This window comes from Clarias gariepinus, chromosome 14 (assembly GCF_024256425.1).
Source record: "Clarias gariepinus isolate MV-2021 ecotype Netherlands chromosome 14, CGAR_prim_01v2, whole genome shotgun sequence".
In the NCBI taxonomy this organism is placed as follows: Eukaryota; Metazoa; Chordata; class Actinopteri; order Siluriformes; family Clariidae; genus Clarias; species Clarias gariepinus.
In genome coordinates, this window is record NC_071113.1 from 26,626,715 (window position 1) to 26,698,803 (window position 72,089).

General features: G+C 39.1%; 1 protein-coding gene across 1 annotated transcript; it reads left to right on the plus strand.

Annotated features, from left to right (window-relative positions):
• The first annotated feature begins 7,472 nt into the window (after nt 1-7,472).
• On the plus strand, nt 7,473-46,371 carry si:ch211-216b21.2 (heparan sulfate glucosamine 3-O-sulfotransferase 3A1). The gene is made up of 2 exons (XM_053512321.1): nt 7,473-8,362; nt 45,414-46,371. The coding sequence occupies exons 1-2, from the start codon at nt 7,893-7,895 to the stop codon at nt 46,033-46,035; spliced, it is 1,092 nt and encodes a 363-aa protein (XP_053368296.1). The 5' UTR covers nt 7,473-7,892; the 3' UTR covers nt 46,036-46,371.
• The last annotated feature ends 25,718 nt before the right edge of the window (nt 46,372-72,089 follow it).

Below are 72,089 nucleotides of genomic sequence, written 5' to 3' on the forward strand. Positions count from 1 at the left end.
TCTCATCCACTATGCAGCAATTCCCCAGTCTGCATTATTCCTCGGCAGGATTCACTAAACCGACCGTGTCCTTTTGTAAAGCCTAAATGACGTGTAAATATTTCTGGCGCAGTTCCGCACAATTAATCTCCATCCAAACATTTAAGCAGAAGCTCAGGTCCCCCGTCCTAATTTGATTAAGAGTAAGATTTATTTGCATTCACGAAGCCGCAAAAAAACAACAACGAAAAACCTTTCCTCTTCAGAACCGGATGAGACCACTAAAAACAAATCTCCAGCGTCATCACTCGCTCCAGCTGTGTGTATATGGCTACAGTAAATATACCAGCACTCAAAAGAGAATGGACTGTTTGGGCGTCTGAGAGTCATCTGCTCCTCTGCTGATAACACCGCTACATTCAAGCTTGGTGTATTTACAAGGTACCTTAGAGCATGTAGTGAATCACGGGGTAATAAAAACCAAACTATTATACAGCGGTTTAAATAAATTCCACTGACAGTCATCATTTTGACTTTTTATTTAGACTTTGTACTGCGGATTAATCCATGTCCGCAAGAGATACACTGCCCTCATTATAAAGCAATCATGGACTTAAAAGATTTACTGGGACCTTGAAAACATCATTTAACTGATTTAAAAAGAAAACAGTGTTTACTCAAAATTTTAGGGATTTCTGGGAATTTGTCCTAAACAGCTTCCAAAGTGGAAGCAAAAATGTAAAAAAAAAAAAAAAAAAAGCATGTAGCCTTTAAAGCTTATAGCATTTTAGCCATTTTTTTCTTTTTCTTTTTTAAAAACATATATAGAGCTCATGACTGTGCAGTATAGAGTGACACTCGTACTTTTTCAGAACAACCTAGGAAGTATGAGGAACTTAATTTCATTTTAAGCAGCTACACAAAACTATAACTCAGAAATTTTTTAAAAATTTGTCACACATCCAAATAAATAGCACGAATACACATGATCACGTGTTTCTTTGGTTGTTTTCGGTTGTTTCTATGACCAAAAAAGTTCAAAAACTTCATTCCCATATTCCGTTAGTGTTTAAATTTACCCTTTATAAAGGTAATGATATCTTTTGTTCCACCTGACATATGCGAAAACTTAAAACTTGAAGTCTGAAGCCTCCCCGTTAACACTCCATAACAAGGCTTCCATATAAGCATTTTTTTTTTTTAAATCAGCATTGACCTACGCTATGCTGCAGGCACGTGTGCCACTTGGGTTTTAAGGGTTAAATAATATCAAATTAGATGACAGCTTGTTTCATCCAGGAACATTCTTTTCTCTACAGTAATGTCTTTATCATGGTGAAGGTCTTGGCCGATCCAGAATCTATCCAGAGACCACTGGGTATAAGGCTGGACTATACCATCACAGTGAACCACACATACACACACATACTCACCTGTATAAGCCATTAATTGTCACCAATCTACTTATGGATATGGTTTCGGGAGGTAACATTAGTATACGCTTGATCTGGTACCCGGGATACCAACTGCTCCACCATACCACCACTTTCAGACATACACAACTGTGCGAAAGTGCTGAGCCACCCCTACTTCCTTCATATTGTGCCTCCCAAAAAAAGCCATACTGTGACCTATAAATCATTCAAGCATAAAAAGCATCTAACTTAAATCATGAATAATTGAGAAACAGCTGCAGATGATGACAGATGATCAGGGCAGTGATTAGTATACCGGTGATGCTGAATGCTGAGTGGTTGGAACAGACGAGAAGGGGAATGAGGTCGCTGCTGAGGTTATTACATAATCAACCTATTTTTAAATTGTATCTTTAGGCACTTTGCAAAACTGTAAAAATCTTCTCATTTCTTTAGTTTAATCTACATCATTAAGTTGTTTTCATAAGGAAATGAGGGGTGGCTCAAAACTATTGCATGGTACTGTATACTAGCAAATAAAGAGTTTTAAAATGATAAGGTGCGCCCTAATTAGTTTATCTAGGTGCCGTTTCTATCTTTTATCCCTAAAATAAAACCCTTTAATGTTTTCTACACTCCAGCTAATAGCATGAAATCCTGAGTCGAAGTGTGTACAGTAAGTGTGTTTAAAATGTAGACACTGCAGTGTAATTTCCACTAACGTGAGCTCACAGTAAGAAAATATCTCTTGTCCTTTTTCCACTTTCTTACCACACCACTTCTAAGCATGTATTCTAATTAAACATTTCCTATTGCACTCTTTTCCCGAGTACTGACCACACCTCTGTTTGCCAGATGCCGAAACTCGGACTCAATTGCCCCTTGGCTTCATTTCCTGTCCTGGGATTCAGTGAATGTTCTGGCCCTGAGCGTATTTGGCCGGCACTAGCAGTAAAGATGTCTCCTCCATGCTAAGCTGTCCCTGAGCCACGCATAAACCTGTCTACAGACAGCACACAGGGCCATGGCAACTACCCGAGCCGTTCGAAGTTTACATCCTGACTGTTTCGCTCGTCCTTGTGGGAATATTTACGGACAAAAAAGCTCTGTGATTCAGTCATCAAAAATGCAGACGAGCGTTCAGGAAAAACTTTGTTCTCTAGGGTGATGTAGAAATAACCTGATAGATGGGATTAAATCAGGAGGAAAATAAAGCCTTGAAATAGACCTTCAACCAAAATGTTGTGCTTCAGCTGCGACTATTGTTGACTAACCCGTATCACGTAATCAACATCTCATTTTCACATCAAATTGAGGATGAAATTACTCACCACCGCTTGCTTGTCATTCTTTCACCAGGAACAAGCCACAGTATCCTCAATCACCATGCCTGATTTACTGTAAATAAAATTAATTATTATTTTTTTTCAAAACATTTTTAACACAGAATTAAATAAAAAAACAAAAACGATAATGGTAAAACGTAAATGTACAATACTTTTTACGGTTTATTACCTTACAGGCTACATTGCACTCTTGATATTATTATTGGTATTAATAATAATAATAATAATAATAATAATAATAATAAAATTATTTTTTTTCCACTTAGGAAAAGTTAGGAAGCTGGGGTCAGATCACAAGGTCAGCCATGATACAATTTATCCTGGAGCAGATAGAAGCCAAAGTTTCCAACAGTAGCAGCTTGATGGGGCTTGAACCCCCGACCTTCCAAGCAGTAACTCAGAGCATTAAACGTTTAACCCACCACTGCCATCTTGAGTGACAGCAAAGACAATTTTAGAATTAAATAAGCAAACACACAGGATGTAGCTGTCCAATATTCATGCTAATAACATCAGAGCATAAATCACATTAAAATATTTAGTTTTTATAACATTATTATTATAAGTAGTAGTAGTAGTTGTAGTAGTGGGTAGTATTTATTTATTTATTTATTTATTTATTTATTTACAGTTTTGGTAAAAGTTCTGAAGCCATCAAAAACTCTATCACTATCTTATTAAAAAAGAATAAATAAAAATATATATAAAATATATAAAACTCAGATGAGAACTTTTATTACAACTTTTGTGTATATATATATACAGGAGTGAATGTGTTCAGGTAACAGGGTTGTGTGGTAAAAAAAAACATTTTAAGGCTTTGACATATTAAATAAGAGCCCAGACCCATTTCTCCTTTAAGGGACATTATGGGTGTTGGACCAAACAGACCACATGGAACAGATTTTGAAACACGTCACATGGCATTTCCCCAGGCAATTGTAGGGTTAAAAGCCCTATGTGACATGTCACAGCCATATTTTCGTAATTTGTTTGATATCAATTTGTTCAAGAAAGGCAGTCAGGACAGACAGGTTAAATATAAATCAGAGATGTTATTAAATCATTATAATTATTATATCTGATGAAACATAATATCGTTAAGAACAAAACAAGATTTTTAATATTGGCTAGTTAAGTCACATGTGCTACCCAGAAACACAAAAAAATTCACAGATTGTCAAATGACTCCACCAGGATGTTCATTAGATGTTACTTAAGGACTTTATTAGTTAATGTTAAGGATAAAACTGAATAAGGAGCTCTCCAGAACATTTAAAGGATTTACGACACCTGGGTCACCATGGGCCCTTATGGGCTGTTGAACCAATAATATCTGATTGTATTTCAAGGTAAAGTTCAGTTATAGTGGACAGGAGAGAGCGGAAAATGCTGTTACGTAACGTGTGGAGTTGCTTGGAGGAGAAAGCGTCAATAAACGACGACTGAGGCTTCCTTCAGTTAGAACATTTAACTGCTTGAACCATGCTGTGCAGCATCACAGCATGGTACTGCAGTGTATTACAATAAAATCACAGTCTCTCTTGCGTCATATTGTCGCTAGGCAACAACAAAATTCAAGCTCGCGAGACACAGAAATTCAAAATAATTATTAAAAAACCTGTTAATACTTAATAAAAGTTACTTAAATAAATTCCTCCTAAAATTACAATTTCCCTTTGTACTAATCTACTTATTGTTTATTTATACCACTGTACTGTATAATACTATTTATTCACTGATTGATATAGCAAGCTGCTGCAGGTTTTAGAAGGATTGTAGTGGAAGCACTGGGGTGTCAGGTGTTACCGTATTTTAGTAGTAAACAGCTCGTGGAACTGGTAGGAGTGCCTCTTAGCAGAATTTTGCTTAGAGCCCCAGAAAGGTCCGGTCCAGCTCTGACTATGTAAGTCAGTTCATGAGTGGCTGTAAAAACCAAAAAAACATGTGATTCATTCACATTATTCCAGAACGATGGACGCGTCAGGGTAAGAAGGGAAGTGCATGAATCAACAAGCGGTACAAGCCTTTGGGGGCAGTGCTATGATCTGGGGTTGCTTCAGTTGGTCAGGCCTAGGCTCAGTAACGTTATGTGGCAATAAAATCATCATAAAATAAAAAAACATCAGCTGACGACCTGAATGTACTGAATGACCACAGTATCACATTCATGGAGTTTTTTTTCTTGATGGAACACCCATATTTCAGGACTCAAAGTGTGAAATTAGTTCTTAGAACATAAGAAATAATTTTTGGCCAGGCAAGGCTATTTAGTTATATATATAACACCATTGTAACACAAATGTCACTCCAGTCAGAGAATCACCCGCATTCCTCCATAACAAGGCCAGTGATACCAATTTAAGCTGGTTTGACCTCGGGGGACGGGTGGCCATGCCTCCGTTTTGTTAAACGTGAGCCAGCCCCTACTTTGTGTGGCAACACGGCGACATCTGGCATAAAGCGCGCCATGATTGAGCTTTCCATTGCCATTCTGAAGCGGCGGGCTGTGCTGCATTGAAACAGCGCGCCGTCTTTCTCATGCTAATGGCACGAACTGCAGGAGCAGATGTGAAACATTTGGTTCCGTTCTTGTTCACTTGTAAAGAAGTAATGTGGTTCTTTTACTTTTATTTCTCTCTCCAAGGTATTGAAAAAGAAAAGAATGGAGCAAACGAGTGTGATCGTCTTAGGTGGCCTCTGAGAGATGAAGCGATCCAGGGACATGGAGGAACATCCGGGAGATTAAAGAGGGAAAAAAAGACAAGAAAGTGTTGTAAGATGAACACATGCACACTTCCTTTCTCTTTCAAACACACAGGCGCAGAATTTATTAAGACTGAGGAGATTATGGTGATGATGATGATGATGATGATTATTTCCCTGCTGGATGCGGAAATAATTCGGTCTTTCGTCATGCTGTAATGCAGGTCGGTATTAATCTCATCAGACCCATATCTCAACACGGAAAATCACAAATGCACAATCTGCGCGTCTGAGCAACATCAATTTCATGGTCCCGCTTGGTTTAAGGTTAGCTATTTAAACGCTACATAAAAATGATACACACTCGCACTTAAAGTAGTGTGAAGTAAAAAAAAAGTGGATTCTGTAGTTGCATAAAAAGTGAACCCATGGCGAGTTTCACAGAATTCAACTTCTGTTGATGATGTTCATATATACATATTCTGTACATTGTATTAAAAAAAGGGTGACTTATTTAGAATTAGAAGAATTAGAAGACAACATTTCAGGTATCAGATCCTGTCATACAGGAAGAAGCTTGAAACTGAATTTGAAAGAGAAATTACTTTTGTAACTGAAAATATATGTCCCAAAAAACAACATTTTGGTTGTATTTATACTATTTTATACTAATGTATAGTACTTATACTTTACAAGATGGTATTTACAATCCCAGTGAGGTTTCGTGAAATTGTAACCGTAAAGAAAAAATGTTCAGTAGTCTTTAAGAGAAAAAAATAGCAAATGGAATTTTTTCTTTTGCAGTTTCAGCATCAGAAAAGAAAAAGTGTCACCATGCCATCTTTTATTTTATTTAGTTGTTTAATTGATGTATTTTTTAATTCTTGATTCTGATTGGTCAAAAACTGATTTTTGGTAGACTATAACAAACAGGAAAAAAGTCCTTGCTGCAAATAAAAAATAAAACATATGTTCTAGCACTCATTCTAATACATTACATTCACCAAATAGATTTTTTATTATTTTATTTTTTTTTATTTGCCTGCTTACATGGTAAACGTTCTGCAAGGATATGTTTATTTGTTTTGGAAGGAGTCTCCAATGTCAGCACTTTTAAAACAGTCAGAGTTAAAGCTGAAACTTTAGGACAGAAGGACAGAGTTAATGATTTCTGGTTTCTTGATAACATGACAAACTTGACTTCAAAATAGAATAAAGACAGGCTGGTAAGAAAACAAGTGTTGGCGTTTAGCTGCTATAACACTATAAACAGGAACTAACTAGTTTCAAATCATCAAATAGTAATTATATAGATTTAAAAAGACATTTTTAAACATGATTGAAAAACAAAACGGCCACAGAATGCTGTGATGTATGAGGAATAAAACACTTTGGATTAAAATATTTATAACGCCACAATATCACTGATTCTTTTTTTCACATACTGTAACAGGACATCCTGAAGTTTTTAACTACTTGCATATTACAGTTTATAATATTGTACAGGAAAATTAAAATAAATTTAAAATGTTGAATATTGCAGTACAATATAACTGGCTATACACTATAAAAAAATAAAAGTACTAAACTGTACTTGTCCATTTGGAGGTATCTTCTAGTGTGCATAATTTGCCTGGACTGATGCATCCAGTAAAATTTAGGTTTTAATGTAAATGTACCATCATTTACAAAAGTAAAATGTTTTATGAAACTTTCAATCAATTTTAGTTTTTTACTTATTCATATTTATTCTGCGTTATTCCTTGCTTGTAAGCTCTGTCGGTAGAATATTAACCACTAATAAGTTTATTAAATGATGCGGATGAACTCGGTGACGTCTTCTTTATTTATTTACATATCACCACAGCACGCGCTCACAGCGACATTTGCTTTGCCTGAGCGCGTGACAGCTCTTCCCCCGACTCAGACCCCGCCCACTCCGCACGTTCATTGGCTTTTTCATTCTGCTATGCAAAGAAGACAGGATCTCTGTCCTCTGATTGGACAGCGGCGATGTCGGTCATGTCCAAGGTCGCCGCGCTGCAGAGGCACAGGAAGCGCACAGGCAGTGCAGCTGGAAGTTTAATGCCAAGTTGACAGGTCGTGTTGTCTGTACGACATGTAAACTTTAATGATTAGTTATTGTTTTTTTGGGGTATGTGTGTGTTTCATTTTATATGCCAATGATCATTGATTGGCATCATTATGTGGGATTTGGAGCAGAGTCAAACAGGCTGTTAGACACAGGTGGATCAGGGTTAGTTATTGGTTATAAAAGTTGATCAGATAAATAAACACAACTGTATAAAAGCGAAGAGTTATTAGCTGTTTAATCAGACTTCATCACTTTGGAGATTACTTTTTTGATGCATTTTTTGGACCTCCATCTCCGACAATGTGCGTCTAGCATGGCCACGGCGCGGACTAACGCGACGCGTGGCGTGATATGGCGTGTACGTTACCGGGGAACGCCACCGTGTCCGTCAGGAGCGTCCTGAGGACGTGTGCGGTCATGCTGGTGTCCCTGCTCGCCTCCTTCTACCTGCTCCAGAGCCTGACGCAGCTCGGCGGCTCCGCGCTGCGCGCACAGGACGCGTCGGAATCCGCGTCGCAGTCCGCGTCGGCGCTCGTCGAGGCGTCGGAGGCGCCGCTGCGCAGGAAGCGCGTGCTCCACAGATGGGCCGCCGTCGACCCGGTCGCCAGGCAGCGCAGCGACGGACGGCAGGCGCTCGGCGGGAGGCTCCGGGCGCTCGGCGACGGGGAGAAGCGGCTGCCGCACGCGATCATCGTCGGCGTGAAGAAAGGCGGCACGCGCGCGCTGCTCGAGTTCCTCCGCGTGCACCCGGACGTCAGGGCGGCGGGAGCCGAGCCGCACTTTTTCGACCGTTTCTATGACAACGGATTGGAGTGGTACAGGTACTCAGCTGTACAATGGTATTACTGTCATATAGTTATTATTATTATTATTATTATTATTATTATTATTATTATTATAGTTAATAGCTGACGTTTTCAAAACTTTCCATCCGTTAAATAATATTCAGAAAGAATAAGCTACAGAACATATATATAAAAAATTCTAAAAAGGAAACACAACATATAAATGTATCTTTTATTTCACCCCAACAACTTACAATATGAGCATTCTTACAACAAAGTAAATGTAAATACTGTGCACACAGGTTTTTGTTTGCGAAAAGTCATCATCATCATCATCATCATCTTCATCATTACAGCATGACAAGTAATAGCCGGCATATTCATAACTTTCCGTCTATTAATTAATATACAAAATGAATTATATATATATAAGCCTTAAAAGGGGGAGACACAACATGTAATTTTATTCTGCCCCTTACACCAAAGTTAAAGTTAATAAACTTTATACACAAAAAAAAATTTGTGTTCGAGAAAAGTTTTCCGAAACTCAGTGATGTGGAGTACAGCGAGTCTCCACTGCCTCACACTGGCAAGATCTCTCTCTCTCTCTCTCTCTTTCTTTGTGCCCCAACACAGAAAGTTATCATAAACACTATCTTTCTGAATAAAAAAAAATCTCTTTTCTTATTATAAACATTATTATTCAGATTAGCATCATGACTGTAGCGTCATTAATCTTCTGCATAAAACAAGGGTTGAGATTAATATCTACAAGTGTCACCTAAATATTTACTTAATTAATGGTTACAGTTATTTAATCAAAATTCTCTAATGTTTTAATATGTTTACACATGAAATATTGGAATAATGAAAGAAATCTATCCAAATTAATAAACAGTATGAACTACTAAGGAATGTTTAATAACTTGAACAATCTGTTCTGAGGAAATCAGTTACAACAGAGTTTCACACTTTCACACAGCTCAATTCATATGAACATGGGGGAAAGTTAAAGTTAGGATTAAAGTTACCTTGTTTTATATTATTATTATTTTTATTTTATACTAGTGATATATAAGTTAACTAAATGAAAGCAAATGAAAAGATAAATTTTTAAGAATATTTGTTTGAAAATTCAAACATCAAAGTGACAGCAGAGAGGTGTAACCTTTTATTACCAAAAGTTGTGTTGTGTTAACTGCTTTTTAATAATATATATATATTTTTAGCTGAGCTTAATTTATTTGATTTGTGTATTTGGTAAAACAAGACACTGACTAGTGAAAAAACTTTCACATTTTCTCTGGTGTGTAATCCTGACCTGCATGTTTATCAGATTAGTTTGGAAGTGTATTTTATGATGCATTTATGATTCGTGATTCATTACTCTAAAGCTTCAAAGGTCACAAACACATACATTCTATTACAGTACACACTACACTGTGTGTGTGTGTGTGTGTGTGTGTGTGTGTGCATATGTGTAGATGAGTCGTTGTGTTCCACGATCTTCAACTCTTATTAAATGCAATTCAACTTGTTATTAAACATTACCTTCTACGCCACTCAGGTAGAATTCACCTTTATATCAAATTTTAAAGAAAAAAAAAACTTTCCACTAAACGCACTCCCTTCATGTCCCTTTATCCCTAATCCATCCTTCTTTCTCCCTCTGAATGTTCACTCTCTCTTTTCCCCATCACTCTCTCAGACCCTTCTGTTTACCTATTCATCCATTGTGTATCCGCACAGAGAGTCCCATCAATCCTGAGTTGTTGCCAAGTTTCAGAGGAATGTGGTGCAAGCTTCTGAGGGCCAGTTAAACTTAATGGTTTCCCCCCCTACCATTTTAAGAGAAGAGGGGGAGCCTTGATTAAAAAAAAAAAAAAAAAAAAAAAAAACGAGATGGGTGAAATAAATAAGCACTCGACAGCATGGCCCTGTGTGGTTAATAATGTTACGAGGGAATAAGTATTTCCCTTAAATCTCATAGGATTGATCATTATGACAGAGAAGATCTCCGACTCCAGTGTGTGCGAGTTTCAGCTGTTAAAAAAAACAAAAAAAAACGGTGCTGCTAGCTCTTCATAAAAGCACCATGGAGCAGCTCTATGCCAGCCTCGACCATTTGATGGATACGTGCAAATGGCTCTAAAATAAAGAAAACAAACTCAGGAATAGTTTTGCTCCATAAATTCTGTTCCCCCGCCTTTCGATCCCTCTTAAAATAATAGTCTCCCTCTTTCTCCCCAGAGCTAACATTATGAATGCAGCCTCTTTTTTTTTTTTTCAGCCCTAATCGCTGTGTCCAATTTGCCGGAATTATGGGACTCTTTTCAGGCCGAGCTGTGAATGCTTGAGCACTGAGACACCCATCTGCATGGATGATGGCTCTTTGTCTGAAGGAATCACACACCAGACCATGTGTGTGTGTGCTGTGTGGGAATCCAGGGACGTGAGGGTACACCACTGGCAGGATGTTTTAGATGCAAGAAAGAGATCTAAATTCCAACAGATTAGACCAATGGCTTAAAACTGATTAGGAGGAAACTTAATTATTGGGACGATAACGATGATAGTGTAGTATGACTGGTTTGCAAATATTGTCAATCATCTGGTTGAGAAAAAAGCACAACTGACCCTCATGATAGTTGATAGTGCGGTGCAAGCCAAGTTACTGTTACCACCCGCAAAGTGTTTTATTCTGTTTTTAGTCTGCTTGCTAACTGTTTCTACAGAAAGTCAAACCTATTAAACAAACACTGTAATATTAAACTGTGATTTTCCTTACAAAGTGCACTATTGCAGCTGTTACAGAAAATTAATCAATACCCTTAGATCAATCAGATCAGCAGTGCTCAATAAAATGAATCTTTTAATCCTCAATGCGTTTAATCATATACAAAAGAATAATTATTTTAATTTAAAGATGTTGTACATATCGGTTATGGGTTTTTACATGTAAACATACTAGGGACGTTCAAGTCAAACCGGGACTTGTGATGAACGTTCTAGTGCTTGTAAAAGTGAATAACATTTACAGAAGACTTTAAGCACAGTACAGTAATGCGACACTCAGCCACAGTACAACATTGAACCTTCCGCACCTGATTCTTTAAAATCAATGAATAACTTGTCACCAACTTGCTGAAGAGACACATCTGTCATACACACAATCATTCACCAACACCACTTGCATGTTACAGGAACTCGGCTGGAACTTATTGCCACATCCGCCACACAGTCCTGACCTCGCTCCAAGGCATTTCCACATGTTTAGGCCATTAAAGGAGTTCCTGGAAGTCCAATCATGGCTTTGGCGAACTGAGAAAACCTTCTACCTTGATGGTGTCCAAGCACTAGTGAAACACTGGGCTAAATGCATTAGTGTATTGGGGAGTTTTGACTCTCATATCTGTGTTCTGTACAATCAGAAGTCCTGATTAGACTTGAACTTCGCTTGTATTGTGACATTTTATCATAACACAATTTATACTGTTATTTTGGACAGCTCGGAGAAGGGTACGCTTTTCCTGGGAAAATTTTCTTATAAGTGCTGGTAAACATCTAGGCGGATTTTGATAGAACTGGTAATGAGTCATTTGGGAACAGAGAGAGCAGACTCATACTGCAGAGCTTAGTCAAGCGAACTGACTCCCTGAAACGAGTGAAATTCACATGACTAGAGTTCTGTGGCCCTTTAACAGATATATATAGGGATACAATATATCAATATATTGGTTTGGCATGCTCAGGACAGCATTTTTTTTTTGGTGTTTGTTTAAGAACAAATGAGGAAAAAAATAACCATATGCATGGATAAGGACTCAGTGAACAGAACTTTGCATGTGTAGGGTTTTAGTATTTAGTACTAGTATTTAAACATAAAATAAAACCTAATAAAACAGGATAATAAAACGTTATTCTCTGTAGGGCTGTTACGTCAAGCTGTGTTTTGCAGGAATCTGAAATAAAGCTGAAAGGAAGAAAAAAATTAAATTGCCAGCCTTTGTTTCCCATGTGCATCAGTGAGCCTTGGTTGCCCATAAGCCTCTCTCCAGTTCACTGGTTTTCCGTCCCTGAAGCACTTTCGGTACGTCCTGACAACCGCAGACAGGACCTGCAGTTTTGGAGTTGCCCTGATCAAGTCGTTTAAACATCACAATTTGGCGCTTGTCACAGTAGCTACAGTTTTAATTTCTAATTACGATGATGGCTGGAAGTGGTGGGTAATATTAGGTAGAAAGTGAACATCGTGTCCCTGAATTTGATGTGTTGGAACCAGAAAAATTGGGCAAGTGATGGCCAGATTGTTATGCCTAGTCGGCTGGATCAGAGCAACTTCAAAACTGCATCTCTTGTGGGATGTTCCCAGGTTGCAGTGGTCAGGACATACCAAAAGTCATCCAAGGAAGGAAAACCAGTGAACTGGAGACAGGGTCCAAACCTCAATGATGCACATGGGGAGCGAAGGCTGGCCCGTGTAGTCCGATCTAATAAAAGAGCTATTGTAGCGCGAATTGTTGAAAACGTTAATGCTGGTTGTGATAAAAAGGTGTCAGAACACACAGTACATTACCGTTCCGGTGGCAAAAAGGAGACTTACTCCATGTCCGATCCACAACTCCCGTTCTATGCGAGGCTCATATGTGGCTTCTGCAGTCCTGCTGAGCTAAATCCAGTAGATATTTTTCAAACTTTTCATGCATTTTATATAAATGTAACTTTTTTCCCCCCAGAACTGTCTGTATGTGTAACTGGGAAAGAATAAGTAAAATTTGCACTAAATTTCTGCATGCTTCCTTCCTTCATCACTGTGAGCATTGGTTTCTCACCTGTCATGCGGAAGGCCAAGGTTCGATTTCCGCCCAAACCCCCGCCACTGGATGCAGTGCCGTTCTCAAGGCCGGATAAAATGCGAGGGTTGCGTCAGGTATTCGGCGTAAAACTTGTGCCGGGTTGTTCTGCAGATCGGATGGTGCGCTATGGTGACCCCTCGACGGGAGGAGCCGAAAGAACAGCGACTCCACAACACTCTTACCCCAATATTTCCAGCCTATGTGACTTGTACTCGTATCATACGTACATTATAATACATGGAATATTTGCATATGATGTCAGTGAGAATCAGTGTAACACCTCATCTTCCTTCATCACTGAACGAGAGTTGATTCGTGTGAGCAGCACTTGCCTTTTGACAAAGTGAAGAAGAGTACACCTGTTTGGAGTTTATTAATGGCTGGGGAACACATTGGGCATCAAATCACAGGGGTTGTGACCTGGTCATTAAAACATCACTGACCCACATGCATGCGTTTTGTAACTCCTCCCTGCAGTATTCCTCATTAAATACTTCAAGTGTAAAAAACACAGCTTACTGTAAGAGGGAAGCAGTTAGCGAATGGTGTTTTATTGTGCTAAATCAGGGGTAACAGTGTTTGTAGAGGCAGCAGTGTGTCAGAGAGGAAATTCACTAATAGCACATGGAGTGGAGTTAATGACAAAGTCAGGGGCTTTATAGAGCCCTAGAGGATGGGGCAAATCTCAGATTGAAGGAGGAAGCTAAAGAACGAGGGAGTGTGTATGTGCCTGTGTGTGTGTGTTCCTCATTTCCTCTTCCCTCAGCAGCTCTGCGGCTCTGCGGTAAAACCAAAAAAAAAAAAAAAAACTCTCTTGTGTGGATTTCAGGAACGTGTATAAAAAGCACTGCCATTTGGGCTCCATTAAGAGCTATTCCAAAAAATCCAGACCGGAAGAATTTTAGGAATAATGTTCCTTACCCATGCCTTAACACAAATCTTGTTTCTCTTGCTGCGTTAGTGGAACCTTTAAAGGTTCTGTTTGGAGAACCCTACAAGAGGGTGATTATTGTTTCATGGTTTTCAGCTTTCGAAACCAATTCTATTCAACAGGAACGCTCTGTCTTACAGAGGACATATCTAAAACAATCTCGTGTTATTATATACAGGACATCATACAAATAGATCAAATTTACAGTTGTGTCTATACAGTATGTTGTACATATAAAATGAGGTTATACATAACGAGTAGGAAGGTTTCAGATATGTACACTCTAATATTTTGTCCTGCCGTCTGTAGCGTTGATTAAAGCACACGATGTGGTGGTCGGGTCATGTGTGAAAATAATTCCTCATGTCTCCAGAACCACTTTTTCATCATTTATGGCCGTTCCATAATGATGGAGGAAAAAATGCATGGATGTGGTAACCTGGTCATTCAGTACATTCAGGTCGTCAGCTGACTTTTTATTACATTTTATTGCCACATAACATAATAATTGTTAAGCCGAAACCTGACCAACTGAAGCAACCCCAGATCATATCACTGATCAACTAACTGCCTTTAACCAAGTTATAATGTCATTTTATTATAGTTCGCTCCTAAAGCAAGTCGTCTTATCTGTCAAGGTCACGGCGGAGGGACATTTCATGTTGTGCTTTTGGGACTGATTTTGATGTAGGGTTCGTCCACATGAAGCCGGTGCGTTCACTATCCGATCATTTTTTTTCGTGAACACGGCGTCGTCTCAATAAATATCTACGTACACACGAAACCACTGAAAACGGTGTAGTATATATGCCAGACCAGTATGGGGCGCTGTAATTCTGCCATAGAGATACACTATACACGGAGAAGAAGACTTTAAGCATGCACATAACCTTCGCGCTGTATACAAACCAAGATGGTGTGTATTTAACAGGTCAGTGTTAATGTGCGAAGAGGACAATCATCATCGTTTTGAGAGGCTGGCTCACTCAGTTTCATGCTAATGATAATAGCCCAGTCCATGGAGTTTAGTGTTTAGTGTATATAATATATATATATATATGATCACCAATAGAGGATTACTTGCACTTGCATTCTGTCTCTATTTACTTTGTAACACTATCGCTTGCTTTATAGCAGCTGTAAAGTGTCCCTTCCTAAACATTAACCTTAATCTCAGTAATACAGAAAACAACACCATGTCTGTTTTGTTCTGTGCTCAACTCTGATACTTAGTGACTGTTACAGATCTCTATCACTGGAGACTTCTTCCTTAAATGAAAAACATTTCTTTAAATAAAACCTGATCAATTTAACAAATGTAATCATTATTTGTTAAATATATGTATTTGTTATTAGACTTATTATATATATATGTGGCACAGTGAGGTAGGTGTTAGCGCTGTAGCCTCAAACTTCCAGGGTTTTCCTGGTGGGTTTCCTCCAGGTACTTCGATTTCCTCCCACAGTCGAAAGACATGCAAAGTGGCATTTTTGCATTTGTCTAAGTGTGCGTAAGTGTGTGTGTGGTTGGCCCCTGAGAGGAATTGGCACCCAGGGTACTACACCTACTGTAGTCCACCGAGTCTCTGTGACACAGATCGACACTGTATAGGATAAGCGCGATAGTGAATGCATGAGATATAATGATAACTAAATATAAAATTTGAAAACAAGCAGATGGGTATAAAACCTGGAAATTTTCTGTTAAAAAATAAAAGATACAGTAATAAATATAAAATGCAATAATTAAAAAAAACAAACATTAATGTAAAAAATAATATTGAAAATGTTACTGTAATTTACACTTGACCACATTTAATGTTTAGATAAAAAAATAACATTAAAGCATTATGGACACTGGAGACTCCTTCTCAAAACTATAAATAATAATAATAATAATAATAATAATATTTCCTTGCAGAAAATGTTACTTTTCCAAACAAATTGTTATTACAGAAATAGTAACCCATAATGTTGTTATGACAATAATAAACCTAACCTAACCTAATGAGAAAATTAATCAATTTCCCCTACCCAATCGGAATCAGGAATTCAGCAAGGCTGTAGTTTAAGTCCAGTTATTATACAGTATGTGTGAAAAAAAGGGCGGGTCATTGTCATGTTTTTGGACTGACAGTTAAACAAAAAAAGAGGCTAATGTCTCAATTCATTCCGCTGATTCATTTGTTAACTGTCAGCCTTTGCCCCCTGTGGGACGGCTAATTCCCTCTCATTATAATCACTCCGGAGCTGAGTGCGGTGGTCAGGACCTGGACCTTCTTTACATCTGCTGGTGCACACGTGGAGGAGCCTGCAGTAGAAATGAGAACAATATGGACATGCAATCTCTTAGTCACAGTCACGTAGATTGTATGTAGTTTCTTGCTCTCTGCTCGACACACACACACACACACACACACACACACACACATACACAGCTGTGTATCTGCTGTGTGTTAGTGTTCGATTTCTCTCTCCCTGTGCCAGGCTGCTGCAGATTGCTCTGTAATACCGTAATGGCAGGATGATACGAACCTGCTGGGCTCTGAGATCACACCAAACAAAGAGAGTGCTGTTTCGGAGGTGTGCATACAGTACAGTGGGTGTGTGTGTGTGTGTGTGTGCTGTTTACTCTTTCCTTACATCTAGTTTGGCTGCAGTACTGCTGGAATTTGTTTATCTGAATCTGAGCTTATGTGTCTGTAAAAAATGTTTTGAAAGACGAATGCACCGCTGTCTTCATCAGAAGTGAATCTCGATCCTCGTCGGGCTGCTTTTAGGCGACCAAACAGGTGAAAGTCCGATGAAGCGAGATCAGGACTATAGAGAAGGTGCTTTAACACTTCAAACTAAAGTATCGACAGTGTACGTGCATCGTCATGTAAGAACGCCCTCGGATATCAGTCCTCTGCGTTTAATCCGAAGTTTAGGCTTCAGCTCTTCAATAAGCGTCTCACTGTAACGCGCACTCTTAATTGTTTTAACATTTTTCCTGATAATGTTCCAACACTGGTCCTTGAGAATCCCAGAAAACTGTACCCACGTATGAATTTTCCAGCTGATGGTTAACTTTTAAACTTTTTCCCGTTCGCCGATTGAGGATGCTACCGTTCCATACTCCGCTCTTTAGTCTCAGGCTCGTAGTGATAAATCCGTGCTCTTCTTTCCTGCAGTACATAAATGGGGTATCTGTTTTCGCTCGCACTACAGTTACAAATGAACCGGTGTAACACGCGCACACCTGCACTGCAGTGACTGAGGAGACAGCAGGTTTGAAGGGAAGGCGCTGATAAGACAGGAGTTTTATTAGAACCAGAGTGTGGATAATTTTCGACTCACCCTCGTACATTGTTAAATGTTTTAAACGTACAAGAAAAAAAAAGAAATAAAATTTTGCCATAGGAAAAATAATCGACGACGACAAACTTTTTTGGGGGGTTATTATCCAAAAAACTAAGCACCTTAAAGTGAAACAAAGTGTCAATGGTTAGGTATTTCAGAAGTTTATTAAAGAATGATGTCATTCTTTTAATTTTTTAAAATCAGTTTATAGTTACATTTTAACTTTGTGGAACATCAGTAAAAAATTGGTTAGTGTGTTATACTGTAAATGCTTTTATGAAAGCTGCTGTATTAACATTAGTTCCTATAAGTACTGTATATTCTCATTGTGGTTATAATAATATTAATATTATAATGTGATTATAACAATTATAATGATTAATCCCGGATCAAAGCTAAACATTTTAAAAGAGATGAAAGAATTTAAAAATACAACAATAATATAAATGCTGCTCATGCATTCGGCCCAATCTGTGTGTGTGTGTGTGTGTGTGTGTGTGTGTGTGTGTGTGTGTGTGTGTGTGTGTGAGTGTGTGTTATACTCATATCACTTACATGTTTGCGTGTGGTGTGTGAGCAGCTCCGGGTCAGTGTTAAATCCCGACCTCTTTGTAGATCATGTTTTGGGGTGAAGAAGGTCAGTTACAGGATCTCTAAAGACACACCATGGCAATAGACGGGAGCTGTGAAAATCATGTCCAGGGGATTAATGTGAAGTGGGACATGAGAGTGTGTCACCTTTTGATGAAGGAATTCACACACACACATACACACACACACCACAGCTGATCCCCGAGGCCACTTTTTATCACTCAGGCGTCCAAGGGCATGTCAACAGCTGCCCAGAATGCATTCTGGGAATTTAGGTTTGAGCACAGAAAGCAGGTGCAAGCAGCTCCCAAGACACAAACACACACGCAATCACACCTGATACGGTCACCTGCTGGGGCTCGAGGCGTCCCAGCAGGAGCCTAATAGATAACTTGAAGCTAAATGGCACAGGCTACAAGATCTGAGCTCACGTGAGGAGACAGGATGAAGTGAAAGTGTAATTGATGACCGCAGGGTCACTGGGAACAGCCTTACGCCAGCGGGACTGTGTGTCTAATCCCTCAGACACACTCAGCTCGGGTTACACAGTTTATTGACTTCAGAACACGTCTTATTGACTCCAGAGAAATAAAAAGGTGAATATATATTTTTTTGTAATTTGGAGATTGCCGAAATTAAATATAATGTCAATTATATAGATTAAAAACCAAAGTGGATTTTTTTTTGGATTCGCTTTGGAAAGTGATACGCGGACGACATAAACGACCCAACGGGCAGTTTCTCAGTTAATTGATGAGAGAGGCTCATTCACAGCTTTTATGGCTGGTTTTACAGCATTTTTACTGCTTAGCTTTTTAGAGGATGGTCGCAGAATTTTACTGGCAGTAACTGATGATATCATTTCAGGACATCAAATAAAGCCGTATAGCTTTACCGCTCACAAATATTGCTCTAAAAAACAGCCATGCCTCCAGGCGAGTGATGCCTCGTGACCAGTCAGGGTCCCGTCCGTGTACCGGTGCCTCCTCGCACACATTCTACAAATCCAGCACAACCCTAAATCAGACCAGCAGTAAAGCAGTCACGGTGAAAATCCGCTTTTAAACGTCAGCGTACGAAGACGTCTAAGGTGTTAAACGTTTAGCATCGACTAGCAATAACAACTTCTAGGAATCAGTGTAAACACAATTTTGAAATGGGTAATCATCAGTTTTAGTTTTGTAAGAAATAGGTCAGTTTCAGAGACAAAAAAGTTTTGGTGAAATTTTAAAATAATGACAATCAAGATAATAAGAATAATGTGTTATTTTATGTATTGCGATCAATATCCTTTATTTTTCATAAGAACCTGCCTGGGCTTCGAATCACTCACTCAGTCTAAGCATAACTGCTTGATCGCGTCCTGAAGCTCATGTACAGTACAGAGATTTGCCGCGGATGTCCACAATTCATCGGAGAATTCTATAATACAGTACATGGCACATGTTGTCCCAATACTTTTGGCCACCACTGTATGTCATTGACACTGTTCTGGTGGCTTGTGGTGACCCAAAACATTAAGGTTTTAATATCAATTTTAAAATGTACATATGTTGAGAGTGTTATTCTCAAGTTTACTGATTATGAATCGAGGGCAAATTTAGTTCCTGGAAATTTGTCACATCACCTAATGATCCCCCCAACGTGGGACAAACATGAGCAGGAGGAATATATTTATTCCAACAAGAGAGAAATGATCGGATCAAGTTTGCACCTGACTAATATTTGCCTTATAAACGGATTATCAAAGGTTTACGCCCCCCTTTTAATCAGATTAAAAATAATTTTTAACTCACTGTGATTATTAGCAAATTACTGTATGATGAAATGTAAACATGGTGTCTTTTGTATCAGAAATACATTAGGATACTCTTAGTAGTGTTATACCCTGATTAGTGAAGTAGACGTTTGTGTCTGAAGAAGTGTAACGCAAAGAAATAAAGTACAAACGAAAAAATTCAAGAAAAAGCTCAAAGTCGCCGCTGTCGTTTCCAAACCAGAAGCCAAACCATCGACCGCCGAATGAAACGATCCGTCCAACATCAACAACACAACCTCGGGTCCCGACAACTGCTGTCAGTCGCAGCACTGCGAACAACACACAACATCGCCGCTTCACCGAGCCAAAACCCAACGCCAACGCCAGTGCTGTCCCAGCCAGGGAGCAGGGGATTCTGGGTAAATGAGCCTTCACAGAGCGCACACACGTTGTTACGGCCCTCGGCGGCCGAACGGCGGTATGAAGTCTCTCCAAAATTTCACTTTCCCACAAGCACAGACGACGGCTTTATCGTCAGGGAAGGGGATGTCCTCGGTGTCCTCCACCCAAAACCGAACGAGGGAAGAGAGACAGAACGCAGGACGCCGGGAAAAAAATAAAAAAACAAAGACCTCCCGAGCACCCGCACGCTGGTTTCCATCATTTTGTTAACGAGGCAACGTAGAAACAGAGCTTTAGTACCGTTTGGCTGGAGATGGAATGAACACCAGTTACATCCAGTTTGATTTTACAGTAGGTAATAAATTATGGCGCGAGGGCAGTATGGTGGGAGTTAAGGTCCTGCGTTTAGATGTGAGGAAACAGACCGTCTTTGGAGTGCAGTTACGATTTCTGCATTTCTGGTTCTTCCAAAGAGTAGATAAAAAAAAAAAAAAAAGTGATTTTCCAGTTAACCTGAATCAGCCATGGCACTGTGACACTGTGTGTGTGTGTGTGTGTGTGTGGTCAGGCTGTAATTAATGACCATGACATGTGACACATCTTCAGTTTGAGGTGAAGCGGAGACAGGATTGAATTTCCTCATGCAGATTTTCGACGCATTTCCTGCTACTTAACTAAAGAAAAAGAAAAAGACGTCTAAATAAAAATGTAGTCTGTCTGAAGAGGTTTTGAAGCTTCCTAGCAGAGTCTGACCTTTTGGAAGAAATGAGGGGGAACTCGAGACTTACAGTACAGTACCGTACTGTATGTGCAAAGCAAAACATGCACTTTTTATACCATTATAATGTATAGTAGAAAAAGTTCGAATTTTAAATGACACAAATCAAAAAAATCGGAATATTTATCTAATAGAACGATATTTCATTGTGACGTTCTCTGATCCGGTCATACACTAGCGTGTACTGTACAGTATACGCTAATATAATGCCCATATTCTCATAGTATTTCACTCACAAGAATATGTGAGCCTTTTTTCTCAACCACAATATCAACATCAGCACATTATCCATCTTATCATTTCCTCATGAGGAGAGACGGTAAAACAGCCGTGACCTCACGTACGTAGCCGAAGCTAGCCTGAAACAGATCCATCACCGGAAACGAGTCAGTCGCTGGTTTATGGGCGGTTGGAGCGCAGTAGAACAGGACAGAGGGTCCAGAACACACAGCGGCGCCAATGTGTGTGTGTGTGTGCATTTGTGATTAATACAGCAGGAGCCAAGTAGGAGTTGGGGCAAGGCCTGTAACTCGATTAATCCCAACCTGAACGTTTATAATTGCTAACGTAGCCGGTTGTGACTCCTCATTAGGCACAGCGTCGGGTCTGCATAGGACAAACATGTCCAAGTGATAGAGGAGGGGACCGTCTCCCAGCTGCATGCAGACGGAAAAAATGCAAATTTCCAATCCTGTTTTTTTTTTTTTTATCTAAATCTCTGTTGTGAAATTAGCATCATCTGTTGTAGTCACGGGGAGAGGAGATGCACTGCTGTTACACTGTGTATACGAGGAGTCGAGTCAAACCCGGACTTTTGATCGTGCAGAATAACAGAACACAGTTATGAGAAGAAAATCTCCCTTTAATCCCCTGCTACACTGATGCATTATCCCAGTGTAACAAGTTTTATCAGTACGCTGGAGCCATAATCAGACTGCCTGCCCTCACGTCCGAAACGCTGGCCTCCCAGGAACTCCTTAAATGGCCCAAACATGTGGAAATGGCTTGGAACGAGTTGTGATGTGCGAGTGGTGTTGGTGAATGATTGAGTGTAGAGTTCCCACAGACAGATGCGTCTCTTCCATCACGAGTCGGTGACAAGTTATCTTCTTCGTCTATTTTTAAGGATTTCAAGCATTCTATTTCCTGAATGTTCACAAGACGACTGCAGTGGGCTCCGAGCCACCCCGGGTGTTGAATAGCTTGCACAGATGTACAGCCTTCTTTAAAATACGGGTTTGACTTGAATTCTCCTTGTATAACAGACACAGTTATGTTAATTTAGATACAGATCATTTTAGCAATTCACATTTATTAATTTATGACTTACAAAGTATGGCTTTACCCCAGTATCGAACCAGTTTGCTTATTCAACATCAATTCCAAGGAAAAGGCAGTAAAAATTTCGAAAGCAGGTATTTTTCATTTTTTTATGTTGCAAATATACCAAGAGACTCAAAACGGTGTCAATATTTCAACAGTTTTGATTTTGCCATGTTTTATCATGACACGATTCGACAACCTAATAACTGATAACCCGTTAAAGAAAAGATCGACCATTAAGCAGATATCACGGTGATGGTCGATTCTCAGCACTACACTACTCACATGGCAGTGTGTAAACTTCTGGTATATTCTTTAAAAAATAGTTGAACAGTGTTGTAGGGTTATACAGAACCTTTTTGAGTCTCATCTGATTGACTAAGACAGCTATCTTGCTCGAATACGAATAAAGAGTATTATGACTCTACTTCTGTCTATTGGATTCCACCCCCATTTTTTTCCATTAATATTTGATTTTTTCCAATTACCCGTGCTGCATCATTCAGCAGCTCCGCGAACATTTCCATTTAGAAATCACTTGAGCCTCATCCTTCCTTCTTCCTTTCCACACGACATACAGTACATCATGCTGCGCATAAGCAACACTGCTGTCAAGATCTATCAAGCTTTAAATAATGACTCGCAGGAGGATATTTATTCTGTGCTACAGCTACGTATGCTAAGCATGACTCCTTTTGAGCTTCCTGCTCGCGAACCGTCTCAGCAAGTGTTCAGAATTATCTTGTGTTTTTTTTTTTTTTTTTTTTTTCCCTGCAGTTATATTTAAACCTCATGGGCCGCGATACCATCTGTTGCTGCTCCCGATTTCAGCCCTCGGAAGGAAGTTTCTAATCCTCCCTTTGTTCTTAGAGATAGGCCTTTGGGAGAATCCAGTTCAATGTCAAAGCGGTCTAGGGTCGTCTTTAAAATCTCTCATTCCTATCACTTCCTGTTTCCTCCTGTAGTTTACTGGATGCCTGGGCAGGCAGGCAGGCGGGCAGGCGGGCAACGGGTGGGCTGAATTGTAGACCATTTTTTGCTTATCGGCGTAATTGATGCCGACCACAAGCCCCTGGGACACGCATAAGTCATCACCCCAGCAATTTAAAGGTTTATGAGCACAGTTTAGAGTTCTGAGCCACGTCGCTTTTCCCACGCCGACTCAAAACCTCGTCCTTCCGGTGTGGTGCAAGCTTACTCGTCATTAATAACAAACACTATCAGATGGACAGATAGAGGGGAGGGGACAAAACTAATTATTCCCGGCTTCACTCATCTCTTGTCTTTATTAATCTTCGACGGAAAAAGTGCCTTGCCGGAGAACAGGAAGTAAGAAGGGGAAGTAGGGGGTGTGGCCTTTGTGCTGTCAGTCTTAGTGAGGGAGGCGTGGCTTGCGGAGACGGAAATATGGTATTAATGGTTTGAGTCCAACAAGTAGCGTCCAACAGGTCCTGACTCTCGGACTTCAAAGGTGTTTAACAAAAAGTCACTGCTTCTGCTAATATCAATGTGACGAGTAAAGAAGACGGTAACTGAATTACCGAATTGTATTGAGGGCAGTGGTAGCTCAGAGGGTTAAGGCACTGAGTTACTGACCCCAGCTATGCTGGAATACGTGCAGTAATGTATATGAGACAAAAAAGTCTTAGCTTAACTATCTACTTATACTTTTTTTAACACAGCACTTAGTTATGTTGTATTGAAAAGTTTATGCTTTCTAGGTCTTTTTCAGACGTCTAGACGATGCTCTGTTTTTCCTACAGTCTGTCCAGGTTGATTAAAAACCTATTAAACATATAACAAACTTGTTCTTATCTCATACTACACGCTAAAACGCTCTGATTGCGAGAGGCAGCGCAGGGCGTTAAACCAGAATTATGAGGATTACTGTCAGTTTCTGACCTCAACTTTCATGACCAATTATTTTTATTACAGCAGCATCATTCACCATGACTACAAGCACTTTTGCCTCATCCTCTGACTTGATTGTCAGCACTAAAGCAGGTCCGTCATGTCCTATCAGGCTCTCAATACATCGCACCGCTCTCGATACGTCCTTGAAACATCTAGCAAGACTGGAGCGATCCGCGCAGAACTACTCATAACGCACTGCACACGTTAGTGAGATTTTCTGACGCAACACTAAGGTTAGCAGGACAAGATCTAAAACGCCCAAATGATGTCATTAATACTGAGCTTTCATTACCCATGTCGGTAAAGGTCAAGGCTATTTTTCTTCAACCGATACCAAACATTTGTCTTCAGGAGGGACAAAATTGAGATTAAATTGTTTTGCAATTATGTCTTTATTTTTTTTTGTAATCTAATTTGCTAATCAGATTTTGATTGCGCAGTTCTCCAGCTGAGGAGACGCCATTTCCAGCAGGGAGGACAGAATGATATGTTTATTTGCAGCGTGATTATTGGACGATAATTAAAGACAAGACGGGAAATACGTGTCTCCAAAAGTAATCAGTGAAACTTGTTTATTTGGTGGAGTTTGGAAGGATATCACGAGTAAAAGGGAAGATATTGAAGTTTCATAGGCATGCTGCTGGTTCATTTCATGTTCGTTTTTTTAACTAACGATGGTTTTTGGCATATAAATATGCTGTATGTATTCAGACTTCCTGTCTACACAAAGGAACAGAAAGCGTGCACAGGTTAGGTTGGTAATTCAGCAGGCCACATAGGAGACTCACTTCGGACACGACTCTCAATTTTCCTTGTTCGATGTACTCGAGTGTTAATGTAAGTGAGTATCAATCAGGCTATGAGTTCTATTAACGCTTAAATTACAGCAAATCTGCATTTTATTCCGTTCTTCCGTATGATGTAGTTTAAATGCCATCCCGTCTCCATTACGTTCTTTACACTCTATTTATTTGTCTAATCGCACCCCTTTATGCTCCCATATTTATTCCAGGAGCCTGTTCTGTATGTACAGGGTATCCATCATGTGAGGGTTATGAACTTGCCCCCTCCCTCGCTTTCCCTGCACGTATTCCCTCATTATCGTTCCTCAGCGTTAATGCGTTCCGTGGAGCGATTATATCACGATGAGGAATTGAATACAGACTGCCTGATTGATTACTTGTCTCATAAGAGGATAGTGGTCTAGGCCCACCCAGACCGCCACACACACGCGCGCACACACATACACACGCACACGCGCATTTTTTATGACAATATATCGCCACATGCAGTCGCTGGGTTTTAACAGAGCATTAGTTATTGCACAGATGCCATCCATGACCATACAAGACATGACATATACATACTGTCAGTGCACCAAGAAAGCACCATACATAAACATGAACGCACACACACACACACACACATACTGTATAATGGAGACAGACACAGCAGACACATTTCGGAGAAAAGAATTGAGGCAGTTTTGAAAAAGGTACAAAAATAACATGGATCAATTGTTCACGCCAACCGATGCTTACTGTTTAGAAATGCAAATAAAGTAATTATTTTTACACAATTACTGTCTTTAAAAAGTAATTAGTTACATTACAGCGTTACTTTTTGATAAAAGTAACTAGTTCGAGTCCTTTTCCGTTGCAGAAATTGGAAACTCCTTTGTGATTCCTCATGCATGTTGTTTTAGTCAAGACCTTTATAATTATTCTACCTTCATTATTCAGTGAAGTTTGGCCCATAATCTAATACGCCTATCTCACCTACGCGGTTTCGCGCGGTGGCCGTGAGTACGGTTCATCATGATTCACCGCCAGTTTTGCGCTGTGATTAGGTTTCCATCTTTCCGCTCGTCGGTCAGGGTTAGACCCTGAAGGTTTCTCAGGTAGAGGTCTACATGTTCGTCTCATGTCTGTGTGGGTTTCTTCCAGGTTTTCTGGTTTCCTCCCAAAAACATAATGTAAATGTGTGTGTGCTTGGTCCCTGTGTTGGCCTGGTATCCCACCCAGAGTGTGTTCTGGTCTCATGCACAGTGTTTCCCAGGATGGACACTGGATCCACTGCCTCCTTTACAAGGATTCAGGTGGTTACTGAACATAAAAAGCAAGATCTGCACACATACTGTACTGAACATGCTTTTTATAGCACTGAAGCTTAAACTTTAAGAAATCTGTCTTTAGAAAGGAGCAGAGTTTCAGATTTTGAAGTTAATCCTAGAAGCTTCTCTGTTCAAGCTGTGTTTAACCCCTTCTGCCGCTGCTACTGATAAATCAATGCTGTTCATTTCTGAGCTGAAAGCATCTTTTGGCACGTTTTTGGAAACTTCTGACCTCTCTACAAATGTAATCTATATCTCGTCTATCACTTTGATCTCTATTCTTTGCACAGAAAAAAAAAACATGTCCTGAAAAGACTCTTTGTTTGAGCGACGCAGCGATGGCCTCCACCTCGTCCATCTCCTCCTTTTTTTCCCCCTTAAATGCCAGCATTTGCTCCACTGCTGAATCTCAGGTCATGTCGGCTGGAGCTCGATTGTGGAGGTTTTTCTGCTCCTTTTGAACTCTCCACGGGCAGATTTGTCTTCCTCCCCAGTCCTCCTCTCCATTCTGTTGAGTCTGGGCCCGAGCCCAGTCGACCGCCACCATTTGTATCGCCTCAGACGGTAACAGTAACAACCCGCGTAGAGTTTCTTCAGCACCTCGTCCATCTCCCCTATCATCAAACGTTCACCTTCAGCCTCCACCGCCACCTCTCTGTTTCTCTTTACGTCTCATATTCGTACTGTTTTACTCCTTCCTCCTGCTTATCCATCTCTCCTGACAGAGTCTGAGTGCACCACCATCAACTGTTTTTATATCATCAGTTATTAAACACCGACATCAGTTCCTACAATCAGATTTCCTTGGAACAAAATGGCGTTCATGCCTAACATTGTTTAGAAATAAAACAACCACGGTGTAGAACACAAAGTAGAGTGGATAATAAAGAGGAAATATCGCGGAGAGCTATTACAACAGGGTTACTCGAGGGTGTTTAAACAATTTAGTATTTCAATTTAAATAGTCTTATAATATTACACAGGGTTGTGTCTGAAACTGGTATGGGTTCTTTGACTTGTCTTTGATGTAGAATGTATAATGGATTTATGTAGAACCGAACGAAAGAATCCATATCTACATACAGTAAAGAGTAGTTTACATGATAATTTTATCCTTGTGTCCATCATGTGTCACATTTCTAGTGTAGAAGGACGCATCACCAGGTTACAGCGTCAGGATCGATCCTGAGCTCAAACGATTTTTTTCCCATACCTCAAATTTTACTTTACTCCTCTTCCAAATGCACCATTTCAGTGTCTATGTAAATGAGCTTCTGCTGGGCCTTGTCCCACCAGAGAACAGCAGAGCTGAACAATAACACGGGGGATGGGCTCTTCCTATATGATGTCACAATAGGGAGGAAAAATCTATTTACAAACATGGATGTCACAGCTCCAAGAACTGGGGAGAGTGGAACGCGATGTTAAAAGTCTTTTAGAATTGGGATTCACGAATCAGAGAAGGAAGCATTTGATGTTTGTGATTTTGAAGAAGACTGGGCTGAAAAAGTCAGCATTAAAGGACAGGGATGTTGTGAGAGTGTGGGAAATCTAGAAATGGCGGTGATGCCACTTGCAGTACAGAACCTTAACCAAAGGCATAGAGTGTTCCTAAGAGGGAACATATAGAGAAGATAAAGTGCCAGATAGCTAGACGAAGAGCTCTTGATAGAGAACAAGACCAGATCAGGGACGAAAGCAATAGCCAAGAAGGCTGGAATGGAAAATCGGCTTTAAGAGGCCGGGAAGATGAAGGAGAATGAGACCTACAGTTGGCAGTAATGTAATCCACTGGATTCCTACTGGCTTTAAACAACAAGAAGAAGAAGAAGATCGAATTGGTATTTAAGCAAACGGTTAAAAAAAAATGTGGATGGCTGGCGTCACGCGTTTCAGAGGTAACACATGATCATGGTCTTCACCTTTCCATGTTGGAGAGCCTTCTGAATGTCTAAAAACTACTATCGAATGGATTTTACACAACAGGTCTCCTTTAAATCTTAACGAATATCTTCATGGCGGCCTGCGATCTCCTACATCCCATCCCAGTACATATTATTATATCCTCTATTCCTACATAACACCTAACTATAGATGAATTCCTATTGACCCATAGTTATATTTTCTTCTCACAGAGATTACGGTTGGCTTTGAAACGCTTCTAGAGCCATATAAAACTGCAGCATCATCAATTCTTCTTTACACAGGAAAAAAAAACTAACTTAAAACCTACAATTCATCCGAATCCCAAATGTCTTCCTGTGCGCTACATACGCTCTATATGATTTTTTGACGGCGCTCTATAACACATGTAGCGTGCTATAAGCACCGTAGGAGACAGTTTGAAAATCAGCCACAAAAAATAAAGTGGTTGTTAATAATTGAGTACTTACATGTGGTTTGTGTTAAATTAGAAAATTGACATATAGACAGATAGTGTGGCAGAAAAGATATGAATTCAGTTAGACGCATTTAGTAAAAAAAAGTCTAGGAAAAACGTTTCTATACTATAGAGTTAGTAAGGCGACTACAAATAAACAGGTTAAATGCATAAAAATGGGAATATTTGAATATGATAGAACTGTAAAATTTAGTTCTATGTTGTTATATGAATAAAATAGACACTTAGTGGTTAGCACTGTCGCCTTCCTTGCACCTCCAGGTTCCGGGTTCGAATCCCGCCTTGGAAAATGTGTGCATGGTGTTTGCATGTTCTCCCCGTGCTTAACGGGTTTCCTCTGGGTACTCTGGTTTCCTCCCACAGTCCAGTGCGGACATGCAGGTCAGGCTAATTGGTGTTTCCAAATTTCCCATAGTGTGTGCCCTGCGATGGATAGGCAGGTGTACCCCGCCTCGTGCTCTAAGTCTCCTGGGAAAGGATCCAGGCCCCCCGCGACCCTGTACGCAGGATAAAGTGGTGAGACGATATAGACGATGAGTGAAAGTGCGTGATAAATAAAATTTTTCATTTTTGCATTTTTATTAAATATCTACAAACACTTAGTGATTTGTAAAAGAAGAGAAAAATAAACAATCAATGCAAAACTAATTTTAACTATTAGTACGGTAGTGTGAGGAAGAATAGAAATTATCAGTGATGGAGTTGCGAAATCATATCGTCTTGTCAAATTTCTCAATTCAAGAGTCCGAGAAATTTAGAAAAGAAGACAGAAATAGTTATGGAAAAGGACATTCCAGATTCATCAAATCAAATTCAAATAAATAAACTTTAGATGTAAAGGACTTTTTAAATTTACATAATGCACAAGCAATAAAAAATACTGGAATAAAATTGTATATAATAAAAAAAAAATGAAATATAGAAGAGTTGAAATGTAATGTAGTGTAGAACCGTGTCAAGTTATGGGCAAGATAATGTGCGGATGTGCAGAATATTGTACAAGATTGGAGTTAAAAGTTCACTGTACGCTGGTGTGCATATTGGGGCATCTCAACCTATAAACATAAAAGCCGCTCACTTTATACTTTATATGTACAAAGTAACCTTAAATAATAAACATAAACAGAATATCATTCTAAATAATCTTTTGATGCACGGTCGCTCCAGTGCCGTTGTCAGGAGTGGACTTTGACTGTTGGACCCGAATGCAGCGCTAACCGCAGTCTCGCTCTTCACCCTGACCATAGTGGTGTTGTGTGACAGAGAGGTGTGTGTTGTTCCATTCCTCTCTTGGGGTATTTACTTAATGGCTAATGCAAAACAGGCCCGGGAATGGAAAAAAAGACGCCTTCAACCGTATCATTAAGCCCCCCTCCTCCCACCCTCCTCCCCTCCTCCCACCCTCCACCCTGTCCAGTACTCCATCCTGTCTCTCTCTCTCTCTCTCTGTCTCTCTCTCTACCTGGATAAATCACTGCACTAACTCATCATTACACTCTGATTATTTGTTCTGCCCTGGATGTGACAGGAGGCAGGGTTTTCCTGTTAAATATTTAAAGCGTCTGCAGGCCTGCATGATGGGAAGGATGCAGGGACTGTCGGTTTTTAGAAAAAAAAACAGAGAGAGAGAGAGAGAGTTAAGCGTGAGAGTGAGCGAGAGTGTGTAGGAAAGTGTAGCACACGAGGTATGAGGGAGTAGTTTAAATATTTAAAAATAGTAAAGGAAGCTGAGCGATGATGGACAGGAAGAGACGAGAAAGGAAGAGTAATGGAATGAAGTGAGAGATGAGTGTGGCGGAGAGACAGTGGAGAGGGGAAAAAAAGGGACAATAATCAGCTTAGAGCTTCACACTTCAGCGGAGAGCTTTATTTCAGTCTCGGGTTAGTTTGTCTTTTCTCTCTCCAGCTTTTTTAAGACAAAGTATGAAATTAAGGACAGGAAGAGAGTAACACAGCTCACATTCCTCCATGTATAAGCATGCAGGATGAGGACGGCACAATTTATAATCTGTGATCAGAGTACAGTAAGATATAGTACAGATGCTAGGAAAAATATTTGTGTATTGATAAACCTATAAATGGATGGGTTATATATTGTAAGCAGTGGTGGATGTAGAACATTTTACTTGGGGTGGCTAAATTGTTTTGAGAGGGTTTTAAATCTAAAATGTTATTTTGCTTAGTGCAATAGTGTGTTACTATGCTGGAATTTATAGGAACGGAAAATAAGATCATGCAGGATCATCTTCCTCCCTGTCTCCACCTGTCCCACATCACCCCCTGCTTCTGTCCCTCACGCTGATTAAGCTGCACCCTCGTCTTCATCGCTCACGATCGGTTGGCAATATTTGAAATAAATGGTTCTTAACTTTGCTCCTGGAGGAATTTTTGAATTTTGTGACGACCTCAGTTAAACGAGCAGCTTTACATTGGTTTAACACAAAAAAAAAAAAAAAAAAAAAAATTCTATATCTCAGACCATTTAAAAAAATAAAAAGATTTATAAACAGAAATGTCAGACTACTGAAAAGTATGACCATGTACAGCTCTCAATACTTGTTCGGGGCTCACTTTGCATTAATTACTTCACTAATCCATATACTCGACCCTGTAATTGGTTGTACAGTATGGATTCACCGTCATCTTAAAAAGCACGTTCAAGGCAGATTCATTGGAGCATGGTCCATTATAGGGGCGGAGTTAAGTATAAATAATGTTACGCAAGGAGCGTCAGTGCCATTGATTTAATATTTTACATTCTGCATAATTTTTGTGCTAATGAAAATCATTATTAGAAGAATTATTAAAACATTTACCATCAGCTGTTCACCTACAGACTCTGTAGTGTTCTGTTAAACCTGATAAGAGCTGGCCGCATGGAGCCCCAGGTTAACATTCACAGCTGTTATCCTCAATACAGTATATTTACTGAATCTTGGTGCCATAACAATAATTCCCGTTTGAGCAAAGCAGATAGGATGCTACTGTACAGTAGATCAACACAAGTTACATGAGTTTGCTGTTAAGGGAATGTAAAATGTGTTGCTTGTTTTTTTTTATATTTAAGAGCATCTCTTTAGTCAATAGCAAGAACCCTATTAGAACAGAAAGAGAACAGCCCTTGCCAGTGTTTCACCCACACAGCTCATACCTATGCATGTTCCCTGGCTTGAGCCAATTTGCCTACACATCTTCTAGGCAAAAGCTGACATTCAAGTATTTTCTTGTGTAAAAGTCTTCTCCAGCTACAGCTCAGAGCAAAAATTTGCATCCTCTCCCCACCCCGCCTTTTTTATCCATGAACGTGAATGACATCAGGCTTCCCTTACTGCATATAATCCAAAGCATGTGAAAAAATATGATGTAAGGTCACATTTGGACAATCTAACTCAGTTTGATAACATGGAATTTCTTTCTTTTCTTCTTTTTTACAGGGTGTGCAAACTTTTGCACTCAACTGTACAAATAACAAATTTAAAAACAAAATAACAAATTTAAAAAACAATTTGGTTTCTGGATATGTTGTTGTGTTTTCTGATTTATGTTTTTTTTTTTTCCAGTGTGGTTTTTTTAATTTGTTATATTGTTTTTAAATTTGTTATTTTTTTCTTGGTTTTATTTTGTTTTCGGATTTTTAATTTTGTTTTTTCGGATTTTTTTCATTTTGTTTTTTTTGATTTTTCATTTTGTTTTTTCGGATTTTTCATTTTGTTTTTTCAGATTTTTCATTTTGTTTTTTTTCGGATTTTTCATTTTGTTTTTTTCAGATTTTTCATTTTGTTTTTTCAGATTTTTTATTTTGGTTTTTTCAGATTTTTCATTTAGTTTTGCGCTTCTCGGCCACCCCATTTTTTAAATTCTCTTTCTACTTTTAGTACCAGGGCAACAAATCTGCCAAAAGATATCGGATTCTGATTGGTCGCCTTATGCTTGTCTTTTCATTATTTCTGTTTTGTCCTTACATCAGGTTTCCTCTAATGTGCACATGTTCTCCTGACACTGTGTATTTAACCAATTAACCATGAAATGTAACCATGGCAACCAGCATAAACAGTGGTTTAAATACTCCTGTGATTATATAAGTATAGGATCCGTTAATGTGCTGTCGGGCCACCCTGGAGAGATATCCATCGTTTCAGTGGTAGTTTCTTATGGGGTCGGGTTGCCAGCTCAGCACCCGATGGTATCTGGTCGTGTCTGTTGGTTCCAACAGTGGCAGCTCAGCAGCATTGGGGCTCAAACCAGGAACCTTCTAATAAGCAGTCAAACAATTAACCACAGAGCTACCCCTGCCCCGCCCTGCACACACACACAATTTATATTTTAAATAATTTTCGTACTTAGTCTGGAATTATTTGCTGGTTCAAGTGCATGGAAATATTTCAATTAGAACAACAAGTCTATCTATACGCTTCTAGATATAACATCAACTAGCAGCAATACTGTCTTTCGTCCACAGTACATGGCTCTATATTAATATTATATTTTACTAAATTTGTCATTTAGTCTTGCCATAAAAAATGCATAATATTTCTATTTATGCTTGTTATTTGGTTTTTAGTCTAGACGTTGTCTTGGGGATCTGAGGATCCGGGTTCGAGCCCCGTCGTCAGTGGGCTGCCACACCCCACACTACCCAGCCACTGCTGGTCCCATGCACAGATAAAACAGAAGGGTTGCACCAGAAAGGGCATCCCACATAAAACCTGTGCTAACGCTGTGTGCGGATCGGATGGACCGCTGTGGCGACCCCTTGAAGGGAGCAGCCAAAAGAACCTTTTTTTGTCTTAATGTTGTTTGATGAATTTCAGAAATTCTCTGATTACATGGTGGATCGTAATTGTGATTTTTATCTATATTTTTCAAAATTAGCCTTTTTTTTAATTTTTATAAAAGGTGGACCTTTTAGTGTCAGCGCTTTTTAACACTCAAATATAAAGCGTTAGTATTTCTGACACTGGAAACTCCTCAGGATGGAAAACTCGATGTAGTTTCTTAGGGAAAAAAATAAACTGCAAACATTAAATGTAACTATCAACAGATTCAAATTATGATGTCATTATTCAAGAAATCAATTAAGCAATAAATGATTGGCAAATGTCTGTGGCATTAGAGAAATAAAACATTATGAGACATGCTGCTATTGGAAAATATTCAACTTTGCGGTGGGAGTAATTACATTCAGTGACCTACAGTAACTGTTACATCCTGTTGTGTTTTATTCCTACACACAGACTCCAACTTTCCTGCAATTTCCCCCCATTTTTTTAAATCATTTTTGATCATTAACTAATGATCCTGAACCCACTATTACCCACAACTTAGTCAAACATCCAGAACTAATGTGAATGCACACACACACACACACACACACACACACACACACACACACACCCCTGGCTGTTGTCCACCTGAGCAGGTGGGTTTGTAGAGAACAGTGAGAGCTTTTATACGTCTGTAACACCAGAGAACCCCGGCTGGGAGGGGGTCGAGGAGCAGGGCCAGGAATGAGAAAAGGGATTTCCCCTATTCTGTGTGTGTGTGTGTGTGTGTGTGGGTGTGTGTGTGGGTGTGTGGCATCCTATTAGGCTGTCAATCGATACTCATACTCTTACTCCGCAATTTAAGCCAACGCCAGCTGAAGTAAAAGCTGTCTCCTGTGTCTCAACGCTAAAAGGAGAAATGGAAAACAGAACTCTGGGAGATTTTTTGTTTGTTTGTTTCTGTGGATTAACATCCAACATGTAGATTGTGTTTCTACGCAAATTTAGATGCAGATTCAGGTCTACTGTACATCGGCTCATTTCTGACGGACAGATGCAGTCCAGAGCTTTTTATATCCCTTTAAATATAAGGAAATTAATATAATTATCATAACAGAATTATACGAAAAGCGTCAAGTCAAACCTGGGATTTTGATTGTACAGAATAACAGAACACAGTTATAAACTTCTCTATATAATCCTCTGCTACTCTAATGCACTTATCTCAGAGTTTCAGTAATGCTTGGATACCATCAGGTCAGATAACTTGCCGGACTTCCTGCTGCACATCTGAAACCCTGGCCTCCTAGGAACACCTTTAATGGCCCAAACATGTGGAATGGCCTTCGGATCGAGGTCAGGACTGTACGGGGATGTGGCAATAACTCCCAGCTGAGTTCCTGTAATGTGTAAGTGGTGTTGCTGAATGATTGTGTGTACAGTTCCCACAGACCGATGCGTCTCTCCCGCAAGTTGGCCACGTTGATTTCCAAAGATCAGATGTTCCACTCGATGCATGTTCACGGGAACGACTGCAGTGAGCTACCTGTACACTCTGAGCTACCTCGGTCGGGATGGTCATTCACCGACATACGGCCCTCTTTAAACTGTTTGCACCGTTTAATGGTTTTACTTTTTAGAGTCTCATCACCGTACCGCGCTTAAAGTCTCCTGGAAATGTCCATCGCTTTTACGCCGTCATTTATCTGAAACTTCAACACAAGCCCTGGTTCGACGTGTATGCTCCTTGTATACAGTATGAGATTTCCTAGAAAGTTTTTCAGGCCAACTCAAACATTTTCTGAATTTCAGGAACTTTTTAGGAAGGCATTTTAGGAAACTGTATATTGCCTAATGTTCCAGAACATAATTTCTTTGTCAGAAGCCAAGAAACTTCCTTTCAGTGACTCAAAAACGTTGGTCCTGTCTTTTATATTTATTTATTTATTTATTTATTTATTTATGGTTAAAAATTTAGATCAGTAGCGTTTTTGGAGCGTGAGACTTTTGCAGAATTTCGGAACCTCAGCATTGAGGACATCAGCATTGTCCATAACCAGGACCTTTTTGAGGAATTTGGGATTGTTTTCATTCATAACTGCTGTTCCTGGAAAGCTTTATTATTTTTTTTATCTAGACTAGACACCTATCCTGTGACTTTTTAAATCGGCGCTTTATGTCATCTGTTTGATTAATCAAACCCAAATTTCACAGTTTCACAAAGCTTATCTTATATCATCGTGTCAAAGCATGAGCAGTGAATGGAGAGGTGGACAGCAAGCAGCGGACATTTTTAAAAACATTGAATAAATGGGCAGTAGTTGAACAAGTCGTAACATATCTAAGATGCTTTTGAAGATCCATTGATTTACCAGAGCTGCAACAATTGTCTGAATGGATGAGTGCTGTCCGGCAAAAACAAGGCCGCAGACCAACACGTTCTGGTAGTGTGTGTAGGGCCAGGATGTCTATATGGACTTGTTTTATCTCTTAACCCACTGTAGCAGTTTCCTCAGTGTCTCTACATGGGGCTTCTACATTAGTGCTATAATGGCTACAGGAGACAGCTCTGTAAAGGTCTCTGCCATCTTTAATCCATCGTCACACACACACACACACACACACACAGGCACCACACGCAGCGAGCATAAATCACTACAGTAAGCTTCTTCCCTCATTCCCTTTACTCTTAGTAGAAAGAGAGGACGGATTAAAGACTCTTATGTACCAGCCAGAGCTCTAACGTTGTCTCACGTCACAACACTGATTATCAATTATATATAAAAAAGTTGCACACTCTATGATTTCATTTAATCACCTTTAGCTTCGATTGCGACACATAATATGGCGTCTAATTCACATGTGAGAATCACTCCTCATGCTCCCAAAACCACTCGTTCACAATGTGGGTGCTGGAAGATGGCCGTGATATCAAGGAAGAAGAACTTGACTGATGTGATACTCTGATCATCCAGTACATTCAGGTCATCACTTTATTGCCACATGACGTTGCTGAGCCTAGACCTCAGCAAGACCTTAACCCAGTTCCATAACTTCCCTGCTTGCTAAAGCCTAATAATAATTCGACCTTTATGGTGAAATGGTGAGTTTCTTCTTGACCAGGTGACACAACATCTGTAAGGTATAGTGCAAAACTGAAGTTAGTACCGTAAGTAAGTGCAGTTATCGGTGCATTGCACAGAATTTGCTTAGACATCGAAACAGAGGCAGATTGCCTGAGGCAGCTTTAGTTCACCTTGAAGACCGTCCTCACTGGGACTTCTGTTTGTCTTTTGGTCATTTTTGAATACACTTTCGGCAGAGCTGCTGAGGTCATGACGCTTCTAATACTTCAACCCGTATATTTATAAACTGCAAGCTTCTGTGGATTAGTTCTGTACTTCCCAATCTCCCACAACACACACACACACACACATGGTGCAGTAATGCCTTCAGTAAGGGCATCAGCCAGTAATACTGGGAGGTAGAAGGAAAAAGACGCCTTATAACCACTTTGATAAACTCTACAGCATTTTCATTTTTCTTCAGATGATTTCTAATTACTTTCTAATCACGTCATCTGAGCATTTTAGAAAAGGCCGTAGAAAATGTGACACCTCGAAAAAGTGATTGGTGTTAAGCTCCAAGTTTTGGTTTCATCTTTCTGAAGCGTTTGAGAGCCTCTACAGTACACTGACTTAACGTGACAGAAATAAGTCTGAGAGTGAAGAAGAAGAAGAAGATGCTGTCTGCGAAGATAATCCCATCTTTGTGCTCGTGCTCTGCGATTTCTCTGACTTCAAGACTTTCAGAAACAAGTGGGTCAGTGTGATATTAAAAAGTGATGCAGACACCATGTTAACCCCCCCCCCCCCACACACACACACACTCTCTCTCTCTCTCTTCTTCTCTCATCCGTCTCAGCAGAAGAATGTGATTACAAACCGTCTGCTTCTAAAAACGTCGTTCCGAAAAGTCAAGAAATTGTAAAGAGGAAAAAAAAAAAAAGGAAAGCACTGGCTCACTTCAAACCAGCATCATTTCGCTTTGTTTGTTTTGCGCTTTGCGAGGTTACGAGTGTAAGATGCAATAAATCCTCCATCACGCTTGGATGCTCTCAACTCACTCCAGAAGCTCACTCGCTGCATCTTGGCTTGTTTCCCGAGAGAGTTTGGGGATTTTCCTTTTATTTTTAAACAGACCTAGTGATGCCTCAATCCTCCGAAGTCTGGAAGAGGAAACGGTTTGGGATTTCCAGGGAAGAAAGTGTACGACTTCCTCTTCCCCTTTATCAGGTTATCCTACGAGAGTCCAACAGCACCAGCGTCCCCAGCTGGACTCAGTCGTTCTCTCTCTCCCGAACGCCCCCCCAACACACAGCCTTTCTTTTAAAGTGAATAATTCATCCTCAAGGCTGAAGCTGACACAAAAGTATGACTTATTTTATTTTTTTCATTTATTTTTTTTATTCTTACGCAATAAACTTGGGACTTGGGTAAAGTACAGGCTTAGAGCACTGCTGAGAAATTTATGAGTACCCACTGCAATGCAGCGCTAACTCCATCTTTTTTTTTTTACTTAAACACATGGTGGTGCTTGATGTGGAAATAGAGAAAAATAACAAAAAAGCACTTCACATTTAGTGTCAAAAACCGTGAAAGAAACCGTGAATTATTTTATGATGTTTTTATTGTATTATTTTTTGTGCATGAAAATGATGGAAAAAATAGTGGTAGGATGGTGAATTCAATAGAGCTCTAGAATGGAATATTATTTATTTTTTAAACTTGAACAAACATCATGCAAACTTTATAGGACAGGTTTTTGGAAAGAGTTCATGGCGTCTGTCTGAGTTTGATTGCAAGATAAATTATTTCCAGATCTGAAATAATATTAAGCTACAGAATGTTCAGTAATACAGTATAGGGATTTTAAAATAACTGTTTAAAATCGGATCTTTAACAGATTAGCACGGTAACTAGTTAGTAGGGATGGGACTCACCCGTCACCACCTGATACGATATTATCATGATACAGTACCTACTGTAGGTGGCAATACAATTAAAATTGTGATTCTATAATTATCACGATTTTATAAATATCCTGATTTGATATTACACTTTTCCAAGATTTTGTCACAATTTTAAACTTTTAAAAGGTTAAATGATTAATTGAATGCAACCTGTTCCTTATAACATTAGTATTCTAATGCACGCATTTAAACAATACGAACTAACTTCAAATACAAGAGTTTAACATTTAAGTTAAATACAATTTTTTAAATAGCTAGCTAGCTAGAGACCATGCGAACGTCTACATTGTGGTTCAGCAGTGATTAGCACTAGTACATTAACTACACTAACACCCAGTCATTCCAGGGAAAGCTTTGGACAGCGGGTCATAAACAACACTCATGATCAAGCCTGTTTTTGTTTCACACACTATGATGTAAATCACAGCCACACTGACCTGGGTTCATCGACCTGGAAAAGGGCCACTGAGCAGCGAGGGCTATGAACATACAGTACTGTAGGACGAGAAGTAAAGGGGCTCAGCAGGCTCAAATCTCAGAAATAAATTCTGAGCAGATTATTGGAGTGTAATGTACTCTGAAGTGCAGGAGGGAATATTTATATTTATATTTTAGATAATTTATTCCGTTATAGACCCTGGATATGTGATGACCATGAGTGTGATCAAATATTTCTTAAATATGAATTCAATCAATTATAGAAATATATATTGTGTTTGTGTTAAAATTATGTTTAAAAGTCATTATTAACAATATGACTTTAAACATCCCAACTATTTTCCCATATACTAATAGGAAACATTATGGAAATAAGGCATTTCCAAAAAAAAAAAAAATCTGTATTTTTAGACTAGCATGCTGAGGATTTGTTTTCAGTACATACACCGAAATGCACAAACCATAAACAGAGAATTTTCCCTTCCCTGTAGAATCTCTATACAAGAGCTCTAACCACTAGACATCCACAGAACCCTGAAGGAACCATCGTCCTCTGGTCCAAAGCACATAGGAGAACGCCTAGTAGATTAACTTGTGAAAACAGCTTGCTTAGACAGTATTTCATGTATGTATGGTGGTTGTCAAAAAAAGTGTAAAAAATCAGGGCTAAAAGTTTGGCTCGGTATGTGTCAGACCTGCTCCTGAACCTTCCCAGTGAAGGCCCGGCTCCTGGCTCCAACGCAGCGGTGTGCACTGGGAGTCATAGTCCGGCAGCTTAAAGAAGACTTGAAAGGCTTCTTTGGAAAGAGCTGTAAATCTCCTGCGCTTGGAAGCCAAACTCCTTCATCTGTTACATCACCTACACCGCTAATAAAGCAGTGTTTAGAAAAGGCTGTGTGTGTTTAGTGCCAAGGGGGCTGCGGAGAAACAGACTTATTTTGAAGCTGTAACTTGGGGTTCCCTGCTGAGTCTGTCTATCACGAAAGCTTCTGTCTCTTTCGCTTTTTATTTCTTTACTTCTGCTTGGATTTGCTCACTTGACTTTTTGGGGATAATTGTGTGTTTCCAAAGAGTTTATTTAGCTATTAAATCTTTTGCAGGCTGCTTAAATCCAGCCTCTTTTGTCTCCCTGTCCCTATTTCCCTAAGAAATAGGGCACTCTTTTATATAAGGAACTCTTTAAATAAGGGAATAAATACAGATAACTCTTTGGTACAGTAATTATATAAGGTACTGCAAGCAGTAAGCATTTAGTAGCATGTCTATATACTACTGTGCTGTTAAATAGTAATTACTGTAGATACAACCAGTTTGTTTTAACAATTAGTTTCGAACACTTGAGACAATAGCTTCCATTCTTGCATCTTGTTAATGGCTTTTTCTTGGTCATGGTCTTGGTGGTGTCTCAAATTGCATACGCAGCAAATTTCCCAGTGTTGAATTAACACAATTAACACCCAGAGTGATAAATTAACAGTGTTTAAATACCACTTAAATTTAGGGCCTGTCCACACTGCAAAACGACGCGTTTTGCTGTATACGTATAAATTTTTTTCCGTATTGGCGTTTCGTCCACACGGATCCGGCGTTTTAGGAGACTAAAACCGCTATTTTTTGAAACCGGGTCCCAAAGTGGATAAATCTGAAAACGACACCCTTGCGTCTTCGTGTGTACGGCCAATCCGTGTATTTTGTGGAACGATGATGTCATCACATCACGTGTCGGCTGCGTCACACGTAACAGCAACAACAATAACGGCGGACTACGTGATTGTGTTCGTGTTGCTACAAAGCCTGCTAGCTTTATTACAGCTAAATCTATTGCTTCTATGCAGCTGTTATACAAGCAACAAGTGATAATGGACAACACCATCTTGGTTCATATACAGCGCGCAAGGTTATGCGCATGCTCAAAGTCTTCTTCTCCGTGTATAGTGTATCTCTATGGCAGAATTACAGCGCCCCATACTGGTCTGGCATATATACTACACCGTTTCCAGTGGTTTCGTGTGTACGTAGATATTTCTTGAGACGACGCCGTGTTCACGAAAAAAAATAATCGGATAGGAAACGCAGTTTTACATTTAGGCGTTTGGCAGACGCTCTTATCCAGAACGACTTACATTTTCATCTCATTATACATCTGTGCAGTTGAGGGTTAAGGGCTTTGCTCAAGGGCCCAACAGTGGCAACTTGGTGGTTGTGGGGTTTGAACCTGGGATCTTCCGAACCATAGTCCAATGCCTTAACCACTGAACTACCCCTGGTGTTACGTTCTGGATGACCCAGTTTGGCCATAAGTAGCACCGAGGTGGACAGAAGCGACATCAGAGTGGATAACCAAAGCCCCAGGTTGGTCAGAGAAACCCCAGGCTGAACAGAAGAGGCTTAGAGCTGGACAGAGTTAACCCTTGATGGACAGAAGAAGGAGGTAGGCCCAAATTGGACAAACAACACCAAAACAAACAAAAAAAACACAGAGTAACCAATCAGGATACAGTTTATTACACATGGAATTTAACTTTTAGACAGCAGATGTTACTAATTAGTTTATTAAGAGGATTGGTGTAAGATTTTGGATTGGTAGGTGGTAGTCCTTGTTGGATCAACAGCCTGTAGGTAAAGGTACCTCTTCCTCCGTCAGTGTGCTGAATTTGATTTATTTTATTTTTTTAATACACTATTGATAAATAAGATGTATTTTCGGTTCTAGCAAACTCAGGACAATGACACGACCGTGTGCAATAGATTATCTTGTATTTCTGCTGCCATCCAGTTTGACTGTGTAGTTTACTTTTAGAAAGCTTTTAAAGTTTTCACTGCATTCCTAACGATGAACGTCGAAGATTGTCGAATCAGGCCTGTTTTTATTGTGGCTTGGAGCAAGAGTCAGAACTGTAAACCATCAGCAGTATTTACATGAATCTCATCATTGACTCCAGACATTTCCAGTTCTTTCTATTCTTTATGGTGTTACTATCGTGTTCCCGGGACATCTGGAGAAAAGGAGGCTTGACCTTACTGTCTGCACTTCGAGGGTGTGCAGATCCATAAAGAGGTCGAGTTCCATCTCTGAAGCTCGTGTGTTAACATGACAGCGTGCTCTAACTGTCATTCCTCAGCACACCGGACTAACAGGGTTGGATCTGGCTCGTGATCTGATAATAGATGCTCCAGTTACATCACCCCTCTGCACATGTGCTGCAAGGTTAAACATAACCAGGGCACAGATTGTTGTTTTTCTCCAAGTACCATGGCCTTTGGATACATTGTGAGCACGGAGAACAAGATAGCCCTTGTTATATAACAATTTAAATGAATTTGGATGGCACTTTTCTTTTGTTTTCTTTTGCCGTGACACTCCTGGACTCCTGGGTGAGGGCGTGAACTCCTAATAGTCAAAAATAAGGCCGTAATCTCATGTGTCTGTCATAAAAACACAGCTTAGCGTGTGGTTTTATTTATTAATTCATGCATTCAATCATTTATTTATTCACTTTTATCCTCCTCAGGGTTGCAGTGGATCTGGAGCGGGGTGCCAATACACATTTACACAAGGGGCGATTTGGTGTCTAATGGAATGATTTTTCTGACATACAGTACAGTACGAGACAGGCACAGGGAAAAATTATATATTTCAAATAATATATGGACAACAATGGAAATTCGGGGGAAAACCCACACATTCTAATAACAACCAAATCACGAAAGCACCGAGCGATTTAAAATACACGTCAAAAAACCCAACAACAATCCTAAAAACAAACGAAGTATAATGAGCTCACCGGCACTGTGTACTTAAAAACTTGAATATTTCCTTCTTTTTTTCTAAATGAGAAAGCCAATGACCTCATAATAAAGGTGATCCTTGGCTTTAAGAAATCCTTTAATGTCGTTTTATTTCAGAAACTGTAGATCCTTGGAAAATCTTGCCAACAGCAGTCTTTAAACACATCGAAAAAATAATAAAATCCACAGATGTCTTTTCTTCAGTCATCCATCTTAAAGAAAGAAAGATCTCACATGAAAAACATATTTACAAAAACTCCATTGTGCCATTGTGTTATAGTGATAACTCAGTCAAGAGACTAAATGAAACTGCGTTTTAATGCTAAATAAAAAGGATATGTCTGGTTAAGGGGTCCTCACAGTGGACCATCCAATCCAACGTGGCCATGAGGCAGCACCCTAACCACTATACCACCAGGGTATCAACTTTACAGACAAATATATCACTACAGTATTTCACCTACAGTATTATCATCTGTCATCCAAGAGAAAAAAAAACTCTAAAAATTGCGACATTTATGAAATGACACAGTGTCTATAACTAGAAATTGAAGTATAATAAATTTTAAGTAAAATTGATAAAATTTTGGTAGTAAATGCAAAAAAATCAATATTCTTCTGGAGTTTGAGACCAAAATGGTACAAAGGGTTAATAAACAAGCATTTAAAATTCTACAATTAATAAATAATGTATTCTGGAAAGTGTGTGTGAAGAAGAGCAGCTACAGTATGATATACTATATAATACATACAGTCTTTTAAGTAAAGACCCTGTAGGTTCGGAAATCCATCACTTCCTGAACACAAGCTCGTGACCTTGCCCGGTAAACCAGTGCAACAACTCCTCCAAGTTCCTGTCTTATTTATGAATCCGACAGATGGTGGAAGAGCATTTGTTGTGCGTGACATTACGGCATCCCTCTAGGAGCCTGGCTGTTTAAAACATTGCCGAACATACACCTTCTCTCATTCTCCTTTGCATTGAGATTTGCAGTGCTGCTGCATCATTCCAACAGCTTGTCTGTTCATCCGAGTGCAACCGTTTACCATCCCAGCTGTGCTGCAGATAAACACTAGCTGTCACACTCTGAAACCTCACGAAATCACTACACACACTGTCAGCTGAGGGACATGAGTGTGTGGTGCAACACATGCAGGGAATCTCTTCTGTTAAATCGTGGAGCCTCGATGAATCCGCTGACATCCACTTGCTTGCTCTGGGGGGCAAGGGGGTCATTTTGTCAGGCTCTAACCCTCATGTTGAGTGGGAACGTGATGAATAATTGAGGGATACATTCTGTACTTTGGGCTGTAATGGGGAAATTCTTGCTATGCCCTAATTGGTGGATACGAGGGCTATAAATTGTTAATATGGGGCTTTTATTCGCTTTGGTTCAGGTCACTGTCCTGAAAGGCAGCTGAGAGAGAGAGAGAGAAGGAAAAAGAGAAAGAATGAGTGAACAAGACTGATAGAGTGCGAAAAATGAACGACTAATACAGGAGCAGAAAGGATAGCGAGAGTCAGAGACCGTCCATCATAGACCAATAGATTAGACTTTTTCTTTCTTTGAAACATCTGAGGTCAAACCGGAGTTTGAATAAAAGCACGAGCCAAATATTACGTCTTTTCCCTCTGGACAGTTAGAGGTTTCTCTGCATATGATGGATTCTCCAATGTGTTGATATTTCTCATGACCAGAACTCTTTCATCACTGAAACTAAGTATCCACCATGACAGCATCTGCTAGACATCGATCATTTCTATAGACTGTGATGCTAAAGTGAATCTGAGGTTATTTGTCCAATAGCATTATGGCTTGCCTTGTAAAGCAATACTGTTGAAAATGATATTTGCCCAGTGCTACTGCAAGAGAACTGGCTGGCCATGTACAGTATATTTTGGAGTTGAACAGATGTCTTAGTGAAATATGAAAATGTGGCATGGGAGAAGTCCAGGCTTTGCGGTGATGGAAGGGTGTTTGTAAAAGCCTTTGCGGAGATGTGTCCCAAGGTTCACAAGAGCTTAAGTTTCCTTCATTGGATATATCCTCATGCTGGGTTACTGGGGTACTAACTATGTACGATCAGTAGAACGGTATTATGGCATGGGGAAGGGAAAGGGGAATTCTCCGGGTCCTGAACTGGAAGAGGTCATTCTGCTCGTCGATCATCTGGAAAGAATCTGCACATGTGTCAGTGTCACATCACATTTAATCCAATCTCCTTAAAGGGATTCGATCATAATTGACATTCCTCCATTAGTCTGTTGATTGACGAGTGTCAGTTTGTGACAGGTGGGACTTCTGGAGTCATGAAGGTTAGATTCTATGTCCCTAATCATTGGTATATACAGTAAAACAACCTCCCTCTTACAAAATATTTGGTATTCCTGTCAGATTTTAAGACCATATCTTTATTTTAATATTCCTTTACTGTTACATTCTTTGTATTTGCATTGGATGGAATGTTAACCCCTTCTTATTTTTGATATTGGATTGCCACTGGATTGATTATTAGGAACTTTTTTTTATGTTTGTAAATGGAAAACTAACCATTATATATTGTGCTTAAAACGCAGTGTATCATGTACCAAATGGTTTGGGTTGGCATTCAATTCCTTTCCCTTTACGAATCTTACCTCTTTTCTTTCCCCAGAGACCTGATGCCCAAAACCTTGGACGGTCAGATCACCATGGAGAAGACTCCCAGCTACTTTGTCACCCGTGAAGCTCCAGCTCGGATCCACTCCATGTCGCGTTCCACCAAGCTCATAGTGGTGGTGAGGGATCCGGTCACACGAGCCATCTCGGACTACACCCAGACGCTGTCCAAAAAGCCAGACATTCCCTCATTTGAGAGCTTGACTTTCAAAAATAGGACTACAGGCCTTATCGACACCTCATGGAGCGCCATCCAGATCGGCATCTACGCCAAGCACCTGGACAACTGGCTCCAGTTCTTCCCCATGAGCCAGATCCTGTTTGTGAGCGGCGAGCGGCTTATCAGCGACCCTGCTGGAGAGCTCGGCCGTGTCCAGGACTTTCTGGGCCTCAAGAGGATCATCACAGACAAACACTTCTATTTTAACCAGACCAAGGGCTTTCCATGCCTGAAGAAGGCTGAAGGAAGCAGCAAGCCTCACTGCCTGGGCAAAACCAAAGGCCGAACACACCCCAATATCGACCCCGAGGTGGTGCAAAGGTTACGAGACTTCTACCGACCCTTTAATATGAAGTTCTACCAGATGACTGGAAGGATATTTGGCTGGGATGACTGACTTTGTGAAGTGTTTAAAAAGACCGTACACTATGATTGATTGCAGTTCAGCTAGTACAAGAAGTGCCCCAATATTGATATGAGGTTTAGTTGACCCTAATGCTCTGTTCACCCTTAAAATGATTTTATTATCATTGGTATATGTATATTCCTGAATTCCTTTTACACTTTTTATCAAATCAGAGGGACCAACGTATTAAGCAAAGTATTAAAGTATATAACACTTAGGGGTTTGGACCAGTTTTATAATGAAGATAAAGTGTTATTAATATTCCCTCCTGTGCACACAAACCTGCCTTTAAAAGATTCCCTGATGCACTGTTGGGGGAACGCTTCTTTAAATGGTCCAATTACTGAAAATGAACCAGGTTTTTAAAGAGATCCATGGACAGGTTTTAAAACTTGTATGTGTACATGGTACAGTATATGGTATTACATTATACCAAACATTACAATATTTTTTTTTTTCGGAAACATTGGTAACCTGAGGGTTTAGTCTACATTACTGATCTCAACAACAACAACAACAACAACAGAAATCTATGCAATTCTTTATTATTTAATTAATTCCAATCCAGATTCAGATTGTTTATGTACATAGTGCTGGAGTTCAGGATGTCTTTTTATTCCAGAGGTTCTCAACTCCAGGTCTGGTCAGCCTCCACAGCCAATCCACAGACTGAAGTTCTCTCATGCTTCAACACCCTTGGTGGCTCTGTACGTGTGTAAGACCTGCGAAAGACCTGCGGATCCTGGCCATGCAAGAGAAATGACCCTAAAGAACCCAGAGGAAACCTACATGGACATGGGGAAACACTGAAACTTGGAGACTCCACTCCCAGGCTAACAAATTGTGCAGGTCCCTAAAGACCACTTTATTCTTTTTTTTTTTTATGTCTGCATTTCAACAAAACTATGCATCAATTACAATGAACCCTTTGATTTTTTTTTTTTTTTTAAAAAGGTGTTCAGTACAATTTTGCCATACTAACTACCAAGCTGCTTCTAAAGTGTTGCATTGAAACGAGCATACAATATAAAAAAAAAAAACACTATTTTTTAAATATATATTTATTTAAAAATTAATTGCATCCACATAAAGTATAGATATTTTAATAATCAAAAACAAAATCTGTCCTCACCTTTTGTGTTTTAGGTTCTTTTTTTTTTCGTACCTTATAACATGTTTCTTTAACCTAAATCAGAATTTTGTATAATTGTTCTAAATGTAGTTTTTTCTTACTTTCATTTACACTCCATTATCATATTTCTCATTTCACAGTTGGCCCAGGTTCTGAGCTGTTTTTAATGCCAGTGATTGCGGATCAGGTGCTCAGACACAGTTCATGTGTACTGTATGTGTGCATAAATGTGTGTGTGTGTGTGTGTGTGTGAGTTGATGTTGCTGAACCTCGGTCTCGACCTGATGGTTTGTGTTGCACCGTACAGCCCTACATTGTTTCTGGTGTATTATTTCTGATCGTGTAACACGCTTTCAGGAATCTATTTTGTGATGCTGCTGTGTGGGCTGTGAATGAGTGTGTGTGTGTGTGTGTGTGTGTGTGTGTCATAAATTTATAGTGCCTCAAGGGAGCACTCAGTCATTCTGCAACCTTTTCAAAGACAATTCTGCGAGAGCAATGCAACTGAGTTGTTCTTTGCAATATTATCAATCGATCAATGTGTTGTTTTTGTTTGTTTGTTTGCTTGTTTGTTTGTTTAATTTAAAACGGTATGGATTTTTTTTTATTAAAGCCCTCTTTTAATAAAATGAAAAGTATGTTTAATAATATAAAAACCCACTCTTGATTTATGTCATTTTTAACTAATATTCGGGTTGCATATAGAGGCTTACTCTTATTCTTTAATTATTAAAGGTTCTGTGCCAAATTCTAGCTATTTTTTCACGGTTTTGACGAAGAGAGCATCTCATGATTGATATCATATACAGTATTTTTATTTTTAAAGATAATTATGAGAATAAACCTTTTATTATAAGAAATGTAATAGTTTTGTTTGTTTATGTCTTCCAATGACCTTTGGATGACGGAAAGCCTCACCACGGTCTTTTTAAACAACCCTATGGCTGTAACATCTTGGATATTATGAACACCACATTACGACTGCAGGCTTCTGGGCCACCGTAGGCCATCACATCATCCTGCATTAAATCCTCCACTCCACAGGCCTGGCTGCGCTCCTATCTCGCGTTCTCCACCCTCTCCCTTTCGTCTCTGCTTATCTCCTGCTCTTCTCTCTGCCAGAAGCTGCCGGAGGATTCCTCGTTCGAGAGCGTGCCATTCCAGGCCCGGGTGTCCCCGCTGTGCCGATGGCTCAGACGAAACTTACCAAAGAGGCTAATTTGGCTGAGCTGAAAGTCATGTCTGGATGCTAAGAAAAGTGGTTTGGGAGATTTTTGCACAGTCGTCGCTCCTCTAAGGACCTTTAGGGTGTTTAAAAAGAGGCATGACCTAGCCAACTGTTTGTCCCTTGCTATCAAGAAGCACTTTTTCTTTCTGCTCTGTCTTCTGTGAACATCTGAACTCTCCACTATCCATTTATCTCTTTCTTTCCATGCACATGCTTTGTTTCAGGTTTCTGGATGTTTTTCTTTTTTTCCTGTCTTCACCCTGCCGAGTGGATTAGACTCGCACACCCAGTGTGTTTAAGTGGTGACAGCAGACGGCTCGGTGTGCTCAGTCAACTCGGCTCAGTGCTAAATGAAATTCTTCAACCGCGTCTCTCAGATACGCCACAGCCAGCGGTGAGATCTTCATTAAACCGCAGACTCGTCATCTGCGCTTCGTGGTTTCTCAGGAACATGACAAACTTTTTTTGTCTTATTACCTTCGAGAAGGAGTAATAAAAAGAGATGCTAGTGAGGGAGTTGAGAGCAATAACTTCATATTTAAGTGATAACATGAATTCTACCTTTATGATGATGGACTTTCAACACCATTAAGAGCAATTATAAAGGGATAAAAAAAAAGACATTATTTATCATTCATTCATTCATCTTCTATACAGTTTATTCCTGTATACAGGGTTGTAGGGGGCCTGGAGCTTATCCCTGGGCACACACACACACATTACAGGCAATTAGCCTAATCTGTATGTCTTTGGATTGGAAAACGAAGTACCCAGAGGAAACCACATGCACCAAGCACGGGGAGAACATGTGCACAGACCCAAAGCGGGAATCGAACCCTAAACTCAAACCCAAGAGGTGAAAAGCCACAGTTCTTATCCAAACAACACCAGTACACCCCCGTACCACCACTTTATATATTAATATATTAGAAAAAACAGAAATGTTAGTAAGTCACCGTATTATGAGGGATTAAATCACTGGTAAATAAAGGTAAATAATAATTCTGCTTATTTTCCTGGGAAAAAAAACAATTTAATATTTTTTAAAAAGATTTTTTTCTCCACCAAGCACGGGGAGAACATGCAAACTCCATCCACACAGACCTGACACGGAAATCAAACCCATGACCTGGAGGCGCAGTGGTGACCACTAAGCCATCGCGCCGCCAAATCAAGCCAATAAAGCAGCATAAATTGAAAATTTGACCTGAAATGACCCTCACAATGACAGAGACAGAATAGAGAGAGAGAGAGAGAAAAGGAGAAAGAGAGATTAAAAGTAAGTAAACTGCAGAACAGGATCAGGTCTGCTATATTTGCTGCTGCTATAATGGTCTGAGACTGTTTTCCTGAAACCTGCTTCAACACTCCATTTCACCCACATGAACACTCCACACAGCTTTGGGTCTTGCACTGGGCCACATCTGGATGGGATTGTTTTTATTCTTTATTTTCTACTGATCTTGGAGAAATTCTGATAATCCTGAACAAACATGGCTGTGTGTGTATTACTGTAACTGCATGGCACGAGACTTTCATGATTTTCACCGCTTTTGGATTCATCTGCATTATTTCAATATGGCTGATCTGGAAAAACACACCAGACGAAAGCTTATCGTACCTGCATCTGTCACGAAGTGGCTAGAATACAGCTTTCATACAGTATCAATGCATTGCATGGAACGTAAAAATATAAAATCTGTGCTTTGAAGTGAAGCTCAAGAAGATAAACGCTAAACTGTAATTATGAACATCTAAAAGGAAAGCTTCAGTCCAGACACATAGGCTTTAAACAGCTTGCTGCTTTCTCACACACTTCTTTTAAAGTGACGGAATCCTCTCGGTTAAAAAAAAAAAAAAAAGCCCTAATTGTTCATGACACTCAAATCAAAAATCATGCAAAGTTCAGATTTTTCACCGAGGAGATGGAAAGCAGGATGGCAGCAGCCTAAACATGCAGTCTTAAAAAGCCCTGTGTCGGGATTGCTCGCTCCCCGGGGTCAGGAAGCCGATGCTGGGCTGCTGGAGGTCCTGTCACTCCTCAAAGCTCCGAGTCGGTGGTTCGTGTCAAACGTCTCGTCTCGAAAGCTAAAACGCTGGGTGTCATGGATCTTATGTGCTGTGCTACGGTTAAATAAACCAGGATCAGGAAGCTGTACAGGAGTCATCACATAGTTTATTATAGTGCAGATTGGATTACATCAAAGAGAGAACCATTCACAAACGTTTTCGCAAAAAGTCTTTACCAGATTGTGGGAGATACTCAATATTAACACTTTTACAAATTTACTCCACTATTCCTTCATTTGCAGAGCAATTTTTAAAACAGACATTTGATACAAAGCAACTATACAGAAGTCTAGATATAGAGATATTTAGAAAAAAAACTGTTATAAAAGCGTTTATGAATGGTTCTCTTTTTGATGCAATAAACGGGTATTTTATTTTATTATTCATGGCATTTTATTCTATTTTATTATTTGTAAGCAATGTAAATTAGATTTTTTTCAAGCTTTTTACATCCTAAAGTTTTCTATAAGTATCTAATTTGTAATTTTTTTTTTTATTTCAGACTTTATATTCTTATTGCCAACTATGATTTTTATTTTATTTTAAATTTTATGGTCATCAGTGGTCGTATAAGGATTTACACGCTTATCATTTACACGGCCAATCAGATGCATTTGAAAGTTCAGATATGCAGAAGAGGGTAGATAGCACTTTTCTAAGCATCACGAACAACAGTGTACGAAACATACTGTACCTAAGTATAAGCTTTTATTAAAGAAACAATAAGCTATTAGAACAAACGCATCGATACACATGAACCGCTGAACACTTAACACCTAAAATACTGCTAAAACCTTTGATTGATCAGATTTAAGAATTCAACACAACTGTGATATAACTAATGTAAGCTTAAACCAGAGTCCTACTTTAGACTATTCTATCTCTCTGTAGCTCTCGCTGGTTGTACACACATTTATCACATAACACACTCCCTCCATGTAGACATGCTTCAGGCGCACCCAGGTTGTTCAGGCAGGCAGAGGTGTGCAGACCACGAGGAGATCAATAATTAACAAGTTAAGAATGGCAGAGTGTTGTATAGAAGCAGGAGCGGAGGAAAGTCAGCACATCTACCAGCAATTATTTATAAACTCTTGCACCAAGAAGAAAAAAAAAGTTCCAACACAGGCTGAAGACCAAAATTCGAAGGCTGAGAGATAAGATCGATTTTTTTGTATCAGCCGGATCTCTCATCAGGTTAGAGTGCCAGTCTGGTCAGATAGAGGACAGGGCATTAACTTGTAGCTCATCAATTTGTCTAACGTTAATACTAACAAGTCAAAAGCACTGGATATGCACGCAATGGTCCCTAAAGGAAAGCATTGCTGCATTGAGATCATCGCTCAACACTGAGGTCTCTTAACTAAAGTCTCGGTCTAGTGGTTAAGACAATTCCTTTGGAAATTGTAACGAAAACAAATGGTAGTGGTATTGTTGACGAGAAGATGTCAAACTATTTTGCATCATAAAAATGGACAGCAGAAACCGGAGCTTAATATTTTATTAAATATTCAATAGTGAAAGTAAGAGCAGGCTGTGTGTCTATTAGAAAACCACTTGTTAATGTGACTAATCAGAAAAAGGCTTCAGTTTGCTAGGGAGCATAAAGATTGGACTTTGGAGAGAGGTCATGTGATCTGATGAGTTCAGAGGGAGTCCATTCCAGAGTGATGGGCGTGTCAGGGTGAGAAGGGAAGCGCATTACGCAATCGTGCATAGTGTCCACTGTACAAGCCTCTAAAGTCAGTGTTATGATCTGGAGTTGCTTCAGTTGGTCAGGTCTAGACTCAGCAACATTATGTGGCAATAAAATAAAGTCAGCTGACGACCTGAATGTAATAAATGAGCAGGTTTACATTGCATTGATGGAGTGTTTTTTTTCCCCCCTGATGGCACATTTACCATCAAAGAGCTCAATACTGGCTCACTGACTTGTCCACACGAAGCCAGGTATTTTCTTAAAACTGCATTTTTTCTGCTTTTTCGTTTTTTATGATTCTGTCCACACAACCTATTTGTTAAAAAATATCTTTGTCCACATGAAAATGCAAACACCCTGTTAAGTGCTGTCAGGAGCACGCCCAGTGAACAGGAGGCCAATCAGAAACCCGGGCAAAATGTCATTACCGGTTCCGACCGAATGCGGACACGCATGTAAAACGTCCGGTACGCAATGTTAACACAGTCACTGGTTTGACATCATGACATCATCGGCACACAAGGTGAAAACAGAGTTCTGAAAAATCTTCACTTTGAAAAGGGTTCTTCAAAAGCTCCGTTTTCAACGACTTTAAACTGCGTTTGCATGTGGATGAACCAAACTGGTTTCATGTTTGCGAAATCAGATCAGTTTGCATGATTAAAGTTGTATCCAAAGTTTCGAAGGTAAAGGGTGGGGTGAAGTCAGGGCCGTCATATGTATGTATCGTTTTGTATGTATTTGCATGAAGTAAAAAAAATAAATCACTTGTCTATTTAAAAGAATCCATTTTTCTACTAGATCTATTTTAATGCAACATGAACTTGAGGAAGAATTGTTAAAAATTTGAATATTTGTCTTTAATGTCTTAAAAATTTGACAACCGTTTCTATCTTATATAAGACTTGCACTGTACTGCATTCCATGTAAAAGCCATTGCATTATATCCTTGCAATACACATACAAAGGTAGCAGCAATCCATTTGGGTGTGTGTGTGTGAGTGTGTGATAAAGTCTTGTTTGAGTTTCTCCAGGGCCCTTTTTAAAAAGTGTGATGAATGCATTTGAAACATGGCCTCCATGTAAACATGTTGTATTATGACTGAGCTGTCTGTGGTGTCACGCAGCTGCTAAAATAATTCACACACTCATGAAGTGTTTAGCTAAAGCATGATGCCTCATGTATTACCGGCTTGCTCGAGGCAGCCATTCTTTACACGGAGCACTTGTTTGAGAAATTCGCGAAAGGTACACTTCCACTGAGAGTTTGGGATCACGAGTGGAAAGTTGGTTAAAGAAACAACATCAATTCTTGCGCATAGAACTGACATCCAGGTAAATATCGCACAAAAACAGGACAGGCTATGCTTTTCATTGCATGTATTTGAATTAGCTAAAAAAAAAAGAAAGAAAAAGGTGTACAGGTGTGTTTACGCTGGTGTGTGTAAGTGTCAGGTAACAGATCCCAGGTGGTGAGCCTGGGGCACCCTCAGGTCATCTCTGTAGAGCCTGGTGTTTTGTCGCAGAACCTTCGCTCTCTCTTTGTCCTCGTGCCGTCATCTGATCCCGGCTAAAACGAGAACAAGAATTAAACGGACACAAAGAGCCTCTTTTAATTAGTGGCAAGCAGCAGATTCGCTCGAGAGACGGGGCTAAAAGGTGCGCAGCACTGCTCTGGGCTTTGTAGGAACTGTCAGCTGCTTCACATCTTATCAAATGATATTGTGTGTGAAGGTGAATCGTAATCATCTGTATCGCATTCCACGAGTCTACTGTATCTGCTACGGGCCTTGTGCTCTCAGGACGCTATTCATGCCACACCATGTGCTCAAATACAATATCAGAAGACGGCTATATTGTATTCAGATAGATTTCTTTTTGGCAGGCAAGTCATATTAGCTTAGGATGATAGATGGTTTACTTCATTGTGGTGCTGTAAATTGATCCGTCTTCAAGGTATGAAAGTTTGGGTCTGTGTTCGCTTAAGCCTAACACTCTGTATGGGACGAAATGAACAAGTTTCAAGCTTTTATTAAAAATGGACCGCTGAAAAACACTCTACACTGATCAGCCATAACATTAAGCCCATTATACTGTAGTTTAGATGGATCTGGCCCCTTGGGGCGTGGTCCCCGCAGGGCCTCTGGGAATGTGCTGTGCTATCTGGCACCAATACATTGGCAGAAGTTCCATTGGGTGCTGTTGACTGAGAGGCCCCCACGGATCAGACTTATTTGTCCGGCACATTCCATGGATGCTCGGTTAGATTGAGGTCCGGGGAATTTGATGGCGGGAACAACAACCTTGACCTCTTTGCCTGCTACAGTAAGTGATGTACTTGAATACCTGTGATGGACTTATTGTTCTAGTGCCTTTCCGTCATGGGAAGCATTCAATTTTTCAGCAGCTTTTGCTGCATTGGCTTATTTGTGTTGGATCGGATCTAACAGGCTGACTTTTGTTCCACACAGGCGTAAATGAGCCTTGGGTGCTGATGATCCTACCACCAGTTTATGGTTTCAGTTATTGTACTCATTCTACATGTAATTATAATTATAAATCTGTAACTGTTGATAGGTGCCACAATGGCGTAGTGGTTAGCACTGTCGCCTTGCACCTCCAGTAGTTTGCATGTTCAACCCGTGCTCGGTGGGTTTCCTTTGGGTACTCCCGGTTTCCTCCCACAGACCAAAGACATGCAGATAAGGTTAACTGTCGTTCCCAAATTGCCCGTTGTGAAGTAAAGTGGTCACTGTAACACCATATGTTATTGCATTATACTTAATAAATTAAAATACACCCACTTTCCCTTTGAACACATCACACCAGCCAGCTCTTTAACTGCACGCCCCATTCCAAATTGTAAAACATATAAAACATATTGTACTATTGTACTCGGTTTCCAAGTGGTGGAATGGTGAAGTTCTCACCCTATCCTAGTCCTGTGTAGCTGGAAGTCTGGAGTGAGACAGGCAATGGTCTCTGGAGGGGGAGGATCAACCATAGCAACACAAGCCAATCATGGGCCTCTATGGCAAACCGGAAGGGGTGGATGGTTCTTTCCTTTTAGTGTTTTACGCAATTCCACAATGTTGCATGGGCAGCAGTTTGGAAAGCTTCACTTTTACTTCAGGGGCAGTTGTCACCCTGATGGGAGAGAGATGGGTGAGAATTTACTATGTTCAAAATAAGGGAATAAAAAGTCGATCATCATCATCATCATCATCATCATTTAAAAAAAAACATTATTTTTTATTTCAATTTAAACCTTGTCTCTTTTAAACAGCATGTCTTGAACATATATATGTATGTAAATATGTTAAAATACACTTTACTGGCATTATGCTTATTTAAATACATCTCTACATGCATAACATGCAATATATACCCATATGCACAATTTATCTGATGTTATATATATACTGTTTATATAAGCCTTCCTCATGCACACACTCACACAGATGATTTTAGCCATGTTTTATTATCTATTTACACTCTGTTTCTTCTTCTTATGATCCAGCAGCATCTTTAGAGTCTAAAGGCTTCTGGGTCTCAGCTTTCATAAATATTTGATACAGCTAAAAGGAAATAAAAATACACTTTATTTGGTATTTCAAAAAAAAAAAAAAAAAAAAGAACATGTTCTTGAGGAGAATACTTAACATCCAAGACAGAAGCCATGAGCGCTTGACCCTCTTGAACATCAGCATTTGGTTAATCTGATGATCCGTAGTTTTCCAGCTTCAAAGAACCATTTAGGACCCCATCAAGGATGTACTGCTTTTAAATGAAAAAGTATTAACTACTTGGATAATCCTGCACAGGGTTAATGTTGTGCATACATCAATAAAAGGACCAAACTAGGACCTTTTTAGGGTTCGTATAACCCTGGAATGAGTGTAACTATGTGAGAGAGTGCTCTTATATTATTCACAACTTTTATATATTCTTTCAGTGTGTCTGGTCAGGTTTGGAGGTACAAAGGTATGAAGGGAAGGGCTTCTATTCTCAGAAGCTGTAAATTGATCCATGTTGAAGGATTTCCTGCGGCATGGAGCCGCTCGTGTCTGTGTTTGCCGTGTTTGCTTTAAGCTCTTGATCTGGAGCTCGTTACAAGAGCTGTCTGTCATAACAAAGCAACATGCTGAGGTCTCTTTCAACAGCGGATGTCTGACTCGCATGGTTTCAGCTCTCTCACCTCTGGCTATGGATGTCCAACCAAGCGCATGTTCTTCGTCTCACTCTTGAGTTCGCCGTGACACCTGGGGAATCGATAACTAATGAGTCTCGATAGGCAACGGAGGTCTGACCCGACGAAACACAAATCATTCAACGGGTGCAAAATGGAGGTCACAGTTCATTCGCCAGCGCTTTCATACAGTAGTCTGGGGACTTCCTGTTGGTGTAAGGTCTCGGTGCTAACCAACAGTCGTCTGGACTTCTTCATAACCAGGTCCAAAACAAGCGAAATGAGTAGTCTGGAGAGTTGATAAGAACAATTACAGTGATGGACGAGTCACATTCAGTCACTCACCAAGGTGCTTGGGTGGATTTTTAATGTGATGAATAAGGAACCAGGGCCAATACATCATCATAAATCACGCAATTTGTTTAAAAAACGCAGAGAACAATATGTCAAAGAGGGATTGATTCTACAGAGCAGAGCAGGACCCGGCCTTGGGAAAGTTTGTTAAGGGCTATTTTTATGAATCCTTCCCTGCAGAAGTCCATTTAAGCCACTTAAATCATGGCTGAGGCTTTCCATCGAAGGAGCAGGTTATGTGGCCTGAATTATAATAGCCTTATACCCTGGATTTAAAGTGTGTCCTCTCCAACACACCATGGAAATTGAGTTTCAAGCCAAAAAAAAAAAAAGAAAGCAGCTCTCACCGCTCTTAAAACCCCAGAGCAGTGCATATCGCCACACAGGCGTCCCTTTGAGGCTCGATCGGCAGGAGCGGATCAGGATTGGCTCTTCACTAGAGTTATGGAAGCGCTGATCCTATTACGTGCCCCTTGAAGAATGTGTCTGTGAGACTCAGGAGCTTTTAACCTTTTCGCTAGGCCTGCCTTTGAATCACCGTCTCTGCTCGACTCCCGCTTGAACTTCTGCATTAGGTTAGATCCTGGAAAACATTGTAAGGACCGAACCACTGTTTTACATAATCAACGGAATTTAAGGAATAAATACTGATATACAGTGTAAGGAGGAAATAATTGCGTCAGACATTATAGGCAAAAAAATATATATATATAATTATTTATTCACTTTCTCATGTAGTAAGTAATTATGCTCATGATTTATTACAGCTTAATCACTATCAGTGCCACAGGAGGAAGAAAAATAGACAGGGGTTCCACCAAAGACCTAAATCATTGTGCTTAAGCATTTATTAACTGTCTGTGCTCACATTCTTATGGGACTGTAAATAAGCATTTTATTACAGGGAGGTGACTTTATGCCTGTGGAAAAATGACTCAGAGACAGCTCTAGTATTAATTGTAGGACAATGTGCTAACATTTACACACTCTTCTGACAAAATCAACAAGAAAATGACATTTAATTTAAGCAACAAGATATTTAGTGGGTTTAGTTTCACAGATGGTCACAAAAAGTACATTATTATTGGGAGACAATTATTCCACTTTTCTTTTTTGTGATAAAATGTCCTACACAGGTTATATATAGTCATATACATACGACCATTCAAGTTACGAACTTTTGAAGATATGAACATGTATTTCTGTGTGTTTCGGGAATGTTCAGTCTCGGATGTTAGATCACATGTCTGGCATATACATTGCATCCAGGATGACCAGAAACAACTGTTAAAAGCAGCGGAGATGAGGCTGGTAGTGCTAAAAGCGGCAAGCAATAACGAAGAAGACAAAAGTGAAAATGATTGAGATGTAATAATAATAATTAGTGTCCGATACAGATTTAATGCACTTTTATAAGTAAATATACCAAAGTTCTTCCGGTAACTTTGTCAAACTTACTCCTTTCTATTTTCATGCAAAACCTAGGAACCTAATATAGGTTTTGTTTTTTTCTTCTGTTTAAAAACTGTTTTGTCTTCTGTAGTAGGATTAATTCATACATTTTTAAGGAATAGTTTTAATAATAGTGCAGATATGATAAACATATGTAACAACATTTTGTTTTACTAAAGATAATATGGTAGTTGGTTTGTATGTATGTGTGTGTGTGTGTGTGTGAGAGAGAGGTGTCTGTGACTTGTACAAAACACACATATATACACACACTAAGACTAATTTAGGAACGCCAGTTAGCCTTAACTGCATGTCTTTGGACTGTGGGAGGAAAGCGGAATACCCAGAGGAAACCCACCAAGCACAGGAAGAACATGCAAACTCCATGCACACAGAACCTGGCCAGGAATCAAACCCAGAACCTGGAGGTGCAAGGCGACAGTGCTAACCACTACACTACCCGCCTGCTCCTGTTTCAGTTCATCCCAAAGCTGTCCAGTGGATTGAGGTCAGGGCTGCTTTCTTACACCAGCATGGCTTCTTCTGGAACTACTGGAGTCTTTTTTTATGTGCTTTTAGGTAACTGCATGCAGAATAAAAAAAGTATCTGACTGTAACCCATATGTGCAGGATTACAGCTCAGTATTTGATTAAAGATGGCATTTATTTTTCTTGAATCCATAATAAGACAGATTTTTGGAATCGAATTTTTCACGATAGCTTTAAAAGATCTGGCCCAAGTACTGATTTCAACTAGCCATCTTCTGTCTCACATCTTCATGGTCTTTGATGGTGAAACTGTTTCAGACATCTTATTATTCAGTTGCCAACATTAGTAACCTATGTAAGTTCAAACATGTCACTCTATGGCCAAAGCCAAGCTTACAACCAAAGGTATTGGCACACCAGCATATTAGTAAACCTGTCAATCTATCTGGTCACCAGTTGGTGGGTCACTGACCAGTTTTTCAAATGAAGCATGAAAAAAGTATACTGCATGAAGACAATTTAGCCAGCTAGGTAAAGAAGAGTTTGTACGTACAGACCTGCCCAAACGCAAGTCAAGCGATACTTTTATCGATTAAATCCCTTTTTAGATACTTGCAGAGCAGCAACATGGAACTCAGCTACAGTACCTTCTCCAGATCCACCGTCTCTACTAGTTCTGAACACAATTACACACTACCAGTCTGGAACATTAGCAAGTAAAATATAAAACTGCAAATCTAATCATGGCTCTAGAAATTTCAATAGAATTGCCAGAACACCTTCTTCTTTTTTATTCAAATGTCCAGAGGATGAATGTTGCATAGTTGATGGAAGCACTTAACAGCTTCAAAATCTGCATGACGTTTGATTAACATTGTAGTTTTTTCCTGGTAAGGTATGCGATAAGGTCAAAAGCCAAAAAAAAAAAAAAAAAAGAAAAGATCTTTAAAAAGAATCAATCAGTTTGGAGGAACATTAGACCAGCACATGTGCACTACATGAAAGCTATATACATAAAAGGTTGCATTTGGTTTCAGTGTACAAAGCTTCTTTCACTTGCAAATTGGTTTGTATGCAAACGAATCAACCAGATGGAGGTGCAGAAGTGCTTTGTAAAAAGGTGGCTGGTTTATTATGCTGAAGAAGTGATGCACTTAAAGGTCAGGATAGACAACTCTCTAAACTGTGCTGATAGCAAATTAATGATTTAACAGACTGATCTGTGAGGAGTGAATTGCTTCGTGTCCATCATGCTCTCTGAATGGGGTTTAGCTACCCTTCATGCATAAATAATTCTGCACCTAAAAGGATGCTGTTTATAGCAGATTTCCGAAGGAGCAGGGGAAAAAATACGCTTTCTGGCCAAAACGTACTTTAGAACCACTCTCAAGGAATATGCCCTTTCCATCAGGGAATAAAAACTCAATAAATGTGATAACCTGGTCATTCAGGACATTCAGGTTGTCAGCTGACTTTATTTTATTGCCACATTACGTTACTGAGTCTAGACCTGAGCACCCGAAGCAATCCCAGATAACAGCGCTGTTTCCAGACGCTTGTACACAAGCGATGCACTTATCATACATACTGTAGTGGTCACAGTATAGTGTAGCCACTATGCATTATGGGTGCATCGCTTCATCTGCCTTCCTTCTTACCCGTCACTCTGAAGTAGGGTCAGTCTGAACTCATGACCTTTTTCCATTGCTCCAAAATTCAATTTTATGATTATCATTTCTATTAAGTTAAGATTAATCTGACTAAGAAGGAGACATTTTAATTTCTACATTTCTGATTTGGACAAATTTCTATTTTCTACTTTTTATATTTCTATATTATTATTATTATTATTGTATTTGTTCTTATTTGTACAGTATATTTTACTAGTTAATTAAATTTTCCACCATATTTCTTTATTATAGTATACTTGTACAGTACTGTATATTTTACTAGCTAATTCCATTTTCTACCAAATTTCTTTTATTACAGTATATTTTACTTGTACAGTATATTTTATTAGTTAATTTTATCTTCTAACATATTTCTTTTATTCATATTTATCTCCTATGTTTAAGCTTTTATTTTTTAAGGTCACTGGCAGTCGTGTAAGCGTTTCACTGCATATCGTACTGTGTATGACTGTGTATGTGACAAATAAAATTTGAATTTGAATTTTTTTTATGGACACACAGCCGTTTATCTCAATCCTGACTGGTCTACAGTAGTTGTATTGTGTGTGAAAAAATGCTCTTATTGTCACTATTAAACAGAGCTGTGATTTCTACTATCAAGCTTTTATGATTCAACTGCACCAAGTGTTTAAGTGATCTCTAATCATAATCATTAATGATGTTTTTTCTGATAGATAGTTTTACCCCAGTTCTTTTAATTTAAATGTTCCCTGCTTGATTCAGGCCAATACTATGACCTTTCTGAAATGGTGGCTTGTTTTTGGCCGGGCAGAATATGAATGCCCAAAAGTTCAAAGTAATTTTTTAAAAGTTCTGTTTAAAGTACTTTTTCTAAGAACTTTCCTTTTTTTTCTTTTTTTACCTTTCCCCTTTTTTTCTAAGAGACAAACTAAAGACAAAGGAGTAATATTAAAGCTTGCTTTTTTTTTTATTTTATTTTTTTTACAATATTAACATAAATAAAACATTTAAGATGGCCACACTTTCCTTTTTAAATGTAAAGGTTGGATACACCTCCTATTAAGGACAAATACATAGTGGCCTATCATGATAATGCGTTCATAGGGCAGTAGGCATTACATACACTATTATTACTAAGAGAAAATAAATGCATTGCAGTTTATGTCAGCGATTGTACCATGTTACTTAATAGTTTACAGAATGCATTTTAAGTAATGTTATATAAATAAAAAAAAATAAAAAAAAATTCTAAATAAATGTACAGAGAAGCATGAAAGAATGTTCTCTTTTTTGCTCTATATCAAGTAAAAAAATGTAAGCCAGGGTATATCATGTTTTTTCAAAGAGTTTATAAGAAACGATTTTAACCCCCAAAACAATGTACAATATGTTTAGTGTACGCCTTAATGTGCTGTTTCAAGCTGGTATACACTGATCGGCCATAACATTAAAACCATCACCATTATAACCACCTAGGTTTTGGGATCCCCTTGTGCCACCAGGCTGGCTCTGGCCCCTGGGACGTTGGGGCTTGTGTGTATACTGTGGTGTCAGGCACCAGGCCACCAGTGGATCGTTTGGGTGCATGTGTGCTCAGGCAGATTGGGATCAGGGGGGTTTGGAGGCCAGGTCGGTGGCCTTGGCTGTTTGCCTGCTGTTCCCCATACACAGAGAGCTGTGGTGTACTGTGTGTTCTGATACCTTTCTATCATGTCCAGCATTTACTTTTTTCCCGAAATTTGTGCTGCATTGGCTTTTCCTTGGGATCGGTCTTTGGTCTCCATGGGCACAAGTGAGCCTTGGGTGCCCATGATCCTATCAGCAGTTTACTGTCGTATAGTTGGTGATCAATGTTATTCAGTGTTAGAGTTATGGCGGATTGGTGTATAAAATGTCTGATATGTAAATAATAATTAAAAAAAAGTTAGCAACATTAGCCTTGTAGCTCATTGTACAAAAATAGCTTGGATATAAAACCTCTCTTGGCTCCATGACTCTGAATCTGAAATGGATAATGTTTATTTCTATAAGTATTTCTACTAAGCCTATCATTAGCTATTGTTTCAATGTTTGACACAACGCAAGTGTAAAAGTGCAATCAGTGAGTAGCATAAAAGGCTTGTCCTTGAAAGCATATGCCCACCAGTCCTCAACAACAGATGCCCGAAGGGATTAAAAGAAAGAGCTTCCTGAAGCATTTGAGAAGCAGACGCTAGGAGAGTAAAACTTAAATGAGGTGTGCTTGTTTTCCAGCAGGCTCACAATTACTCCCATCTGCCGACAACTTTAAACAGGTTGCCTTAGATGCTTTGCTGCACATATGAAAATGACTCCACCTGACTTTGGGAAACCATGAAAGCAGATGTTTTTGCATTAGAAAAAAAGTTTAAACATGCAAGAAAATAGAAACATCCCTCAAGCTAAATACGTAGTGTACTTATTAATAATGTGCTTTCATTCTGATTCCATGGTAGACATGTCAGTTGCATCCCATATTTAGAAAAAATGTACATGTCTAGTACAAAAATCTATCATGGAATCAGAATGTGTATGTACAATGTTGAAGTATAACCGTTGGAATATTAAAACAGTACCATCAATTTTTATCCACCTATTCATGAATTTTTTTTTTTCATTCATGAATTTCTTCCACAAAGTTAAATATTTTACAGGTTTTAATAACGTGATGTTCAGTTCGTCCAGTAATTTCAAATCTCATTAATTGTTTCTGATGCAGGCCAAAAATTTGGCTCTTCTGAACTGGTGACTTTTTTTGGTCAGGCAGTGTATTAATGTAAAATTAGGATGGGCACTAATTAACCATCTTTGGTTTACTTCCTAATCTAATGTTTAAAAGAATATTTCACCCTGTTACTCTCAACCCAAGGTAATCCTCATAAAAGCGAATGCATTGTTATGCTCCGACACCATTTCATAGCCATGCCTGTATAATACACCGTATCCAACATTGTTTTATCGCATTACACGGACAGGTGTTTAGTTACAGGTGACTTTCTGTTGCTAAACATGCTTTTTGAATTGTGTCTGTGAGGCTGCGGAGGGCCGCGGCTCTGCCATTAACCCCATCAATTCCAGTGGATTTGTTACACTAATCCCCGCTCTCAGGGGATGTTCCAGTCGGTGAAGGCATGAAATCGACACCCCTACCTTTGAAGGAAAAAGCATCATAGCAGCATTTTAACGTTCGTTGGCTAAGATCTGCCAATCCATGTGACCGCCTTTGATTGTGAGAAATAAAGGCGTTTCAAAAACAACTAAAAAGCCTTTAGAATCCACCAGAAGCACACCAGGGACGTAAATACTTCTTCTTTCTCAATACTACACAGGCTTTAATGGACTAAACCTGAGAAGAAACTGAGATTAAACAGCATAAATGAAGGTGCCACACATCATGAGGTCATCATCAAGACAAGATTGTAAAATTTCATAAAAACAGACAATATTCAGAATATAAAGTCTTTTTTTGTCCTGTTTTGTGTGCAAGATTTTGAAAGTTTCCACTCTTATAAAATAAACAGTTACTTTATTTTTAGATATTTTTTATGTTTTTGTAAAAAAAATTGTAAATTAAAAGTAATGGATTACAAACCTTTTTTATTATTTTTTTCTATTAAAACCGTTTAAATTAAATTGTATTTGTATGCACGCAATTTATTTACTTTTAATTTGTTTCAGCAATATATGTGCATATTTAATTGTGTCTGTGTGTGTCTACTGATAATACTCAGTGTCTATGCATATTACTGCAGCTCTGATGAAAGCATTATACCTGAATTTTAGTTTTTCCAATAAATAATTCTGTATGGTTTGATTAAACCATACTTAATCATCTTAATTTATTGAATGCTTAATTACTAATAACTACTTATTTCATTTTTAAAGAAAAGATGATTCAATTTCTATGGATCTCATTTAGCCTAGAAATTGCTGTACTTTAAAAATCAGCATAGATTAATAGTTGATGATAGATAGATAGATTTGTAAAAATGTTAAAAAAGAAAGAGAGAGAAGAATTTTATTGTCCTATTGTCCTTTCTATGTGCAGTTCACTTTTTTTTCGTCTTTAATGTTTTTTGGCAGGCCATGCCTTAAGTAATTTCTAAAATGAATCTTGTTTTATAAAGCAAATAAACGTTCTAGTGTCGTGCCATATCTGTGTGTCTTTGTATTCTCAAATTATACTGTAACTTTGAGTACACCTTGCTTGAGAAATTTAAGGCAATCATTTTCCATAGCTTTTTTTTTTTGAGTTCTGTTTTGTTTGAGTTCTGCTTATAAAGCGCAACTTAAAACTTAAGTTGGCTTAACTTTTAAAATTTAGTTCCTGTTACTCAAGTTTTATGGTAACCTCTACAAATATGTAAGTTAACTCTACAAAGTTGAGGTAAGTAGTATCAAGTAAAAAATATGACCTAATTTGCTTGAGAATTTTGAGGCAATCAGTTTCCATAGCTTTTCTAATTAAAGTCAACGTATTATTTTTTACAGTGTACTGTAGGTAAATGGATGGACAGATGGATGGCTAGCCCTCTGGAAGTTTGTTTAGATAGAAAGCTGTACTGTACATGTTTGGATGGTGGGTGGATGTATAGGTAATAAATGGATGGATAGATAAATGGCTAGCTGGATGGAAGGTTGGATGGATAGAGAGATGGATAGAAGGAAAGAGTGATAGATATTGGGTCAGGGGTAGCTCAGTGGTTAGGGCATTGGATTATGGTTTAAAAGGTTCCATGTTCAAACCCCACAACCACCAAGTTGCCCTCAACTGCTCAGATGTATAATGTGATAAAAAAAAAAAGTAAGTCGCTCTGGATAAGGGCGTCTGGCAAATGCCATAATGTAGATGTAATGTAAATATTGAATGGGTAAATGGGTGGTATAGATGGTCATTTATATGGATGGATGAATGGGCAGATAGATAAGTAGATGCATGGATTAATGGGTAGATTGATGTATGGTTGGATGCGTTTATAGATGTGTAAATATGGTTGGATGGGACAGATGGATGTAGCAGTATTTATTAGCATTAACATGCAGTGTACTCTTACAGAAGGGGTTTCTCAGGAGACTTCCTGATAAAAAATACAGAATTTGTAAGATTCTATAGTACAGTAAACCCAGAGGCATACACCAAAGATCCCTTCAAAGTTTTATTTATTTATTTATTTATTTATTTATTGTCAGATTGGTGTTTGACAGCTGTGGTACAGTCAGCATACTGTTCCACAATGTGATGTGCAAAAAGTGCATCTAAATTTGAACACATGCCTGATCTACTATTTGCTTACAGTGCAAGTGATTTGCTACCTGCTGTGTGAGGAGCTGTGGTAAGCAGGAATTCTGACCAGAGTTCTGACAAGTACCGAGATACAGGTGGAGAGGAAGGAGATACTGTATGAAATCCGGGGGCATCGTGCGTCCTGACATTTAGATCGCCAGCTTTTCTAGCAATCTGTTGACGTCTGTCAGTTGTCCAAATCGTGCTGCATGTCGAAATGCTACAGCTGCTAATGTTTAGAGAGAGACACACACAGATTATTTTTGTGTGGTCAGTTATATAACATAATCTGATATGATTACAATACTACAAGGTGATGAATCTAGCCGTTCAGTTTATAGTTAGATGGTTCGTTCAGACCATCCAGATGTTATGTTTCTAAGTTGTTTTGGTTTACACCACTCTTGATTTTTTTTTTATGACTCTGATTGGTCAGAAGGTGTTTATTCATTTTCTCCACCATCCTTCCTCTTGATTACCTGATGGTCTCTTCCAGCTATAGGAATCCGAAGCTATGAATGAAGGATTGTCTGAAGACTCAGTTCCCCATCCTGCAAACGACTTCGCTCCGGCTTCTCCAGCTTGGTAACAGCTGTAGAAACATTTTCTCAGCTTCGTTTTATTTCATGTTCTGATTTCTAGATTTATTTGCAGTTCCAGGGTTGACCTTAAGCGCACACAATGGGCTGCAGTAAGGAGAAATGTTTGCAGTATAATGAATCAGGAACTCTGTAGCTGGCTGAATCGCATCTGAATCTTTGGTCTCGCACTCAAATCTGGCAGCGTGATATCATCAGCATAGCCCTATTGCTGCTTTGATCTGGGTCAGCTATGAGTGCATCTCATACGGTAAAGCTATGTGTGGATTAGAGCATGAGTGATTATGATACCTGAAATGTCCGGGGATGTAAACTCTGGATGGCTCGAATCTCTGGATTAGGATAAAATCAGATATGATGTGCGATGTACATCCGTTGACGTAATTGCGTGTGAGGTGATGTTGACTGTCAGAGTTTTATATGCTGGTAAAAAGAAAAAAACTTCAATGTTCAGTATATTGCATAAGATTCCATAATGTGATGAACTTAAGTGTATACGTGATATTCTGATACCACAATGGTAAGAACAGATGACAGGAAGACTTAAAACAGAAAAAGAGGGAAAGTACAGATCGATTTATCAGGAAGAAGAAAGAGCTCGAGGAAAAGAATCCCGCAAGCGAAAGAAGGAGTTAAAAGCATCTGTTGGGAGTGAGATGAGGAGCTGGATCAGGTACACATGCAGCATGATGTTCACACGGTAGGCATTAAGAAGAACTGTAATGAGGAACCCAAGGGAGAGCTTTAATCAAAGTCTGTGTGGGTCACAGCTGAAGCACTCTAGCATCCTTTGAAAAGCAGATGAAGAAGAAGAAGAGAAGGAGGAGGAGGAGATGGTGGTAGGGCCTCGCGAGGACAGGAGGAGGATGAGAAAAAACAATTCGGGGGCCTCCGTGTGCACGCCACATGTGGGGGAAATGAAATGAGAAGACATGCTGGTGATTTGAACCACAACACAGAGAGAAGCATGCTGATTATTGCTAACAAGGTTATGTGCGGAGAGAATGCACTGATAATTAAAGGAACAGTTTGGCCAACATTTCTGCTTCGGCCATCTATGAATAAATGCTGATAGTTCATCAGGGATAAAAAAAAATAAAGGCAGACATCTATGTCTGAAGCTGTGTTTAATGTGGCGAAGTGAAGAAGAATTCATATGTAGAAGTTTAGCCTTGCTTAAAGAAACACACACACACACACAACTGAATATGAAGTAAATTATTTAAAGTTATTTAATATCCCAATGCATAAAAATAAAACGAATAAAATAAAAAAAAAAAATCATTTCACACAGTCAGGCAGAGAGAACATCAGATGTAAATATGCCATGCGGTTGTATCATAAACCAGCGGTTCAGTATCAGTTCAGTTTGATTTTGTTTGCTTTATGTTATTGTAAACCACAATTTACTATTTTTGCTCATACTTATTATTAAGTTCTTTCACTTATTGGCTGTTTGGCTTCATTTTGAAATGAAGTGGGTTTAATCCAAACCTCAATAACTCAAAGTTCAACTTGGATCTAAAATATTCTGTCAGTGGAAAGTTCAGGAATAAAAACTTGATGGCTCTCAATAAATTTGCCTAGATGTAATAAATGTAGGCATTTATTTTAATGTGTCTAATATTTTAGTAGTAAGGATATGTTCAGAGGGCATCTTTGAAATTTCTTTTACAGCTAAAGGGCTTCATGGCTTCATAAAGTTTTCAAACTTTTAACCAAAGCAATGCGCTACAGTGTTGCCAGATGTAGGATATGATTATCGTATTTGTATGATAATTTGGGTCTCTGTATGATGTTCAATCAATAATCTTAAAAATCCCTAAATGTATGACAATAGTTTTTGGTTTCATAGTTTACCAGCATGGGTCTGATTTGGAATCAGTCATCACATGTCACAGAAAACTGACTCTGGATCTGTCAAAAATGAGCCAATCCACATCTCTACTGAGATCCTGTGAGACCGCCGCTGTCATCTCTTAGCTAGCTAGTGGTGCACAGTGTAGCCCAAGTAGGCTTAATTATTGATCATCAGAAACAATCGTTTGATCGTTCCATTGCAGTTAATTTAGATGATTGTAGTAATATACTCACTCACTCACTCACTCACTCAGGGTCGCTCGGACCTGGAGCCCCAAGGAGACTTAGGGCACGAGGCGGGAGTGCACCCTGGACAGGGTGCCAATTCATTACAGTAGTAATATAAAGTAGTAACATACAGTAGGTTGCAAAAAAATAAATTCAGTATACAATAATTTGCTCCAAAATACTTTTATTTTTATGTCTCTGTTCTATTATTTGATTTGAAAATCTTTCAACAGTGATGTCATGTGCATCCACTCTAATACCTCTCTAAGGCCTAGTCCACATGTACAGGGGTATTTAAAAAAAAGTTTTTCCTTCCTTCCATCCATAGTGTAAAAACATGCTGTCCAAGGACTCCAAACCAACAGGGGGCAACATAACCAGGCTGGCCAATCAGAAGCTTGAAAAAATGCTTTCAGCGTGTATGTGTTCTTAAAAAAATAATAAAATAAAAAAAGATGTATGAATGTATGGACTGGCTTGTACCTCTTACTTTCTTTAAAGTGAAATTCTAAAAAGTTTTCTGTTTCAATGTACAGTAATGAATGAAAGTAAAGCTTCCTACTAACCTGGAAACCATAATCATGTCAAAACCCATAAAAAAACACTGTTTGTTTTTTTTTTTCCAAAAAGTGCTCTATTGTGGGTTTTAGCCTAATATTTACTTTGAATTGAGGCAACCTCAATGTTGCAATGTTAGCTTTATCCTTATGAGGATCGTTTCTTTCAGAAGCAGATCTTTCATCAATTATTGATCATCAGGAAGAGCTTTATTCTGGTCCAGATTCTATCCTGAGAATGCTTGCTATAAGTAGGGAACACAACCAGTTCATCGCAGACCATATTTAAACCTTTAAAGTTGCCAGTTCATTTAGTGGTAGTTTTTTTTCGAAGGTGGGAGGAAAGCGAAGACCCCAGAGGGAACCTGGGTTTTACCAACAGTACCCTGGTGCTGTGAGGTATATACAGTAGCAACTGCTGCACTGGTGTGCCACCCCGAATGGGTAACAGCCCTTTATTGGGAACACTTTTCCAAATATCAACGCTTCTCGTATCAGGTAAGTGTACCTTGAAGGCCTTCAACATCTGATTATCTATTATCTGCATTAGAATAATAATGTTGAGTGATTTGAATAAGATCTTATCAGATGCATGTGATATATTTTTGGCATTTTGCTATGCAAATATTATGAAGATTTGACCATTGGGCTTTTTGCACCACATAATCAAAGAAACATGCCTTTTTATCTTTGGCTTGCCATTCACTTGACCACAATGTCTTTTCATGCTTGGTTTTACTCTCTCTCTCTCTCTCTCTCTCTCTCTCTCTCTGGCTTGGGAAGAAAAGAGAAACCTTTAGATAAATACCTCAGCTCCTGGTAAAGTGCTTTTTCTCTATTACAAGCCCAAATAAAATATAAATCATCCATTACTGAAGCAGAGCCAGGAGCTGAAGGCTCAGCTTGAGGAGATGACTCGCACAGACATTGACACAAATTTGGCCATCATGGGATTTTTCATACTGTATGAGGCTCACGAGCAGCCATGATGGTGTGATACACTGCATGTTCTCGCATGAAGTGTTAGCTGATGGGAAAATAAGAGGTTAAGAAAGGAAAATGGGAAGCTGAGACCACCAGAGACTCGGTGATGGAGTGAAGTGCAGAAGTTCAGATTGGAGGTATGGTTGGAACGATATCCTTCACACCTGAGCTGCCAGGGTCACCTCAGATTCCATAAAAATGTTAAGACGTTCTAATAATAGTAAGCATGTCACAGACCACAAAAGGTTTATACTGTATGTGTGAAATTGTATCTGCATCTTTGATCCATATATAGAAATGTCAGCGGGTCTGAGTGGGGAGCCTTGGCGACCGTAAATGGAAATATTTACAGAGGGGTATTTTTCAGGACGAAAGCACCACCTGACCTTCCACCATCCACTGGATTTCCATTACTGGATTACGTTGGATAATAAGAGTACCTAAATGAAGAAATTCATCTTTATACTACGTTTAATATTCCTAATATTCAGAAGATTGGTCTGAACTGCACTGTGCCTTAGTGGTTAGCACTGTCGCTTCACACCTTCAGTGTCGATTTCTGCCTAGAGTCTGTTGCATGTTCTCCCCGTGCTTGGTATGTTTCCTCCGGGTATGCCGGTTTCCTCCCACAGTCCAAAGACATGCAGATTAGGCTAATTGGCATTCCCAGTGCCTGCGTGTGCTGTCCAGGGTGTACCCCTGGGATAGTCTCCAGACCCCCTGTATATTGGATAAATTGGTATTGATGTGAGTAAATGAGTAGTCACCACTAAAATAAAATAAAAAACATTTGCACATTTTCAATTATTGAATGGTTTAAAAAGTTTTCTCAAGGATATTTCTCAAGGTGCAACTCGAACCTGAGACTAGAGTCGACGCAGATTTACCGAAACTGGACAAAATTTTGAAAACATCTAGCAAGCAACTTTGGTTAAAAATATGGCTTCTAACCTTAATAACTTGGCAGATTTAGGTAAGAGTTTTACCTAAAATTGTATTTATTTACTTGAAAATGTGTGCACCTACAGTTAATTCTGAACAGACCTTACAGGGAAATAATCAAGATCCACAAATTCTTGATATGTGCAGGGGATGGAGATTAATTTATGCCGCATTTATTATTACACTTTTGAGTAGTTAAATTAATAAAATAATGCAGTTTGGGAAGCACTCACCTGGAAAGAAGACCATAAGGAATGAGGAAATTTCATTTAAAAAGAACTATTGGAATACATCCTTAATCTCTCTGTAAGATTGTTTATGGTTTAAATATAATTTTTAATCAATTAAAATCCATAACACTATTAATTAATTAATTAATTAATTAATCAATTATGTATTTATCAAATGCAACTAATTAATTCACTTATATTTACATAATCAAACCTACAGTATTATTACTTAAATGATTATCTGATTGATTATTCCGCTAATTAATTAATTAACAATATAAAATGTATGTACAGTAGGTGTTCAGATCAAACCGGAACTTTTGATTGTGTAGAATAACTGAACACAGTTATAAGAGTAAAAACTTTCTTTGGTAGAAATGAGGGGACTGCCTGCTTCATGTCCAAAACACTGGCCTCCCAGGAACTCCCCCGAACGTTCAAGCATTTGGCAATGGCTTGGCTCGAGGTTAGGACTGTATGGGGGATGTGACCTGATCGATTAGGATCAGGTGTTCCATTTGCTGAATGTTCATGGGAGCGACTGCAGTGGGCTTGGAGCCACCTCAGCAGGGATCATCATTCACGGACATACAGCCTTGTTTTACTGCGGCAAAGAGTCTCATCGCTGTACTGTGTTTGGAGTTTTCTGTAAATGTCAATTGGTTTTACACCTTCATTCATTGCTGTTTTTTTCATTTTTTTTTTTTTTTCATTTTTCTACAGGCCAGGGTTTAAACAAGTCCTGTCATGTCACTTCTGAATAGCAGTCTGTAAGTTTAAAATCATTAAATTATACTGTGAACACAAAAATTGTGTGTAAAAATAAAAAAAATGATGTGAAAATAGGAGATAAAGTTAAAATGTTAAACAAAAAGGTACATTTGTAAAAGAAGAGAATCAAAAGTTAATAACGTTCCATGAAGGCTTTTGTGGAGACAAACAAATCAAACTATGAGGGACATTAACGATGACTCCCTATAGATAAAGAATCCATTTGTCCCAAAAATTTGAAGCCATTTGCTTGCATCTGTGGCTGTATGTTTTGAACACTGACTGCCTGGTGCCACCAAGCTTTTCT

Excerpts from the sequence above, each read along its gene's own strand:
- si:ch211-216b21.2 (XM_053512321.1), top strand. The coding sequence starts at position 7,893 with ATGGCGTGTACGTTACCGGGGAACGCCACCGTGTCCGTCAGGAGCGTC. Across the intron at positions 8,363-45,413 it reads AACGGATTGGAGTGGTACAG|AGACCTGATGCCCAAAACCT; the intron begins GTACTCAGCTGT and ends TTCTTTCCCCAG.